The 72,089-nt window shown below is 42.8% G+C and overlaps 1 pseudogene; it reads left to right on the forward strand.

The window, feature by feature from the left end:
• Window positions 1–33,887: 33,887 nt before the first annotated feature.
• Window positions 33,888–34,005, forward strand: LOC148507756 (5S ribosomal RNA; annotated as a pseudogene).
• The last annotated feature ends 38,084 nt before the right edge of the window (window positions 34,006–72,089 follow it).

Consider the following 72,089-nt stretch of genomic DNA (forward strand, 5'->3'; position numbering starts at 1 on the left):
TCTCGCTCTGTACTGTGGCAGTCCATGTCTCATGACGTTCATGAATTTGTTGCTGCTTGTGATGTCTGCTGTAGAAACAAGATGCTCCGTACCACTCCTTCTGGTCTGTTGTGTCCATTACCCACTCCCCTCAGACTCTGGACACATATCGCGATGGATTTTGTGGTAGACCTGCCACCATTTTCGTGCTGTGCGGTCATCTGGACCATTGTGGACGTTTCTCCAAGATGGTACATTTTGTTCCGCTCGGCAAGTTGCCTTCAGCCAAAGAACTGGCAGTTCTTTTTGTCCAACATGTGTTTAGACCTCATGGACTTCCTGTAGACATTGTCTCTGATTGTCTCTGACCGTGGTGCCCAATCCTGGAAATGCTTTTGTGCGGATCTGGGCATTAATGTCAGCCTGTCATCGGGGTATCATCCTCAGTCCAATGGACAGACCAATCAATCTCTGGAGCAGTACCTCCATTGCTTTATTTCCAAGTGTCAAAACAACTGGGTATCTCTGTTGCTGTTTGCTGATTATGTCTACAACAACTCCTGCCATTCCACCTCCTCAGTGTCTCCGTTCTTTTGCAACCTTGGAATTCATCCAAGGAGTAATTTATTTTTGAGACTTTGGTTTCCTCCACTCTTTCTCCTTCATCTGTCTCCAGGTTATGCTTAGTCTGGAAGAAAGTGCTTCAGTCCCTTCTGCAAGCATCTGGTCATTCCAAGATCTGGGCATACAGACATCGTAGGTCCTATGGTCTTAAAGTGGGGGAGTTAGTCTGGCTGTCTGCCAAAAATATTAACCTACATCAGAGGTCACAAAAGTTGGGACCCAAGTTTATCGGTCCATTCAGGATTATTTCTCAAATGAATCCTGTCGCTTTCCGTTTGAAGCTACCCCGGACTCTCAAAATCAATAATACTTTTCATTGTTCTCTTCTAAAACTGGTTTTCCTCTCCACCAGGTTTTCTTCTAAGCATTCAGTTAGACCTCCACCAGTGCTTGTCCAGGGGCACCAGGAATTTGTCCTTGAAAAGATCTTGGACTCCTGAATGTCTAGAGGTGGTCTTCAGTTTCTTGTACATTGGAAGAGGTATGGACCAGAGGAGCATTCCTGGATTCCTGAAAGATCATTACATGCTCCTACCCTGAAGAGAAAATTCTTTGAAGACTTTCCTGACAAGCCAGGGTTCAGGGATTCCTTAACCCCTCGCCAAGGGGGGGGGGGGTTCTGTCACAAGCCGCCTCACTGCTAATATTGTGCAAAGCGAACACTGGACCAGTGTTCCTTGATACTCCACCTACCTCCTGTTCATCATTCTGGGACTGATCCGGATTGGCTCCTGCGTCCATATCCTGCTGCTGTGAATGCTGTTCCGATGCTGGTGATAGTATTTTCATGTGTTTCCGGTTGTGGCCAGTCTCCTGTTTGTTCAGTCGAGTTTCAGATTCCAGTTTGCCTTACCTATTCTCTGCTGTTTGTTCCATCCAGGTGGCATGGTCCACATAATACCTGCTGTTTGCCGCTTGAGTCATCTAGGTGGCATGGTATGCATCTCTGCTCTCTGCCGCTTGTGTCATCATGGCGGCACACAGTGCACTCACATCCTAAGTGCACAATCCAGCGTACAGCGGCCTATGTACATAATCCAGAATACCAACACCAGTGTCATCCCGGCGACATTGGCCACACCTCAACATCCAAAGTGCACAACCCAGCATACCAATGCCAGCGTCATCCTGGTGACATTGGCTGCATGTCAGCGTCCAAAGTGTGCAACCCAGCATACCAATGCCAGCATCATCCTGGTGACATTGGCTGCACGTCAGCGTCCAAAGTGCACAGCCCAGCATATGAACGAGAGTGTCAATCCAGCAACATTGGTTGCATCTCAGCATCATAAGTGCGCACTCCGGCGCATCATCATCAGAGACTTTACAGTCCAAAGGCTGCATCTTGTCCTCAGCCCACAGGCTGCAACAAGCCAAGACATACCAGCCCTCAAGGCTGCCACACAGCCCAAAGGCTGCATCTTGCCCTTGGCCTACAGGCCACAACAAGCCAAGATATATGTATCTTATTATGGCCACCAGCCTCTACTTGCCAAGAGTTCGACCCTCAAGGTTGCTACATGGCTCAAAAGCTGCGCCGTGCTTAGACCTTTTCGGCAGTGTCTGCCAAGAGCATCGCCTCTTAAGACTGTGTTCAGCATAAATCTGATGACTAACCCTCTCTTCCTAACAGGTACCCCCTTCCTCTCATATCTGAGCTCTTTCACAAAGTACGTGGTGCCACCATCTCCATGAAGCTAGACCTCTGTGGGGCTTACAATCTGATCCAGATAAAGGAGGTCAATGAATGGAAAACTGCGCTCAATACTCATGACAGCCACTATGAGTATTTAGTGATGCAGGTTATGTGAATGAGATCTTCTGAGATATTCTTTTCTGTTTTGTTGTGGTCTGCTTGGGTGATATACTGATTTTTTCCAAAGTTTTTGAGTCCCAAAGGCTTCATGTTAAGGAGGTGCTATTTCATCTTTGAACTCATCACTTATATGGAAAAATTTTTAAGTGTATTTTCAAAAAAACCTCTGTGCCTTTTCTATGTCATATTATTTCTGGAGGATCTTTGCAAATGACCCGGAGTGCTATTAAAAATTTGCTACAACCAACTTCTTTGATTCTCAGTTTTGCTAATTACTACCAGAGATTTATTTACAATTTTTCTACTATTGTAGCTTCCATTACTGCTCTCATGAAGAAAGTAGCTAATCCCTCTCATTGGTCATCCTCAGCTGTAAACACCTTCCAGATTCTCAAGCAAACTTTTTTCTATGCCCCTATCCTATATCAACCATATTTGGACAAACCTTTCACTGTTGAAGTGGACACCTCCTCAGTGGGTGTAGGGGTGGTATTGTCTCAAGTGGCAGAGGATGGTCAGAATCATCTTTATGGATATTTTTCCTGTAAGGTCTGTCCCTGCAGAGTGGAACTATACCATTGGTGATCAGGAATTATTGGCTATGAAGCTTGCACTCGAGGAGTTGAGAGATCTATTGAAAGGGGCCAAGTTTCCAGTTACCATTATCACTGACCACAAAAATTTACTGTACTTGAAGATGGCACCACGGCTCAACCCCAGACAGGCCCTCTGGGCTCCTTTCTTTTCCAGATTTAATTTTAAAGTCCAATTCCATCCTGGTATACATAACCAGAAGATCATTCCTACCTCAGGATGAGGATGAAATAAAGTAACATCCTATACTTGACCCTCTGGTGTTTGCTCATACTCAAGTTAATTCTGATCCTCCTCCAGGCAAAATTTTCGTTGCTTCTCACCTTTATGAAAAATAGGATGTCAGTTCTTTCATTGTCTCCTGTTCCAAGTGCGTTCAGCACTAGTCCTCTCGGCAAAAGACTCTAGGTCCTCTGCAACCCTTACCTGTTCTAATGAGTCCATGGACTCACATTTCAATTGACTTCATTTTTGAAACACAGCACTATTTGGGTAGTGGTGGACCGATTCTCTAAAATGGCCCATTTCATACCCCATGTTGGTCTATCGTTGGTTCCACAATTATCAAAACTGTTTATTCATGAAATTTTCTGTTTACATGGCCTGCCTAAGGAAATTGTGTCTGTTCGAGGTGTACAGTTTGAGGCAAGATTCTGGCAAGCCCTGCACTTTTCTTGTGAAATCAAGTTGAAGTTTTCATCTGCCTACCATCCCCAGACAAATGGGCAAACAGAAAGAATCAATCAAGAACTAGAAACTTTTAATCAGAAAGTTTGTATCATCTTCTCAAGATGACTGGATCGACCTACTTCAATGGGCAGAGTTTGCACATAATTGTCTCAAACACACCTCCATGGATACTACTCCATTTTTTGCTTTTCAGGCTTTACCACCAATGGAAGTACCTGCTGTCTCTAATATCTTTGAGTCTTATGCTGACATCTGGAAGAAAATACATGTCTCATTACAAAAGGCTTCTAGCAATTACAAGAAGTTTGCTGATCGCAAACGCTAAGCTATTCCTCTCATCAGACCAGGAGATCTGGTCTGGCTCTCCACTTTGATTTTGAGACTTAAGGTCACTAGTATGAAATTTGCTTCACATTCTATTGGTCCTTATCGTATTCTGAAGGTGTTGAATACAGTGGTGTACAAGTTGGAACTTCCTCCTCAACTGAGAATTCGCTATGTTTCATGTGTCCTTACACCAACCTCTAGTTCTCAATAGATTTCACCACTCTCCACCTAAGATTCCACAGGTTCATATTCAACGTGAAGTTGAGTTTGAGGTGGAATTAATTCTCAATTTCAGGCTTCGTATTGGACATCTTCAGTATCTAATTGACTGGAAAGGCTATGGTACAGAAGAACATGCTTGGATAAAAGCTTCTGATGTTCATGCTCCTCAAATTATTCATGCCTTTCACAAAGTTTCCTGCCAAACCTTCAAGGTGTTCAGAGTCCACCCTGAAATGGTGGGGTACTGTCAGAATCCGGCCGGGTTGCAGCCGCGACTTACCACGGCGTTGACTTCCTCTGGTCACTTGCGCTGTCAGATGTCAGCGGTGATGAGTGGCTCTGGTGTCTGTTCTCCCTGGGGACTGATGTTCTTCTGACATTCTCCACTTGTTCGTCTCCCGAGCCTGCTGCCTGGGCACTACCATCTTTTTTTCTGTCAGCTGACTGGGCCTTCCACCAACAGGATCCCTGGTGTTAGTCAGCTGACCTGTCTGACAAATTGTTGCTTTCCTGAGGGTATAAAGCAGAACTCTGGGTGATACTCTCTCTGTGATATTCCTTAGAGATATTCTCCAGTGAAACTTCTTCAGTGATATTCTTCAGTGATATTCTCCAGTGACAATATTACCAACATTGGTTCTCGCTGATATTCTCCAGGACATTCAACATCAATTTTCACTGATATTCTCCAGGACATTCAACATCGATTCTCACCAACATTCTCCAGGACATTCAACATCGGTTCTCACCGATATTCTCCAGGACATCCAACATTGGTTCTCAGTGATATTCAACATCGGATCTCACGATAATCTCCAGGACATTCAACATCGGTTCTCACCGGTATTCCGTAGAACATTCTACATCAGTTCTCACCGATACTCGCCACAGATAATCAGTGTCAGTTCCTATTTCCACATTCTCCAGCGATATTCTATTTTTCTATCTACTAGGTACCTAACCAGGGGGCCATGACCTGCTCGTCGGGTGCAGCGAAGACCAAATCCTCTTGCGAGGGGCACTGGTGAAGATCCCCGGTGGGTTAGACCCTGCGCCTCTGGTTAGGTCTAGCCAACACTCTGGTTAGGTCTAGCCAACACTGTACTAGCTCTAGTTCCCATTAATGAGTAAATCCTATATCTGTCCTCCTAGGCTGCTGCTGTTTTCTCCCCCAGAGAGCCCTACACCCAGTCCACCGACTGAGGTACACAAGGGCCCGGTCGTGACAACTGCTCAATACAGGAATTGGGAGCTGTTATAATATTGACAAATCTTTCTTGAAGGGCACTAGTAAAGTGTGTCCTGCCAAGTCATGCCCCTGGATTAAGTGGTTTTTTTTTTGGTTTATGATTTATTCTCTTTCATAAATGGTTCTACTGTTATATATTTTATGCTACTGAATTGTGTAATTTTATATTTCTTTTTTTAGTTTATATCAAGTGGGAACGATCATTACATCCATAACCTGAAGTACACTTTGCAGTTGAAATCATTCTGTAAATTTGATTGGTTGGAGATTGTTATTCCCTTCCCACTTGAAATGTAGGGGTACATTTAATAGCCAAGTGTTGAAGATTGATATCTAAAAGGCAATCTGGAGGTGGTCAATTGCATTTTGAAGTATTTTTCCAGAAATAAAAAAAAAAATAGCAAACCATTTTGTTTTTAAATCTGGTTTCTTCACCACAAAACACTGAAGTTCACAGCAATTCAAAATGTATTTAGCTCTTTCATCCTTGTTATGTATCCAGATCCAGGTGCTCTAAGATACTATTTAGATTCCTGGCTACATTCATAATAATTGTTCAATATATTTGATGGTAAATTTTCATAAAATAAATTTATTGCAGTTTGGTTGCACTTTTATTTTTTTATACAACAATTTTATTATTATTATTATTATCATCCTTTATTTATATGGCGTCACAAGTGTTCCGCAGCGCCTTACAAAGTACATAAACAAATAATTTGACAACTGACTTACAGTAAAAAATAGGACAAGGACCTGGATTATATACATTGATACATAAGTGACCATAACACCTAGATATGCAACAGCACGTAAGCAACCAAGTGTTAGGTGCCCTGGTGGGGGGTAAGAAGTAGGTGAAAGTAAAGTAAGGAGAAGCACAAGAGGGTAGAGGCCCCGCTCTTAAGAGCTTACATTCTAAAGGGGAGGGGCTGACAAACAGGTGTGACACAGATGGGGTAAACGGAGGAGGGAGCATGTTGCAGCAAGTTAGGATGGGAGCTGGAAGGCTTTGATGAAGTAGTGGGTCTTGAGAGCCCGTTTGAAGGATTTATCATATAATATGTTTCCATTATGTCTGCTATATGATTCAGGACAGTGTTACTCATCTTGTTTAGCTCTTATTGAAAAGCAGAAGTGGTCCTGCTGTTTGGGTGCCTTGTGAAAGTTTTTTTTTCTGTTGCATTTGCATTTGTACAATTCCCTGGGCTTTCACTGCATTACTTATACATAACAATGACCTCAATGAAAGTCTTATGCAGCTGGTATTCATTAGGCTGTTGAGAACAATAACAAAGAAATATGCATTCTAATGCAAAAATTACAGAGCAATAGTTTTAATTTAAAAAGCTGCTGATCCTATAAATATTATAACATATAGAGTTCACAATGCAGCACAACAGTAAAAAAAAAATAAAAAAAATCAATGAGATTTTTTTTGCTATCTATAGCTACAGTAATTTTATTGAACAATGTAAAATAAATGTATTTGCCATAGTTTCTGCTACACTAATTATCCTTACTTTGAAACCAAATTTCACTATTAGTACTAGGTTATACAATTCTGTATGGGATCGAATTCCCTTCTCTTAGGGTATAGTTGTTATTCCTCCTATTGGGTCTACTATGAGACCTTTTCAACCTGAGGCCCTGATTCAGAGCCGGACGCTCTGACAGAGCGCTCGCTCTGAATCAGGACCATCCCTCTTACTGTTTGGAGTGGCCAAAATGATGGTCGCGATGGTCAAGACCATCGCGACCATCGGGTTTGGGACGAGACCCTTGCAGTAGGGTATTGCTGCCGCAAGCCCTGGAGTGCTTTTCGCTTTATCAGAGCAAAAGCACTCCCACTGACATCACTAGTGATGTCAGTGGGGCGGCCCCAGACGGTAGGCGTTCCCATGGGAACACCTCCATCTGGGCAGCCACGCCCCCGGCACGCCCACCAAAGGGGGCATGCTGTGAATCACCATCGACAGCACGCCCCTCTGGTGCGAGACCCATAATGACAGCTAGGCCATCGTTATTCAGGTCTAGCACATGCGCACGGAGGAGCTGCATCTGTTGTGCACATGCGCACTTGGGCAACATCGACCCGCTTGCGAGCGGGTCTGAATTAGGCCCTGAGTTCACCCAAATACTGTACAACTAATAACCTTTTTTCCTTTTAGTACATAGTTTTATTTTTTTTTTCAGCATCAAAACATAAATAACTAGTACAAATGTAATACATTCATGATCATAAATTAAAAGTCCAATTGGGATTTGACTAATATATATATATATATATATATATATATATATATATATACATACACACACACACACACGGATACAAAAACTTCACATCAAAATATTCATTATCTAGGCTCTTAGCTGTGAAGTATGCTGATGTACGCAAATACAACTAGCACATCTAACATGTGAATAAGCATTCATAATGATAGTCAACTGTAGAACTCCTACCACATTCAGATGCTGGTATAATATAGTTTCAGAACTTACTGCAACGGTGTATGCGTTAAACCAAGTTTGGCTATATATGGGGCTGGGTACAGGATGCCAGCGTTCGCTCTCCTAGTGGTCAGAATCCCAACTCTGGCATCCCGACAGGCTTAGGATACCAATTCCTGTTGGTAGGTATCTTAACCCTACCCCTGTCCCTAACCCTCCTTCCATGCACCCTAAACCTAACCCTCCTCCTCAGTGCCTAAACCTAAACTCCCCCCCTCACAGCCAGCGGAGGTGGGGACATCAGTGGCGGCACTCGACAGCTGCGGGACCCGGCGGTGGTGCGGGTGTTGGTGGTGGGCCTGGATCAGAGAGGATCCAGTCCCTGCCAACCATTCTGCCAAGTACATTATCAATCTCAAGTTCGGCAGTGGCGCCCATTTCAAAAATGGGGCCCAGCGCCATTTTTGAAATTCAAAGATGGCTGCCGCGAGCTGATCACAGCTCCCTACATCATTGGAGGTGGCAGCTGAGGGACCCAGCACTTCTGAAGAGGACACCAGAAGCCCTGGGGAGGTGGCAGCCACCTCCCAGGTAAGTATGCCAGAAGCCCTGGCAGTTTGGCGCCAACCAGGCAAAGACACCAAAGCTGACACAGTCTGCTGCCAACTAGGCGAAGATGCCGAAGACCTTGCAGGTTGGTGCCCGCCAGGCGAAAACACAGAAGCCCCGGCGGATTGTCATCCACCAGGTGAAGACGCCGGAAGTCCTAGTGGGCAGCAGCCATGAAAAAGAGCTGACACAGGCTGCTGCCCACTAGGTGAAGATGCCGATGCCCTGGCAGGTTGGTGCCCGCCAGGTGAAAATGACAAAGCCCTGGTGGATTGGCACCTGCCAGGTGAAGATGCTGGAAGTTCTTGTGGGCAGCAGCCACAAAAAAGAGCTGACACAGGCTGCCGCCCACTAGGTGAAGATGCCAAAGGCCTGGCAGGTTGACACCCACCAGGTGAATATACTGAAGCCCTCGCAGGTTGGCGCCCATCAGGTGAGGACACCGGAAGTTCTAGTGGGTGGCTGCCATGCAAAAAGAGCTGACACTGGCTGCTGCCCACTAGGTGAGGATGACAACAGAAGCCCTGGGGAGGTCACAGCCATGCAAAAGAGATAATTGGCTGCTACCCCTCAGGCAAAGATGCCAGAAGCCCTGGCGAGTTGGCGCCTGCCAGGCAAAGACGCCAAAGCCCTGGTGGGTTGGCATCCACCAGGCAAAGATGCCAAAGTCCTGGCGGGTTGGCATCCACCAGGCAAAGACACCGGAAGTCCTAGTGGGCAGCGGCCACAAAAAAGCTGACACAGGCTGCCACCCATTAGGTGAAGAAGGTGAAGCCTCGGTGAGTTGGCCCCCGCCAGGCGAAAACGCTGAAGCCCTGGTGGGTTGGCGTCCACCAGGAAAATACACCAGAAGTCCTAGTGGGTGGTGGCCATGAAAAAGCTGACTCAGGCTGCCGCCCACTAAGTGAAGGTGCCGAAGCCCTGGCGGGTTGGTACCTGCCAGACGAAAATGCCAAAACCCTGGTGGGTTGGCACCCGCCAGGTGAAGACACCGGAAGTCCTAGTGGGTGGCAGCCATGAAAAATAGCTGACACAGGCTGCCGCCCACTAGGTGCAGATGCCAAAGCCCTGGCGGGATGGCACCCGCCAGGCGAAGAAGCTGAAGCCCTGGGGTGGTGGTGGCCATGAAAAAGAGCTTAATGGCCGCCACACCCCAGGTGAAGTTGCAGATAAAATACATTTTATTTATAAAAAATGGTGTCTGTTCATTTTAATATTTATTTTACAGGTGTACTACAGGTACCAATGGGCCCAAAATTCCCCGCTTGCTGGTACTTGTGGTTTTCCAAGTACCAGCATGCAGAGAGGTGTGCTGGGACCTATAGTTCACCTGCAAAAGAAAATATTCTTTAAAAAGGACCACATCACACAATCAACCTGGCATCCACCTGCAAGGGGTGCTGGTGATAGCCCCGGACTGCTTGACAAGTGAATCAGCTTAAACATTGTGGTACTACGGATGCAAAACCTCCGTTCTTTATGCAAGAGTCGTGACTTCTTCTCATATCTGGGCATAGATGTGTTGCTCCCACTGCTGCTGACATCATCACATTAGCAAGTGGCAATTCTGATTATCAGACGGGGACCGTAATTCACAGAAGTTTGCCCTACCACCTGTACTATCTGGGGACTTTGCCTTTGCTCAGGATTTCCCTAAGAGTGGTGAGACTATATGTATGCAAATCATACTAACACACTGGCTCTGCTAATTAAGTTTCTATACCACTAGTGTATTTCCACAGGATCCTTTGAATGACATTTTTCAAGCGACTAATATTTGCCAGTCATCAGTGATTATACTGTATCTTTTAACTTAATTTTATTGACATATTTACATGTAATGTTATATATTGTAACACAACTGGATTAGGGATCCCTCTCCTGGGGTAGATGGACTCCCTCTTCACACACACAGCAACCGAGAAAATAGTACACCAGTCTGGGGTTTCGTACTAGCTGGTCGGTACCAGTCTTTATTGTGCAACAAAAAAGGAAAACAAAACATAAAAGTAAATCCTAGCCCTGTCTGGCCGCTAACTAGACAAGAGGTTCCCTCTCTAAAGAAATAGTGGTGCCTACTGCCTCCACCATCAACACAAGTGTATGCACAAGGCTTACATGTAGTTTTCAGCAAGTGTCTCTGAGCCAGCCAGTCTGCTTGCTCTCCCATGTATGAGACACTAGCTTACAATCAAACACAGCCTATATCAGCCAGTTCCAGGTGCAGACCCTAATGAGCCTGCTGACAGGCCAAAAAGGCCAAAACCCGAAGTGGCCTGTGGTTGGAGTCCTCCCTCTCCTCACATCCACACCCCCAGGTCCCAAACCAGCTTTTCAAAAAGCCGACACTCAAATCTGCTTCACTGCAGACTTTTTCCTGGAGGTTTTAGAACACATAGGTCAAAACCTAGGACAAATGTACCTACCACTGACCACTTTACCAGTGTCCCTATCACAATATGCATTAACTTTATTATCAATTAATCCAGCGCTCCCTTGGGTGTATATATATATATATATATATATATATATATACTCATTTGATTTATTTTAAGCCTGGGGTGCCCTGGAGATGGGGACCCCTTTATTGGGGGGTCCCCAGCTCCCCAAGGATCTTCAGCATGGACTGACTAGCGGTCAGGGTTGATGCTTCGGCTGGGGGGCCCAGTGAAAGGGCTTCCCTGGCTGTGGTATCAGCCTCCCATTAGAAATAGTGTGGTGCTGGTTCTGGAAAATACAGGGGAACCATACTTATTTTTTTCCCATTTATTTCCAGAGCCTGGACCGGATCAGAGCCCAGTGCTGGTGTGCGCAACTTACGGGGGACCCTTACATCATTTGTCCCCTGTATTTTGACAACCAGGGCTGGTTCTAACTAGCCCTGTGCTGGTTGTGCTTAAATATGGGGGACCCTTATGTCATTTTTCCCCTGTACAACCAGGACTTGGCCACATATGTTTAAAAAAAAAACTTGTGTAAAAAAAATGGCATGGCCCCACCCCCCAAAAAAAACCCACACAGGGCTTTGGAAATCCAGTACTGGTTGTGCTAAATACAGGGGACAAACAATGCAAGGGTCCCCCGTATGAAGCACAACCAGCACTAGGCTTTTCAGAATCAATCCTTGTTGCCAGAATACGGGGGACAAATGACGTAGGGGTCCCCCGTATTCAGCGCAACCAGCACTGGGCTCTGAGCTGGTCCTGGTTCTGGAAACACAGGGGGAAAATGAGTAGGGTCCCCATGTATTTACAACCAGCACTGGACCCTTTCTAGTGGGGGGGGTGATGCAACAGCCACCGGGTCCACCAGCCAAAACATCACCCCTGACCACTAGATGTGGTCAGCCCAGGTCAGGGATCCCTGGTGAGCTTGTGACCCCCCAATAAAGAGGCCTACCTCTCCAGGGCACCCCTGGCCCAGGCTGATAGCCCGAGGCTATCCCCGGCACCCCTGGGTGGTGGGTACCGGGTTGATTATGTATAGTGTGGTGCATATGAAAGTGTTCAAATATTGTCTTTTGCTGTGGAACTACAGTTCCCAGCAAGCCTCCCCTGCAAGCTGGTACTTGAAGAACCACAAGTACCAGCATGTGGGTCATTACAGGCCTGCTGGTACCTGTACTTCCACAACAAAAGCAATATTAAAAAAACACACAACACACACACACCGTAGAAAAGTAAAATTTTCTTTGAACATACATGCACACACATGTACTCAAACATGGACACACTATCTCACATACTCACCTATGTATCCCTGAAGCCAGTCTGTCCTCTTCTCTATTAGACAATCCAAATGGAGTACCTGTATTAAAAATTCCATGCTCACTTCCTCCTATGTGGGGATCTGTCCTCTTCAAAGCAATCCAGTGTCTTGGCAAAAAAAAATGCAAAATACCCGGATTCACGGACATTAGTAGTATAATTAGAGAACACAACTACCCGAATGACAGCTCTGCCCGGCATTTCAGTTCAGAAATCCTGGTGCAGAGTGCTCATTGGCTGAGAAAGGCAAGCCTTCTGCCTCTCAGCCAATGAGCTGTTCTCACCATTGATTTCAATGGTGAGAACCGAGCTTGCCCTTTTCAAAAATGGCATCTCAGCACCATTTTTGAAATTCAATGATGGCCACCACGAGCCAATCACGGCTTCCGGCATCATCACCCCGCCTAACTCGGCATGGCTTAAATACAGCCAATGTGAGGCGCCATGCCCTCACAGTCCATCAGCCGGGAGGCAGCAGAGAAGAGCTGCTGAAGACAGAACACGCCGCGTAAGCCCTGGATGGGCAGCAGCCGTGCAAAAGAGCTTAATCGTCACTGCCCTCCAGGTGAAGACACCATAGAAGTCCTGGGGGAAGCAGCAGCCATGAAAAAGAGCTAAAGGCTACTGCTTCCCCAGTTGAAGGTGCAGCTAAATAAAATAATTAAAAAACTGTGTTTTATTTTAATATTTATTTTGCAGGGGTACTATAGATACCAGCAGGCCCTTAATGCCTTCTTGGTGCACCCAAGTGAAGCACCAGTGAGTACACCTGATGGAAGCTCCTACTGAGGCTGTGTATAAAGTTGAAACTTCCTATCTCTATAATGGTGGATTTGTGAGGTAATAGTTCAAAAACTATAACTTTCTCAATTACCTAAACCCCAAAAGCACCTACCCTGGAACAATAGCTACCTAATAAAACAAAACCCAAAGTATAAATATGACCCTTACCCTGAGTTATGCCTTCCCAAAAATCGCTTTTAGAGAACAGCAGAAATGTGGTCCTAATTGAGTCTAAGAAAATACTGACAGTTGGAAAATTAAATTACTCCCAAGTCCTCATTTTTTATGTTTTTGCCCTGAAATTTGGCATGCAGCACCGAGTGACAGTTCTACCAGCCTATTTCAAATTTCAGCACCATATCTCCAATAGCTTTTGAGGTGTAGCCCCTTAAACACCATGTCCCCTTAGGATTTCTCTATGGGAAAATTAAGTTTTTTTTTTAGAGGATCCCTACGTCACTCGACCCCTTTTTTTTAGCAACCAAGACTGGCTCTTAGCCTGGTGCTGGTTGTGCTTAATACAGGGAACCAATACGTAGTTTGTCCCCTGTGTTTAGCACAACCAGCACTGGGGCTCCATTCCATTAATTTTTTAAAACATAATGGCATACCATATCTGTATTATGCAAGGAACACGTCCATTCAGACATCAGCCTAAATGATCGTAATTTGAGTGGCAGAAATTCCATAGGTTTTGTGAAATTTAAGATCATGTCTAAGCAACCTTAATGGGACATGTGAAACCGTAAGGTTTTTTTTGTCTATGGTATATTATTTATATATATATATCTATATATATAGTAGAGACAAAGCAGCGGCACTCAGCGGGATTTATAAATGAACACTTCAAAGATAATCCAATAGCATGATCAACGTGTTGAGTTTATTGCAACCCATCTTCAGGATACACAAACAGTGAACATATACATTTCCATACCTTAAATATGACCTAGACGGACCTCCGGATCACCACGGGCTCCAGCAGCATCACTTTCCACACCTCAGGACACTTCCGGCAGCAGTGTGTGTTAAGCTCCGCCCCCATTACCAGGGCAACTCGGGGCGTATTTAAGGTATGTAAATGTATATGTTCACTGTTGGTGTATCCTGAAGATGGGTTGCAATAAACCCGAAACGTTGATCATGCTATAGGATTATCTTTGAAGTGTCCATTTATTTTCAGTGATCCCGCTGAGTGCCACTGCCTTGTCTCTACTGTTTTACTTTTTGACTGGCACCGCGGTTTATAATTGTGGTTGAATGGGAGTGCCGATGCCAGGAGTATATATATATATATATATATATATACACTGCTCAAAAAAATACAGGGAACACTTAAACAACACAATGTAACTCCAAGTCATTCACACTTCTGTGAAATCAAACTGTCCACTTAGGAAGCAACATTGATTGACAATCAATTTCACATGCTGTTGTGCAAATGGAATAGACAACAGGTGGAAATTATAGGCAACTAGCAAGGAGTGATTCTGCAGGTTGTGACCACAGACCACTTCTCACTTCCTATGCTTTTTGGCTGATGTTTTGGTCACTTTTGAATGCTGGTGGTGCTTTCATTCTAGTGGTAGCATGAGACGGAGTCTACAACTCACCCAAGGGGCTCAGGTAGTGCAACTCATCCAGGATGGCACATCAATGGGAGCTGTGGCAAGAAGGTTTGCTGTGTTTGTCAGCGTAGTGTCCAGAGCATGGAGGTGCTACCAAGAGACAGGCCAGTACATCAGGAGACATGGAGGAGGCCGTAGGAGGGCAGCAACCCAGCAGCAGGACCGCTACCTCCGCCTTTGTGCAAGGAGGAACAGGAGGAGCACTGCCAGAGCCCTGCAAAATGACCTCCAGCAGGCCACAAATGCGCATGTGTCTGCTCAAACTGTCAGAAACAGACTCCATGAGGGTGGTATGAGGGCCCGACGTCCACAGGTGGGTGTTGTGCTTACAGCCCAACACCATGCAGAATGTTTGGCATTTGCCAGAGAACACCAAGATTGGCAAATTCACCACTGGCGCCCTGTGCTCTTCACAGATGAAAGCAGGTTCACACTGAGCATATGGGACAGACGAGTCTGGAGACGTCAAGGAGAACGTTCTGCTGCCTGCAACATCCTCCAGCATGACCGGTTTGGCAGTGGGTCAGTAATGGTGTGGGGTGGCATTTCTTTGGGGGGCCGCACAGCCCTCCATGTGCTCGCTAGAGGTAGCCTGACTGCCATTAGGTACCAAGATGAGATCCTCAGACCCCTTGTGAGACCATATGCTGGTGCGGTTGGCCCTAGGTTCCTCCTAATGCAAGACAATGCTAGACTTCATGTGGCTCGAGTGTGTGAGCAGTTCCTGCAAGATGAAGGCATTGATGCTATGGACTGGCCCGCCCGTTCCCCAGACCTGAATCCAATTGAGCACATCTAGGACATCATGTCTCGCTCCATCCACCAATGCCACGTTGCACCACAGACTCTCCAGGAGTTGGCAGATGCTTTAGTCCAGGTCTGGGAGGAGATCCCTCAGGAGTCCATCTGCCACCTCATCAGGAGCATGCCCAGGCATTGTAGGGAGGTAATACAGGCACGTGGAGGCCACACACAGTACTGAGCCTCAGTTTGACTTGTTTTAAGGACATTACATCAAAGTTGGAGCAGCCTGTAGTGTGTTTTTCCACTTTAATTTTAAGTGTAGCTCCAAAACCAGACCTCCATGGGTTAATTAATTACATTTCCAATCATAATTTTTGTGTGATTTTGGTGTCAGCACATTCAACTATGTAAAGAACAAAGTATTTAATAAGAATATTTCATTCATTCAGATTTAGGATGTGTTATTTTAATCTTCCCTTTATTTTTTTGAGCAGTGTATATATATATATATATATATATATATATATATATATATAAAAATAAGGGGCACTCACCAGATTTTCAGCACATAAGAAATATCAAATTTTAATTCTCGCATTTTCTATGAAAACAGGTAAAATCAGTCTTGACGTTTCGGTCTTATCCGGACCATCCTCAGGAGATACAGCAATACACCATGTACAACAATGATCTACCAATCCTTAGGGATCCTAAGCTGAACTAAGCGTCACACACTAGTTCACTAAATACCCCTGATACTTAGTCCAATGGTGCCAAAACAAAGCATTGACAGCCTCCACTAATCACTTAATTAAGCAAGCATGACTTACCACATTGTTGTCCTCACACAACAAACCACCACTTCCGGAGGTCAAGCTGCCCATAGGCATCAGCGGGGATACTGTGACGGTGCTTCCACCAAGTGGAACGTACATGTCACTTCCCCTTCCACAAGATGGGAAGGTGCTCCGACACATGGAAAGCACATGTCACTTCATCCAACCACACACTATGATGGGAGTAAACACACTGCCAAGAGCGCGTCAGTGCCGTTACCTGGCCACCCAGCCACTGTAGCCATGGCAATCTCATATAAACAGGCTGCCTGTCATCACTATAGCAGCCTGATAACCTGCAATAATTGATAGTTATATACAGCATCCGATAACTAAATTGTGCTCTATTTGCCATGGCACCTAGCAGTATTGTAAGGGAGGACTGCTATATCCAAATAGAACAAATATATAAACAACTAAACAAGGTGCCACTGAACTAATCACCCAGGGTCATCAGGGACCCAGATCGTGGGGACACATAATTATCCATAATATAAATTTCTATACAAAAAAGAGCATGAAAGCCACCATCTTCATGCATGCATATGAGACAAAGCACATTCTACCTAAGTTTGGTGATAGGATTGTTTACTTTAATAGATTTATTGATGATATTTTTGGGATTTGGATGGGCACTAAGGATGGGTTTAATTTTATGTTGAATGAGTTAAACCACCTTGATAGTATGGTACATTTGACTGGCCAGTGCAGTTGTGACACTGGCAACTTTTTGGATGTCACCATTTACCATTTAGGTGACAGATTGAGTACTACACTCTACAGGAAGGATACTGATCGGAACACCATTCTACAGGCAACAATTAACCATCCACCGACTCTGAAGAATAGCCTCTGCATTTCTCAATTTATGAGAGTTATAAGAAATAATACAGATCCAGAGGTGGCGGAGGTTCAGCTGGGTGAGATGTTTAATCGCTTTCTTGAGAGAGGTTACAAGCAAAAAACAATTGAGGGATGTCTCACCAGAGCACATAAGAAAGTGGCCATCAAAACTAATAAGGCAAGGAGCATATGAATTTTGTTACCCAGTACGATGAAGTGTCTTCACAGGTGGCTCATTCAATTAAGAAACACTGGCCGATTATAGCCACTGATCAGAGTCTGGGCTTGTCATGTAGGGATCCCCCGATGATGGCCTACAGATGGGGCAAAAACCTGAAACAATTACTAATGCATCCGAATAGAGCTTTGGCTCCAGGTGATCACACCTGGCTCATGACACAGAAGCCGGGGTGCAATAAATGTGCGGGATGCACCACTTGTCACTCAATGATTCCAGGTTGTAGCTTTCCACATCCACAAAGTGGAAGTCCAATTCAGATACACTATAAGCTACACTGCCAGTTAGATCATGTGGTGTATTTACTTACATGCCCCTGTGGACTGTCGTATGTGGGGATGACAACTTGAAAGTTTCGTAAAAGGATGCTGAACCATCGAACATCTATAAGACAGGCTCTATCAAGTGGGATGATGGATAAGCCAGTGGCTCACCACCTTTTACTTCTGGGTCATCAGCTCACGTCTCTAAGATTCCGTATTATTGATTGGGTACCACCCTTAAAACGTGGTGGTGATCTTGCCCTTGTGTTGAAAAAGCTTGAAGCCAGATGGAATTTCCGCCTCGGTACTGTATCGCCTAATGGCCTCAATGAGGGCAATCCGCTTAATACTTTTTTGCGATAGAATTGCCCTACTGGTGGTAATACTAATATAATTTTTTTCTCTAGTTTTTCATTTATTATTTTCTATAGTTTGTTATTTTGATCAATACGCTCTCATATAAATATTTTTTGGTTTTTATTATTATTTATTTTATAGTTAGTGTTATATGGTGAATATATGCTTTAGAATATGTATGTTATTATTGTAATTTTTCTCATGCTCTTTTTTGTATAGAAATGTATACTATGGATAATGATGTGTCCCCGCAATCTGGGTCCCTGATGACCCCGGTTGATTAGTTCAGTGGCACCTTCTTTATTTGTTTATATGTTTATATATTTATTCTATTTGGATATACCAGTCCTCCCTTACAATACTGCTAGGTGCCGTGGCAAATAGAGCACAATTTAGTTATCAGAGGATGTATATAACTATTGATTATTGCAGGTTATCAGGCTGCTATAGTGATGACAGGCACCCTGTTTATATGAGATTGCCATGGCTACGGCAGCTGGGCGGCCAGGTAATGGCACTGACTCGCTATTGGCAGTGTGTTTACTACCATCATAGTGTGTGGTTGGCTGAAGTGACGATTGCGTTCCACGTGTCAGAGCACCGTCCCATCCAGCGGAAGGGGAAGTGACATGTACGTTCCACTTGGTGGAAGCACCGTCACAGTATCCCAGGGCACTGACGCGCCTATGCATACGCAGTTATGTTGCTGGATGGATTTGGCCTGTTAGAGCTGCGGTGAGTCCTAGTGCCCGTCGGCTTATTCTAATCTACCGGAAACAGCAGCAGTGCTGCTTCCCTCTGTAAAAAATATCAGAAACTACATGAGTAGGAGCGGCCTGTAGGTAGGAGCGAGCCCCCACCTTTCTGCCAAGTGCCCAGACCCGTGACTCCAGACCCACAACTCCCCCTTTGATGGTGGCTCTGGTCATACATGCTGGCGTTCGCCCCAGGGTTTTCACACACATAAATCACCCACACACTCTGCAGACATTGAAGGAAAAACTTCAGAATGCCAGGGAAGCGGAGGAGGAGGACAACGCTGTCTGTAGGTGAGTAAATATTGGACTTATCAAGCTAATTGGAAACTTTTTAATTGGGGGAAGGGGGGGAGGGGTGATGCAGGGGCCCACAAGAAAGTTCTGACATTTTTTCCTTAAAATAAGGATCTATGGAAAATTTAGACCTGCTCTGGAGCTGCTCAAATTATAAAAATAAAAACTCTGTACCCAACTGAATACCAAAAATCTCATACCTATGGGGAAAACCCTGCTGGTGTGCACCTATTTGAATATGCCCAATAGCATTCACACTAGAGTTTTTTGGGCAGGTGCTGACCACTGAGGAGTACTGTACACATGGGATTTTTTTTATTTACAGTTACATATACATCAGTAATATAACATTAAAATACTGTAATAAAACATTAATTTACTGTAACATTAAATTTACTGTAATATAATGCCTGTTACAGACCCCTGGGTCCACTCCTGCAGATATTAAGATGGTATGATTCCCAGGAGGCCAGGAGTTTATACCACAGTGGAATAACCAATACTGGTTGAGGTGTGGCATTATGGTTAAGTTGCAGCCTTGAGGGCTGATGTGTATTTGGCTAGTGGTAGCCTGATGGCCGAGTTTCAGCTTTGAGAGCTGATTGATACTTGACAAGATGTAGCCTGATGGCTAAGTTGCAGCTCTGAGAGCTGATGTGTACTTGGCAAGTTGTAGTCTGATGGCTAAGTTGCAGCTTTGAGAGCTGATGTGTACTTAGGCTTGGTTGTGGCTGTGATACAGCTTTGAGAGCTGATGAGTACTTAGATTTGGTTGCAGCTGTGATACAGCTTTGAGAGCTGATGTGTACTTAGGCTTGGTTGTGGATGAGATACAGCTTTGAGAGGTGATGTGTACTTGGCCAGGTGCAGCCTGGTGGCTGGGATGCAACCGAGATGGTTGAGAAGGTGTTTTGCTGAGATGCGACCAAAAGGTTGAAATGCAACTGAGACAGCTGAGAAAGTCTTAAAAGAGGTGCTGCCTAGTGGCCATGATGCAACTGGGACAATCGAGATGATGTTTTGCAGAGATGCAACTAAGAGGCCGAGGTGCGACTGAGACAGCCAAGAAAGTCTTAACAGAGAAGTATCCTAGCAGCCGTGATGCAACTGGGAGAGTTGAGATGGTGTTTTGCTGAGATGCAGCCAAGAGGCCAGGGTGTGACTGCCACACAGTCACAGTAGTGCCTTTTATTCACATTTGTCATGCTGGGAGGCGGGTCTTTGAAGGCCGAGGCTGCGGGAAGAAACAAAGGCGAGGGGCCTGGATGTATGATCTCCGCATCCATGGGTCTTGGTCGTTGGTGAGACCTAGTCAAAGGTGCAGAATCTAACCCACGGGGTGGTGTTCACCAGTGACCCCCCCAAGTGGGATATGGGCTTGAGCTGCACCCCGTAAGCAGGTTGTGGTCCTTTGACTAGGTGACCAAGCCCCGCGGGAAAAGGAGAAACAAACACCTGTGGCTCAAGGGCAAGGTGCCAGTAGGAGGCACGTAGGAACTGAGGTGGAACCCCTGGTTCGGGATATTGTACTTGAGGTACAAGGGAGTGTGCACTGCGGAGTGTGTCTGCGCACACACCCTACCGGGTTGCAGGTTGGAAGGAATGCACCACGGTGCAATACCATGCGAAACACGTAGCGACCATGGAGTCCAGTAATGAGCTGGGTAGCGGTATTGGACCCGGACTGTGGTGGTAAGTACTGGAGAGGTGGATATGTACAACTGCACTCTGGCTGTGATGGTAAGCACTGGAGAGGTGGATACCTATAGCTGCACTCAGGCTGCGGTGGTAAAGCACTGGTGAGATGGATGGTATAATGCACACAGGCTGCGGTGGTAAAGCGCTGGTGCGATGGATGGTATAATGCACACAGGCTGCAGTGGTAAAGCACTGGTGAGATGGATGGTATAATGCACACAGGCTGCGCTGGTAAAGTACTGGTGAGATGGATGGTATAACGCACACAGGCTGCAATGGTAAAGCACTGTTGCTTGTGGAATACTGACACGCTGGGATTACCTCACTGGAAGCAAGGGAACCTGGAACAAGAGACCATTAGTAACACTAGCAGCGACAATGGTTGTTCAGGCAATTACCTGATACACAGGATCTGGATGTATACCCCTGGAAGCCCGCTGATTGGTCCACAGCATCAGCTGACCGGCCAGACTGTCAGGGAAGGAAGGCAAGTCACAAGGGGAAGTGTCATGGCGGCGCCCATGTTGGAGATTCTGATCCCCGTGCACCAGGCCGCCCGACACCAGCATCAGGGAGAATGCTCAGCACCTCCCATGTCACCACACCAGCCACCCGACTGCCCAGGAAGTCAGAGGAAGCTGGCGGGATGGTATGGGATGGCCGATCCCCAGCTGAACTCTGACAGTACCCCCCCTTTCAGGGTGGACACCGGACACCCACCAGGCTTACCAGAAAATTTAATATGGAAGGCTCGAACCATTTGAGGCACGTGAACGTCTGTGGCTCTGATACATGCCCTATCCTCAGGGCCATACCCCTTCCAATCAATGAGATACTGGAGGTTGTTAGACCTAAACTGAGAGTCTAGAATCTTCCCCACCTCAAACTCTGTACCTTGTGAGGTTTGCACTTGAAGTACCTTGGGAGCAGAAGTCTGAAACTGATTCAACACTAGAGGACGTAGCCAAGAAATATGAAAGGTATTGGATATTCTTAGTTGAGGAGGATGTTCCAATTTTTACACAACTGGGTTGATGACTTTGTGAACACGGTAGGGACCAATGAAGCATGGGGCTAGCTTCATACTGGGTACTTTGAATCTAATATTCCTGGCGGACACCCAGACTTTATGTCCAACTCTCAGCAGTGGAACAGCGACACATCGTCTATCTGCAAATTTTTTATAATTCTTAGACAATTGCTTCAAAGAAGAATGAACCCTCCTCCAAATGGTTGCAAAAGATTCTACAAAGTTAGAAACTGCAGGAACCTCTACTGCGGGTACATTTTGAAAATCTGGGACTCGAGGATGTCTCCCGAACACGGTGAAAAAAGGAGTGGCTATGGAGGAAGTGTGGTATTTGAAGATGTGAGAAAATTTGGCCCAAGGTAGTAGATCCACCCAGTTGTCCTGTGAGGAAGAAACAAAGAGTCTTATAAAAGGTCTCCAGCTCTTGGTTAACTCTTTTTCGGTTTCCCCATTAGTTTGTGGATGATAGGCAGATGAAAATTTTAACTTAGTTCCGCAAGTACTACACAAGGCCCTCCAGAATTTAGCTACAAATTGGACTCCGCGGTCAGAAATCATCTCTTTTGGAAGCCCATGTAACCTGAAAATCTCTTTAACAAAATTTTTTGCCAAAGGCGGAGCAGAAGGGAGACCTGTCAATGTAATAAAGTGTGCCATTTTTGAAAAACGATCTACCACTACCCATATGGTATTGTATTCTTTGGAGCATGGGAGTTTGGAGAAGAAATCCATGGATATATGGGTCCAAGGAGCATCCAGAATGGATAGGGGTCGTAGGAGACATGCTGCCTTCTTACAGGGAACCTTATGCTGAGAGCATTTCACACAAGATAGTATGAATTCTTGAATGTCCCCTTTCATTGTGGGCCACCAATAAGAACGCTGAAGGAATTTGTAAGTCTTGAGGATACCTGAATGACCGGCGAACAGAGAGCTATGAGCCCAGGTTAACAATTTCTTCCATAATTCATGGGTCACAAAAATTTTCCCAGGAGGGGGAGTCAGCTTTGAGTGGAGGCGAAGACCATAGGATCTACAATTGGTCGGGAACGTTGATGATCCTCTTCTTGAGTGTCAAATAAAAAGGACCATGAGAGGGCATCAGCCTTCTTGTTTAGACTGCCTGGACGAAATTGAAGTTTCAAATTGAACCTTGAAAAGAGCAAGGACCAGCAGGCCTGTCTAGTGTCTAAACAGTGAGCCACTTGGAGATAGATTATGATCCGTAACAATGGTAACTGGAAAGTTGTCTCCTTCCATCAAATGCCGCCATTCCATTAAGGCCAACTGCATTGCCAGTAACTCTTGATCGCCAATTGCATAGTTTTTTTCGGCAGAGGAAAATTTACAAGAAAAATATGCACAGGGATGGTTCTTTCCGTCACTTGAGACTTGAGACAGAACAGCCCCTCCCCCTACCGAAGAGGCGTCCACCTCAACTGTAACTGGCTTGTCCAATTGAGATTGGCACAGAATAGGTGCAGTGGAGAAGGCTTTTTTTAATTTTTGAAAAGCTTGTATGGCAGTATACGGCCAAAGAGCAGGGTTGGCACCCATTTTTGTGAGACTAGTAATAGGTGACACCAGCATGGATAAATTCGGTATAAACCATCTGTAATAGTTTGAAAATCCTAAAAAAGCGTTGAGTAGCTTTCAAGGATTTGGGTAGCGGCCAATCTGAAATGGCTTTTAACTTCTTCGGATCCGAGGTTTGCTCAAAGAGGCACTTGGATATTTTTCCATGGAGATGGTGTTTCCGGAGATGGAACAAGACTTCACAAACATGCTGGCGGTGGACTTGAAGATTCTTAGAGAAAATTAAGATGTCATCCAAGTAGACAATGACAAAACTGTAGAGAATGTCCCAAAAGATTTCGTTCATATAACCTTGGAATATTGCTGGGGCGTTGCAGAGTCCGAAGGGCATTACAAGATATTCGAAGTGGCCGTACATGGTATTAAAAGCGGTCTTCCACTCATCTCCAGTTTTAATACGTATTAGGTTATATGCCCCCCATAGATCTAGTTTGGTGAAAAAATGTGCCCCGCGAACCTTGTCAAAAAGCTCCAGAATTAAAGGCAGTGGGTATCAATTCTTTACTGTAATCTGGTTGAGACCACGGTAGTCAATACAGGGCCGGACCCACCATCGTTCTTGCTTACAAAGAAAAAACCCGCCCCTGCTTGGGAGGTAGAGGGCCGGATAAATCCCTTAGCTATATTTTCTTTTATGTATGCTGCCATAGCAGCTGTTTCAGGAACTAACAAGGGATAGGTCCGACCCTGAGGAGGGTTCTTCCCTGGCAGAAGTTCAATACCACAGTCCCTGGCACGATGAGGTGGGAGTTTGTCCGCAGCCTGCTCGCAGAATACGTCGGCAAAGTCTTGATAAGCTGCCGGTAGACTGGACATAGAGGAGTTTTTTGGTATGTCAGACGAGGAGGAACTTCCACTTCCACTGGGGAGAACAGCGTGGGTGTGGACAGGGAGTACTTGGGTGAGACATCCGTGGAAACAACTTGGAGCCCATGTTAAAATTTGCATACTGGACAACTCAAAAGTAGGATTGTACTTTCTTAGCCAGGGAAGGCCTAGAACTAGCTCATAAGCTGAGTTAGGGCGTACAAAAAATTAAATTGTTTCTCGGTGCAGACATCCAACCTGAGGGACACAGACAGGGATTTCGAGGAAATAGATTCCCCTAGCACAGTTTTGCCATCCACACCAGAGAGCAGTAGTTTGTTTGGCAACGGAACCACCGGAATGCCTAGAGTCTGAACCAGTGGTTTAGAAATAAAATTGCTGGCAGCCCCGGAATCTACAAGGGCTTTAATTGTCCTTGTCCTGGACTGGTAGGAGAGTGACACGAGCAATAAACTGTCAGTTAACTGGGAGGATTCTGAAATAACCCCTAATTGAATCCTCCCAACATCAACTAGGGTTTCGCGTTTCCCGCCAGTAAAGGACAATTACTTAATATGTGCTCCGAAGCAGCACAATACAAGCACAGCTTATTTTGAAAACACCGATAACATTCGGCTGTAGTTAATCTGGATCTGTTTAGCTGCATCGGCTCCTCGCTGCTAGAGGGAGAAGGAAAGGAGTGACTTCCCAAGGATGGGCAGTCCCGAGAACGATCTCCACGCCCCCTATTTCACCACTGCTCTCTGTGGTGAAGATCGATCTTTATGCAGAGATATAATATCTGAAAAGGAGGTAGGTAAGTACCTTGATGCCAATTCCTCTTTCATCCTCTCAGATAAGCCATGTAGGAAGGCTGCCTTAAGCATTTCCTCATTCCACTTCAGTTCGGATGCAAGGGTTTGAAATTGTGCTACATATTGCCCAACGGACTGGGTACCGTGGTGGACATAAAGCAAATCTAAAGAAGCAGAGACAGATCTTCCGGGTTCATCGAAAATCCTTTTGAAGGCTGCTACGAAGTCTTCATATCTAGATACCACCAGATCCGCTCGTTCCCACAATGGGGAGACCCAGTCCAGCGCTGCCCCAGTTATTAGTGAGATTATGTAAGCCACTTTTGACCAGGAAGTAGGAAAGTTCTGGGGGAGGCATTCAAACTGGATCTTACACTGGTTTATGAAACCACGACACCGCTGAGGACTACCATCAAACCTTTCAGGAGTAGCCAGGTGCAAAAGAGACTTTTGCGGGAGCGACAGAAGGTGGAGCGGGAGACATAGATGCCAGGGTATTCTGGATGGCCATGAGCTGACCAGATAGCTCTTGTAGGTACTGGGCCACGTGTTGCTGTGCCGCCTCTTGGTTATCCATGCGAGTCGTTAACTCCTGGAGAGTCCCAGTACCTGGGGAGCCTGCGGCTTCCATTGGGCCTAAACAAACTGTCACGCTGGGAGGCGGGTCTTTGAAAGCCGAGGCCTAAGGCTGCAGGAAGAAACGAAGGCGAGGGGCCTGGATGTATGATCTCCACATCCACGGGTCTTGGTCATTGGCGAGACCTAGTCAAAGGTGCGGAATCTAACCCATGGGGTGGTGTTCACCAGTGACCCCCCCAAGCGGGATATGGGCTTGAGCTGCACCCCGTAAGCAGAAACAAACACCTGTGGCCCAAGGGCAAGGTGCCAGTAGGAGGCACGTAGGAACTGGGGTGGAGCCCCCGGTTCGGGATATTGTACTTGAAGTACAAGGGAGTGTGCACAGCGGAGTGTGACTGCGCACACACCCTACCGGGTTGCCGGTTGGAAGGGATGCACTGCGGTGCAATACCATGTGAAACAGGTAGTGACCACGGAGTCCAGTAACGAGATGGGTAGCGGTATTGGACCCGGACTGTGGTGGTAAGCACTGGAGAGGTGTATACGTACAACTGCACTCAGGCTGTAATGGCAAGCACTGGAGAGGTGAATACATATGTTTGCACTCAGGCTGTGATGGTAAATCACTGGTGAGATGGATGGTATAACGCACACAGGCTGCGGTGGTAAAGCACTGGTGAGATGGATGGTATAATGCACACAGGCTGCAGTGGTAAAGCACTGGTGAGATGGATGGTATAACACACACAGGCTGCGGTTGTAAAGCACTGGTGAGATGGATGGTATAATGCACACAGGCTGCGGTGGTAAAGCACTGGTGAGATGGATGGTATAACGCACACAGGCTGCGATGGTAAAGCACTGTTGCTTGTGGAATACTGACATGCTGGGATTAGCTGGGAAGCAAGGGAACCTGAAACGAGAGACCACTAGTAACACTAGCATCGACAATGGTTGTTCAGGCAATTACCTGATACACAGGAGCTGGATGTATACCTCTGGAAGCCTGCTGATTGGTCCACAGCGTCAGCTGACCAGCCAGACTGTCAGGGAGGAAGGCAAGTCACAAGGGGAAGTGTCATGGTGGTGCCCATGATGGAGACTCTGATCCCCGCACACCAGGCCGCTCGACATACCAGCATCAGGGAGAATGCTCAGCACCTCCCATGTCACCAGGCCAGCTGCCCGACTGCCCGGGAAGTCAGAGGAAGCCGGCGGGATGGTGAGGGATGGCCGATCCCCAGCTGAACTCTGACAACATTATGCCACACAGTAGTGCCCCTTATTCACATTATGCCACACAGTAGTGTCCCTTATTACATTATGTCATAGTAGTGCCCTTTATTCACACTATGTCACATAGTAAAGCCCCTTATTCACATTATGCCACAAAGTAGTGCCCCTTTTTCAAAGTAGTGCTCCTTATTCTCATTATGTCACAGTAGTGCCCCTTATTTTATTTATCTTCTTTACAACAACCAGTCTGACTACCTAGATGATGACCCAGCACACAAACAGTTTAATCTAACCAGCAGCTGTGATGTCAGTAGGGGCCACCCACAAACGGCATGCGTTCCTTCAGAAACGCCTCCTTTGTCCAGCCACCCCCCCACCCCACCTACAAAATGGGATGAGCTGTCAATCAACATCGACAGCCGCCCGTTTGTAGCAAGCCCCGGAGCGAGTGAATTTCTCACTCGCTACGGGGCTTGCGCACCCACATTGTGCATGCCGCGCATGCACAGTGCACAACCACCGACCCACTTGCGAGCGTATAGTGCTTGCGAGTGGGTCTGAATGAGGCCCTATGTACAGTGCTGTGGAGTCTTTGTGGTGCCATAAAAATAAAACAATAACCGTACTAACAATAAAGTTGTTACAGTATTAATCAGTGTTTATAATGTTACCAGATGGTTATAATGATAATCCAGAGAGAAGTTATCAGAGAAAGTTTTCTCTATTTAATTTCTTATGTTGGTAGTGAAGTAAATGATATACAAAACAAGGGGGGGAGATTTACTAACAATCATGTTGGGCTGCGATCCTTTTTCACACCTTATCACCGGAACATTTTGCGTGGCATATCGAACATTTACAAAGAATCGTGCTTGCTTGCATTTTGTCATTCGATGGTGAACTAGTTGTGTTATAGAGTGTGCAAGATCTGTTGTATCAGTTTTTTTTCACAACTGAAATCGCAAATACGGGATACTATAGAACTCCTTCCTCTCTTTCCTTTATTATTGACATACTACGGAACTTGGTGACAAATTTTGCAAGGAAAATGGCATAAATCTGTGAAAATCGCAAACATATTTTCCGATAGGTCAGAATTCACACATGCTACAGTGGTGTCACCATGTTGTTATAGAAGATGCCCTCAAACCATCGATAACACTGCATTGGTGGCATTTGTGTTTATTATAATGTGCATAGTGGTTAGAGAGGAGAGTTCTGCATAGATATTCTAATCAATTTTTGCTTGGTTGGTTGTGTAAGTTGTCTTGTCTTTTTCTATAGTCTTGTTAGGTTTTAAAGTCTCTTTTTTTGTCCTGTGTCAGTTTATTTTTGTCTTGTAATTATTTGTGTCTGTGATGTGTATATGTTTGTGTGACACGTGTGTATGAGGTGGGGGTGGAGGGTTTTGTTTTTTCATTTATATATAAGTGTTCAGTGTTTTGTGTTGTGATGAAAGAAGAGAGTGGTAGCAGGAAGGGGATGTGGAGTCTGACGTGGAGGCAATTTCAGTGCAAAAGCCTTTGGTGGAGTCAGAGTTGGAGGATGATGATGATGGCTCTGTGGTCAGGGGCAAGACCAAGAGTGGCTGCAATGTGCGGTTAGCCTTTGAGGAAAAAGTGGCCCTTGTGAGTGATGAGGCACTATGACCACTTGTTTGGCCACTGTGCCTCAAGGGCAAGTGGTCGCAAGAAATCCCTCACGTGCCAGAAGATTTTGGTGGAGGTCAACTGCTTAGGGACTCTGAAGTGCCCTGTGGATGTCTGCAAGAAGTGCTTCAGCAAAATAAAGCAGTGGGTCAACCACAGAATGGCCACAGAGGCATAATGTCAAAAGCAGGCTGGTGCTGGCTCCCTGTTCCAGCAGGAGTGGTTGAAATATGAGCAGCCATTGCGCTTCATCATCCCTCCAGAGGTGGTTCAGGCTCTGCATGTCCATGACACAGATGTGCCCAAACAGAGTGAGTAATATCCTAATGATGACCTTGATCATGTTTGTTTATGTGATGAGTGTGAGTAATATCCTACTTATGACCTTTGTCATGTTAGTTTATGTGATCAGTGTGAGTAATATCCTACTTATGACCTTTGTCATGTTAGTTTATGTGATCAGTGTGAGTAATATCCTAATGATAACCTTTGTCATGTTAGTTTTTGTGATCAGTGTGAGTAATATCCTAATTATGACCTTGATCATGTTAGTTTATGTGATCAGTGTGAGTAATATCCTAATGATAACCTTTGTCATGTTAGTTTATGTGATCAGTGTGAGTAATATCCTAATGATAACCTTTGTCATGTTAGTTTATGTGATCAGTGTGAGTAATATCCTAATGATAACCTTTGTCATGTTAGTTTATGTGATCAGTGTGAGTAATATCCTAATGATAACCTTTGTCATGTTAGTTTATGTGATCAGTGTGAGTAATATCCTAATGATAACCTTTGTCATGTTAGTTTATGTGATCAGTGTGAGTAATATCCTAATGATAACCTTTGTCATGTTAGTTTATGTGATCAGTGTGAGTAATATCCTAATGATAACCTTTGTCATGTTAGTTTATGTGATCAGTGTGAGTAATATCCTAATGATAACCTTTGTCATGTTAGTTTATGTGATCAGTGTGAGTAATATCCTAATGATAACCTTTGTCATGTTACTTTATGTGATCAGTGTGAGTAATATCCTAATGATAACCTTTGTCATGTTAGTTTATGTGATCAGTGTGAGTAATATCCTAATGATAACCTTTGTCATGTTAGTTTATGTGATCAGTGTGAGTAATATCCTAATGATAACCTTTGTCATGTTAGTTTATGTGATCAGTGTGAGTAATATCCTAATGATAACCTTTGTCATGTTAGTTTATGTGATCAGTGTGAGTAATATCCTAATGATAACCTTTGTCATGTTAGTTTATGTGATCAGTATGAGTAATATCCTAATGATAACCTTTGTCATGTTAGTTTATGTGATCAGTATGAGTAATATCCTAATGATGACCTTTGTCATGTTAGTTTATGTGATCAGTATGAGTAATATCCTAATGATAACCTTTGTCATGTTAGTTTATGTGATCAGTATGAGTAATATCCTAATGATAACATTTGTCATGTTAGTTTATGTGATCAGTGTGACATAAAATAGATTTTTTTGTTAAACTGTACTTTTATCCAAATCTGTATAGTACTTTACAAAATCTTGTGTTTTGTTCAGACCTGGAAATGCAAATTATGTGTCCACACAACCATTATCTTTTTGTTGCCTGTGTTGTATCTGGTCTTTTAAAATCACAAAACATGAACTTTATTAGTGGCAAAGAAAAAGGCAGGTTTATTTGTTTGTGCCATTTCTAAATGCATTACAACTGTGTTTTCATGTTCAAAAGGCTAAACATTAGTCCTATACTAAGTACTGTTGCTTGTCTGCTCTGTTAATAGTTAGGGCAGTGTACTTTGGATTCCTTTCGTTGGTTTGTACAAATGTCCTTGCATGTGTTGGCAGCCTTTTATTTTGGTAGTAATAAATAAATTTTTTGCTTAATTCAATTTTTTTATATCCCATTATGACATTACAGGCAAAAATGTTAATTGGAAGAAAAAAGCATCTCGCCCACCCTTAAGACAGGATGAGGAGCAGTCAGGTAAATACATTTTCAGGATTATGCTTTGGTAACTGACCAAACTCATTGTTGGCTTGCAATTTACACATGCTTGATTTCTTTAAGGGCCGTCTCCAGCATGCCAATCTGACAGACAGCCACCACCGACACCCTCTATCGGGGGAATTGACAAACATCAATCCCAAATTCTGCAGACACAACAGATAGCTCCATATGGGCAGTCATTTGGTGAGTATCTGCAAAGAAGCATTTATTCTTTCAGGCAAATGTCTTCTTAAGTACTTTGGAAATGTCTAACTTAGGGTTTCATGTCTGAAATGAATTAAAAAGTGGTGAAGTAGCACAGTGGGGAAGTTTAGCATAGACAAGAATCTGCATCTAAAGAACATTTTTTAACTACTCAATGAGTGAATTAGGTGAATAAAATCTATTTCAACTTATCCAAAATGATCTCATAAAAAAAAGGATTTTTTTTTTTTAATACTTGTAAAAAATAATGATCGGTTTTTGAACCATCAGAACATGGGAACACTGCCATCGGAAATATCACAAACATCGGGACCATCACAACTTTCCTTTTCACAGTGGCTTCAGGCACCAGGCACACTTGGGGGTGAGAGGGGAGGGTTAATTTACCTTTTCCTAGTGGCTGCTAATCTCTGCAGCCGCTGGGTGGGGGATCATATTGTGCTGACCAATCAGCAGTGATCGGCAGCACAGCAGACACTGGGGGAGAGTACAGGGAAGCAGAGGGAAGATTCTCTTCCTGCATCCTCCCACACTGTGTTTCTGACTGGTCGAAATATTGTGACCAGATCAGATAAAGCACTGGCTGCTGTGGTTGGAAAAATCTGACCATGCCAGCAAGTGGTTAAAATCTCCTTGAGAAATGCTTCTGCTAAGCTCATACTTGCCAACTCTCCCTCATCATCAGGGAGACTCCCTGAAATAGTAGCAATCTCCCTGAAGAGTCTAGCAATCTCCCTCATTTCATCCTTACCCCCATTATGAAGCTGTTATATTAAAAAACAGAGATAAATACATTCAAATGGGATCATTAGTGTCATTTCCTTGCATTGGTTATTATAAGGCACAATGATCCCTATTAATTTCTGAAAAGTATTAGGGTGTTTTCATCAACAAACAATTCTTACTAACTGTTTTGGGCTGGTTTACATTTGGATGTAAGTCAGGTTTAGGACATGCCTCTCAGATGTAGCAGTACACGCCCACTGTAACACACACTCATAGGTGCTGCTTTCACAATCTCCCTGAAATGCTTTTTCAAAAGTAGGCAAGTATGGCTAAGCTACAGTACATGTTTGCTATGCTCAACTCCACAAATGACCACCTTTTTGACTTTTTAAAAAGCATCATACAGCACCCTGTTTAAATTTGCACTAAACCAAACATCTGCATATTGTGCTGGCAAACTGATTTGTTTTTTTGGGGGGGCTGCCTGATTTCTCAAATTAGTTTTTTTGGTCCACAGGGCCTGATTTAGACCTACTCGCTAAGCTGCGATCGCTCGCTTCCAAAAGGTGCTGGGTATGCAAATTCCGCGATTGTACAGTGTAGCGTAAGGACGCCCTCTATGTCTTAGAGAGCGACGGCAGTGAGCGCACGCTAGTGTATAAAGCCACCCACCTTTCTCTCTTAGCACACGTCATCTCCAGGAAGTGTGTGATTAATCGGGAACATTGAGACCTATCGGAGCTGCACGCAGCGCTTAATGTAGCCCCTACCCAACTGCAAGCACTGCGATCAGTACAGGCTAAAATACAACCAAGTGACAAGTTCAATGACTCTACTATGCTAATTATGCACATCCATTAAACTCTGTTTTGATGATTAGACATGCCTGCATTCGCACATCCATTCCTCCGTTCGCAAGCACCTTCCCCTGTCACCAGCCACAATCTGTCACTCAATGTAGCATAAAGTCTGTGTACTATGAGCGCACGATTCCTGGGCGCAGTGACTGGTTTGCGCATGTGTACTTTGACGCATACGCATGCACAGATGTGCGATAATCGCCCCCAGCGAGCGAGCACAGCTTAGCGACCGGGTCTGAATCAGGCCCACAGTCCACAATTGGTTATTCTGCTGTGTGTACCCTTGTATTTCATCAATTCACTCATACTGACCTACAGTAATATTTTTCTTTAGATCCACACAGCCAAGATCCATGGTCCCCAACATTACAGCCACTTGGTGATGCCGCAAACACCAAGCCCATAAAGCCTAGACTTACACAAGCCATCAACAAATATGTATGCAGATGCTGCCTCTGCTTTCGTCTCATCCATGGCAGCATTTCATGACCATCATGTGGCACTAAAGGACACACAAATGAGACAGTTGTCACAAATTACTAGACATACTGTGTGTATAAGCATGACAGCAGGCTTTCCACCATTCAAGTTTTTTGCTCTTTAATGACAATGTAAGTAAGCTTAAGGCCAATTTAACTGGTAATTTTGAAATTATGACAATAATACTAGAGGCACAAACAAATGCAAGCATTAGTTTTATTACTCCTCTCCCCTGTGGCTCACCAGCCCATGGTCCTGCAGCAGCAGTTACTCACTCACACAGCACAACAGTGTTTTCTGTGACTCAGGGCTTGATTCACTACTGCACGCAACTGCGAATATGGATGCAATCTGCGTACACATTGCAGTGTGCATGCGCAAAATAGCCACTGCGATGGGGACTGCGATCGCAGTGACTATGCAGACCCATCGCAGAGTGATTGACAGGAAGTGGCATTTGTGGATGGTGATGGGGGGGTCAGCCAAACGCAGGTGTGCCAGTGCATTCGCACGCCATCGCAGGGGTGTGCATAAATTATCCACTGCGATGCCATATGCAGTCTGAGGTCTCATAGCATGCGTGGATGTTAGCAATTTCTGAGAAAGATTTTAAAACACAGAATTGATAAGTCCCTTAGAGCACCAGCCTTATAAACAGCTAATAATCACTAAATAGGGTATCCCTTTACCCCAACATCAATTATGTAAATAGAGATTATATAGTGATCACAGCGCTGATGGTTTGGTTAAAAAATGGTAATCAACAGTAGTAAAATGGTAAAAAAACAGGTTTAGTAATACCATCTAAAATTTACATAAAACATAAAAAGTGCAAAATGACATAAAATTACTTACAACAAGATAAGCTAAGACAAATCCAAACATAACAATTAGCTCCAATAGGCGCAATGTACAGAAGTCAGAAGCAATAGATAGTTCCTACCATATGGTAGCTGTGAGTGTCATTATCATCTATTATGATACATGGAACAATAAAGTCTGCTTGTGCATTCTTTTTTTGGAAATTGCCACTCATCAACAAATGGACTACAGATCCTACTAGTCCAAAATATATATTGTTTTGACCTATGAACTGTGCAATTTTCCCTACTAGACCTACAGCCATACATTACTTGATTGCCCAATCTCATCTGATCTTGGAAGCTAAACTGTAATTGGCCTGGTTAGTACCTGGAAGGGTGACCTCCAGGGAATACCAGGTGCTGTAGTGTAAAATATACCATTGGGAGTTTTTTTGCACATGGCCAAACAATATAGACATATGAGAGTTTTTTCTGTATATATTATCAATCAAATATATCAGTTTCTGATTGTGTAATATTTTTAAAATAACTCGCCTTTAGATTTCATGATGTTTTATGAAATCTGTTCTTTATGATGGATGTATACCATCTGAATTTTTGATTAAACTACATGGTACCTTACTATTATATTGCTATTAATAAAAGTTATGTTTTAATTAACAATAATTTATTTTAGAGTGCCCCAGATAATAGCCCTACTTTCCTCTCTTTTGTTGCTTAACATATACATTGGGCTGTGGGAGCATCACCGACAATCATTTATGATAGTTAATATTCTGTGATTTTTTGAATGGTTGGTTGATAATTTATTCTCAGTTCTGTGCATAATTGCTTCTTTCCACAAATGTTTGTTAGTAAATCTCCCCCCAGCAATGTAATGTATACAAATATGTATAACATGGCCTCTCTGAGCTCTATGATAGTGATGTGTTGTTGCCCAAAGAAGCCAATCAATTATCAGTTTTTATTAGTCTGAATTCAGTGGATTACTTTAAAAAAAATGGAACCTTTATGATTGTTGGTTGTCACAAATGTTGAACCATATTATTAATAGCGGTGTGCACCGGCCACTTTTCGTGTTTTGTGTTTTGGTTTTGGATCTGGATCTTTCTTCGTGTTTTGGATCTGTATTGGTTTTGCCAAAACCACCCTTCCGTGTTTTGGGTTCTGGGTTTTGTGTTTTGGATCTGTATTTTTTTTTAAAAAAGCATAAAAACAGCTAAAATCACAGAAATTGTGTTTTCTTCTGCTCCTATGCTATAATTAACCTCAATAACCTTAATTTCCACGAATTTCCAGTCTATTTTGAACACCTCACACCTCACAATAGTGTTTTTATGTCCAAAAGGTTGCACCGAGGTAGCTGGATGACTATGCTAAGCGACACGAGTGGGCGGCACAAACACGTGGTCCATCTAGGAGTGACACTGCAGTGGCAGACAGGATGGCAGTTTGAAAAACTAGGCCCCAAACAGTACATAATGCAAAGAAAAAAAAGAGGTGCAAGATGGAATTGTCCTTGGGCCCTCCCACCCACCCTTATGTTGTATAAACAGGACATGCACACTTCAGCGCCAGGGTCTGCCACACGACTGTGTCTGAAATGATTGGTTCATTTGGGCCCCCACAAAACAAGCAATTAATCTGTCCCTGCACAAACTGGCTCTACGGAGGCAAGATGTTGTCCTCATCCTCCTCATCCACCGACTCCTCACCCTCTTCAGTGTTGTGTACATCCTCATCTTCAGAGAGTATTAATTCGTCCCCACTGGAATCCACAACCACAGGTCCCTCTGTACGTTCTGGAGGCTGGTCTCCCTGGAAGAGTTGATAATTCATTTTTATGACCATCATTTTCTCCACATTTTGTGGAAGCAACCTCCTACGCCTTTCGCTGACAAGGTTCCCGGCTGCACTAAACACTCTTTCAGAGTACACACTGGAGAGGGGGCAACTCAGGTAAAATAGAGCCAGTTTGTACAGTGGCCTCCAAATTGCCTCTTTTTCCTGCTAGTACAGGTACGGACTGTCTGACATGCCTACTTGGATGCTGTCACCGATGTAATCCTTTAACAGACAGATGCATGGTTGTCACTGCTGCTTTGAGGATGCAGGTGCGGCTACAGCCCACACAATTCACAAAGACAGAAAAAAAAGATTTTTTTATTTTTTGTGGAGCGCACTTTGAGGGTTACATCACCCTTTAACAGACAGACGCATGCTTGTCGCTGCTGCTTTGAGGATGCAGGTGCGGCTACTGTGCATACATTTCACACACAAAGACAGAAAAAAAGAAGATTATTTTATTTTGGTTGGAGCGCACTTTGGGGGTTACACCACCCTTTAACAGACAGACGCACGCTTGTCGCTGCTGCTTTGAGGATGCAGGTGTGGCTACTGCGCATACATTTCACACACAACCACAGAAAAAAAGAAGATTATTTTATTTTGGTTGGAGCGCACTTTGGGGGTTACACCACCCTTTAACAGACAGATGCACGCTTGTCGCTGCTGCTTTGAGGACAGTATCATATGCAGTGACAGTAGACTAGTCAGAAATTGTTGGCACGTCCTTCAGTCCGGACCAGATGTCCAAACCGGCCCTTGACTTATGACACAGGCACACACTTGGCACTGCTACTATGTTGATGCACGTGTGGCTACATCGCACACAAGTCACAAACACAGAAAAAAAATTGTTGTTTTTTTTTTGAGCACTTTGGAGGTTACAACACCCTTTAACAGACTTATGGGACACAGGTGCACGCTTGGCGCTGCTCCTTTGTTGATGCACGTGCAGCTACAGTGCACACAATTCACAAAGACAGAAAAAAAAGAATTTTTAATTTTTTGTGGAGCGCACTATGAGGGTTACACCACCCTTTAACAGACAGACGCACGCTTGTCGCTGCTGCTTTAAGGATGCAGGTTCCACTACAGCCCACACAATTCACAAAGACAGAAGAATTTTTTTATTGTTTGTGGAGCGCACTTTGAGGGTTACACTTTGTTGATACACATGTGGCTACTGCGCACACACTATTCACAAGCACAAAAATATATATTTTTTTATTTTTTTTGGAGTGCAATTTGGGGGTTACAGTACCCTTTAATGGACAAGCCATCCGGCCCTTTACTTATGGGACACAGGAGCACGCTTGGCGCTGCTCCATTGTTGATGCACGTGCAGCCACAGTGCACACAATTCACAAACACAGAAAATATTTTTTTATTTGCTTTGGAGTGCACTTTGGGGGTTACAGCACCCTTTAATGGTCAAGCCAGCCGGCCCATTACTTATGACACAGGCAAACGCTTGGCGCTACTTTGTTGATGCACGTGCGGCTACTGCGCACACAATTCACAAACACAGAAAAAATATTTATTTTTTTTGCACTTGGGGGAGCACCCCTGATGGACAGAGCACCCCCTGGACAACACTACAGCACCCCTTTAGGACTGGGACACTGCACAGGACTTTGGAGTGGACATAGCCCCTATGGACAACTGACTGCACAGCACAGTCCAGCCAGCCCCTATGGACTTTGGAGGAGTGGACACAGCCCCTATGGACTACAGCAGCACAGCACAACACAGCCAGCCCCTATGGACTTTGGAGGAGTGGACAAAGCCCCTATGGACAACAGCAGCACAGCGCAGCACAGCACAGCACAACACTACACTGCACTACACTACACAGCCCAGCCAGCCCCCACTTCCCTGTCCACAGCCGAGTGAAATGAAAATGAAAATGGCGCCGATGCAGGTACCTTATATAGAATCCAAAACCCGCGAGACCCGGAATGCGGGATGATGACGTTTTGCCTCGATTTCAGATCCGAGTCAGGCGGGAAAAGTCAAGCCTGACTCGGATCGGCCTCGGATCGGGGGGCTCGGGGGGGTTCGGATTTCAGAAATCTGAACCTGCTCACCCCTAATTATTAATAATGTTAAAATCAGAATTTGTTAGAAAAAATACCATGTGCATAGTTGCACTGATCAGTAAATTCTCATTGCAGCCCTTTGCTGGATTCCTCTTTAAATCAAACTTAATTATTTTATTTCTACACGGCATACAGTAAATACTGTAACATGAAACATTAACTGGTTAGGATAATTGAAATGGAATCTATAATGTATGTTTTTCTTAGAGATTCCTATATTTGAGATAATATTAAACTTCAAGATGTATGGACTTGTTTTTCATTATAATTCACAGCCAAAGAGAAGGTCTTTACTCTCTGTGATGTTATTGCATTAGATATGCCTAACATTTGTAGACACTCCCTAACTTGTATGTGAAAGCCTGAATCAGTGATGGTCCCTAGGACCATGGGGAATGCTGGGAAGTGGGTGTAGTCTGGTGTACAGTATGTCTATAGTTTGCAAATGGCTGAATAAAGAAGCATAGCAGTTGTAACCCATGCTAGTGCTTAGAGTGTGAGATGATCCTGCAAAAGTCTGCAAAGCTGTGATACTCAGTGTGTGAAAACTCTGCCTTGTGCTCTTGTCACATCAAACTGTGAGTAGCAATGGATAAGCTGTCTCCTCCAACAGGCATGCAAATGTCTGGTAACTTGTCTGAAAACTAGGGATATGCGCTGGACCATTTTTGCTGGATTTGGATTTAGTTGTAATTTGTTATCCGGCTTTGGATTTGGATTTGCCAAACCGCGGTGACTGGCTTTGGATTTGTATTTTTTATAAAAATTGACAAAAAAAAGCTAAAAATCACATAAATTGTTTTTTTTTCTTCCTAGAGTATTATTAACCTCAATAACATTAATTTCCAGTCAATTTAGACCATATAGTATTTATTTCACCATTATTGGCCAAAGGTTGAAGTGAGCTGACTGGTTACTAAGCAACAAAGCAGCGGCACACCGGTGCAGCGACACAGGCACCACAGTTTAATGCACATCTATGAAACATTGCCACACAGCAGTGGCAGAAATGAAAAGTAGTGCACCCACCCAGTGGGGTACGGCCAGCAGAATCACAGTAATTGTTTACAATGAGGGCTACGGCCCTAGGAGTCACAGTGCACAATCTTATTCACATTACACTGCACATAGTGTCCCCGATTCACATTACACCATAAAGTAATGACTCTTATTTATGTTATGACACACAGTAGTGCCCCTTTTACACAATGCCCACAGTAGTGACCCTTATACACAATGCCCACAGTAGTGACCCTTTTACACAAAGCCCACAGTAGTAATGCCCCTTATACAATGCCCACAGTAGTAGTGCCACTTATACAATGCCCACTGCAATAGTGTCCCTTACACAATGCCCCCAGTAGTGATGTCCCCTATGCAGTCCCCTTAGTAGAAGCCCCCCCTATGCAGTGCCCCCAGTTGTATGCCATCCAGTAGCAGTGCCCCCATTAGTAGTATGCCCCCCATTAGTAGTGCCCCTAGTATGCACCCATTAGCAGTGCCCCAGTTGTATGCCCCCTTTAGCAGTGCCTCAGTAGTATTCCCCCATTAGAAGTATGCCCCCCAGTAGCAGTGCCCCCATTATTAGTGCCAACAGTAGTATGGTCCCATTAGCAGTGCCCCCAGTAGTATGCCCCCATTAGAAGTATGCCCCCAGTTGTATACCCCCATTAGCAGTGCCCCCAGTAGTATGCCCCATTAGAAGTATGCCCCCAGTAGTATGTCCCCCAGTAGCAGTACCCCCATTAGTAGTGCCAACAGTAGTATGCCCCCATTAGCATGCCCCCTGTAGTAGTTTCACCATTAGTAGTGCCCCCAGTAGTGTGCCCCCATTAGCATGCCCCCATTAGTGGTGGTTCCCCCAGTAGCACCCCCTTACACACACACACACACACACAAAAAAAAACTTACCTAAATCTCCGCTCCTGCCGCCGTCCGCTCTGCTCTGAAACCTGCCTAGGAGGGAGCCAGAAGATGGAGCTCATGAGTGAGCTACACCCGGCTCCCTCTGTGCAGCAGCCAATGAGAGTCTGTGTGTTTGTTTCTGTGTAGGGCAGACTGCTATCACTGCAGTCTGCCCTACAATAGTGGGGCCCTGACATGAGATTCTCTCATGAGAATCCGACATCAGGAGGCCACCGTTCAGCCCTAAACGGGGATCAGAGTCAGGCGGGGAACCCCCGAACAAGGTTCGGGTGGACTCGGATCCCCAATGTTCGGAGCGGGTCGGATTCCACAGAATCCAAACCACTCATCTCTATTGAAAACTGGAAAAGATTTAAACAAAGGTTTAATATTTACCTTACTGCACCTGGAGCAGATAATGGGGAAGAACCAAGGCATCCATTTCCTCCATGTGATAGGAGAGGATGTGCTGGACATGTATAATAGTTTTCAGTTTGCTGAAGGGCAGAATATGGTTTTAAACTCTATAATGCAAAAGTTTGAAGACTACTTTGTACCAAGGAAAAATGTGACATATGAAAGGTATAAGTTTTTCACTTGTGATCAGAAGAATGGAGATTGGTGTGATCTGTATGTTACAGAACAGCAATCACTCAGCAAAACCTGTGAGTTTGGTGATTTAAAGGATTCACTGATTAGAGATTGTATTGTATGTGAAATACCTGATAATGGACTCAGAGAGAGATTGCTGAGAGAGCAAAATTTAACACTAGATAAGGCAGTGAATATGTGTAGATCTGCAGAAATTACAAAGTTTCAAGCTAAAACCCTACACAAGGTAACTGATGGTGCTGTATATGTTGTGAAGAAAACAGCCAAACAGAACACCATTCTCTAAAATGAAGCAGTATAAGTCACAGACTAACAGAGAAATGTGTAATAGATGTGGAAATAATCACAATCCTAAAATGTGCACAGCTTATGGTAAAACCTGCATGAAATGTGGTAGAAGGAATCACTTTGCTAAATGCTGTAAAACCAAAAGTGAAGCAAACACAGTGCACACTGTTACACAAGCTGAGACTGAAGAGTTTTTTGTGGATTCCATTGAACTTTGCAGTGCAGATAAGAAGGAATGGATTGTTCCTTTAACAGTGAACAAGATTGCCATTCCCTTTAAGCTTGATACAGGCTCACAGGTTAATCTAATATCTTTTCAAAACTATAAGACTTTTAGAGTAAAACCTAAAATTCATCCAGCCAATGTGAAAGTTGCAGGCTATGCCGGTGAGAAAATTCCTGTAAAAGGTACATGCCTAGTGACACTGAAATACAGAGGACAAAAGTTTAAAACCTCTCTACTGATTGTGGATAGAGATGTGCAACCAATCTTAGGACTAAGTTCCTGTGAGAAACTTAACTTGACAAAGAAAGTTTTTATGGTGACATCACAAGTAGAAGAAATGCAAATCAGTGTTTACAGAATACAGTGATGTATTTGAAGGCTTAGGTTGTTTGCCTGGTGAACATAAGATAAATATAAATACGCAAGTTCCTCCAGTGATACACCCCCGTAGAAAAGTGCCATTTGCACTGAGAGAAAAACTACAAAAAGAGTTAAACCGCATGGAAGCTTTGGGTGTGATAGAAAAAGTTGATGAGCCTACTAAATGGGTGAGCTCCTTAGTAATTGTGGAAAAGAAAAATGGACAACTCAGAATATGTCTAAATCGAAGAGATTTAAACAAAGCTATTAAAAGAGAACATTTCAAATTACCAACCAGAGATGAAACCATGTCGCAATTTGCGGGAGCAAAATGGTTCAGTAAATTGGAAGCATCTTCAGGATTCTGGCAATTGAAGCTAGATGAAACCAGCTCAAAGTTGTGTACATTTAGTACACCAGTAGGTCGATACAGATTTCTTCGACTACCATATGGGATACTGTCCGCTCCAGAAGTATACCACAAAAGAATACACATGATTTTTTAACATATTCCAGGTGTTGAAACAATGATGGATGATATTATCTGGGGTTCTACAAAGGAAGAACATGATTTTAGATTGAGACAAGTGATGGAACTTACCAGAAAAGTGAATCGAAAGCTAAACAAGGACAAATGTGAATTTGACATGAAAACACTTACCTTTATGGGTGATGTGGTCTCAGATCAAAGTGTGAGGCCTGACCCAAGATAAATATCAGCCATAGTGAATATGGAACGTCCTAACAACAAATTTATTTCTCAACTTTCAGAACAATCAGCTCCTCTTAGATGGTTATTGGACAAAGATAATAAGTGGATGTGGTCACATGAACAAGAAGATAGTTGGCAAAAACTGAAACAGACCATTACAGAGCAACCAGTACTAAGATTCTTTGATCCTGCAAAAAGAGTAAGAATTTCAGCAGATGCTTCTCAATTGGTCCTAGGATCTGTATTGTTGCAAGAACATGAAGATACATGGCAACCTGTAATCTATGCATCTAGAGTGTTGACGAGTGCTGATACAAGGTGTGCTCAGATAGAAAAAGAACTTCTAGCAATCACTTATGCATGTGAGAGATTTCATCAATTTGTGTATGGTCAAGCACTTACAGTAGAAACTGACCACAAGCCATTGGTAGCTATCATGACTAAATTGTTGCATGACTGTCCCATGAGAATTCAACGAATGCTTATAAGACTACAGAAATATGATGTACAATTGCTGTACTGTCCTGGAAAATACATGTACATTGCTGACACACTTTCTCGTGCTGTGGACAAAAGTAAAGGTTCCGGAAGTCTGATGGACAAAGAAATAGAAGCATATGTGGATTTGATTGTAGCTTCTCTCCCAGTGTCTCTTGCAAGACAAGAACAGATTAGAAAAGAAACAGAAACAGATGACACAATGAAAGTGTTAAAAGACATCATGTTGAAAGGATGGCCAGCAGAAAAAAAATGCTTGTCCTCTGTCAATTCATGATTTTTGGATGTACCGCAGGGACCTCACTGTTGTCAATGACATCATTTACAAAGGCAATAGCTTTGTCATACCTGCACAACTAAGAAAACCTATGCTGTACAAGATACATGAAGGCCACTTAGGAGAAGAAAAATTTAAGCGGAGGGCACGTGAAGTGATGTATTGGCCAAGAATGAACCAAGACATAGCACAGACAACCACTATATGTCAGTTATGTCTTATGTATAGACCAAAGCAACAAGTCGAGCTGCTGAGTCCTCATGCAGTGCCAGAGAGACCATACCAGAAGGTAGGCGCAGATTTGTTTGATTGTAATGGGAAGATGTACATTGTTCTGACTGACTATCATTCTAATTATCCTGAGGTGAAGACACTACATACTACTATTAGTAAAGCTGTAATGAATTGCATGAAGTCAATCTTTGCAGGGTATGGTGTACCTATGGAGGTGTTCACTGACAATGGTCCACAGTTTTCCTGTGCTGAATTTAAGCAATTTACTGATGATTGGGAATTTGTCCATACTACGTCAAGTCCCCACTATCCACGGTCGAATGGATTGATGGAAAGTTCAGTAAAAACTGTGAAGAGTCTCATGAAAAAAGTGCAGGAAGGTAAAGAAGATTTCTACAAAAGTCTCTTAATCTACCGCAGTACACCTCTGCAGAATGGATTCTCTCCAGCACAAATGTTGATGGGAAGGAGAATTAGAGAAAATCTTCCAAAACATGATAAACTGCTTAAAATGCATAGTTCAATATTAGTCAGACTGAGTAAGGAATGATAACAGGTGAAACAAAAACTGTTCCATGATAGACAAGCAAAAAGCCTGTCTGATCTTAGGTCGGATGACCAAGTCCAATTATGAAAAGAGAAACCACGCTAATATACAAAAAATGGGGATATTTAATGATCAAATCATATATGAAAAATTAGAGACATAAAAAGCAATAGGCTCATAAACACAAAAATATAATCAGACAATTGAAAATTACTAAATAATAAAATGATCAATGGTTGATAAGTTGAAAAAAAAGAGATTTTGGTTTAGAATAGTGTCAAAAACTTTTTCTGACACTCAATGATAAATGAATCACAATTGAATGATGTTCACTGTTAGTAAATATATCAGACTGAATGTCCCGAATGGATACTCTGTAGTTTGTAGCAATCAAAACTAAAGTAGCAGCAAAAAGTTAAAATCTGTCATCTGTGATTTGTATATAGTTGAATTCAACAGTTGCAAAGGTTATTCTCATCAGGTTTGGTAAATAGTACTATCCGTGTCAAATCCAGAAAATGGGTAATACAAGGCTAGGTTAATTGGTAAAGCCAAAGTATAGGTATCTGACCACAGAGCACCCTGTCAGCCGCCTAAATCCCCAGCTAGCAAATAGCAAGTGGTTAATGTAAACCAGCGTGTGGATCCTAAGCTGGTATGTTCTCTGATACTCACATGTGTGTGTGAGAAGGAGCCATCCGTAGATGCTGGAGATAAATTCAGAGGTGTGGGAAGGTGCGGCCGCGGTTTGTAGAAGTGTCCACCACACACACGGAGGTGGGTGGCGGGTGCACAGGTGGACGGTAGTGGCCGATAGCAACACGGAGGTAGGCGGAAGGTGCATAGGTGTATCGGTGGTAACCAATGGCAACAGGAGCAATAGTGGGAGAACAGGGCAGCAGGAACAGTGATGCATTTCGTCCCGGTCTTGGGACTTTTTTCAAGGAGAATTAGAGCAAATCTTCCAATGCATGATGAACTGCTTAAAACGTATAGTTCAACATTAGTCAGACTGAGCAAGGAACGACAACAGATGAAACAAAAACTGTTCCATGATAGACGAGCAAAAAGCCTGTCTGATCTTAGGTTCTGTGACCAAGTCCGTCTCAGAGACTATGAGAAAGGCATTTGGAAACAGAAAGATACTGTGCAAGCACAAGTAGCACCAAGATCTTATACTATACGCACAGAGCAAGGAACAGAAGTAAGAAGAAATTTGGTGGATTTAAGATCTCAAGCTAACCAACATGAAGACAACATGACTGAAGAATATCCTTCATCTGACATGTATGATAATCTGGATAACGGTGAACAAACTATGATTCAAGAAAGGTCCAACATGGTTGATGAAACACAGACTGTGTATGAAAGATCCAAAAGAGAAATTTGCAGACCTGAGAGACTTATTGAAACATGTTAGATGATATTCTTAACATATTACATTGTTGAATTGTTGCTGAAGGATACAGGGCTTATCTTTAAAGAAAAGATTATGTGATCCTATATTTGAGATAGAATTAAACTTCAAGATGTATGGATTTGTTTTTCATTATAATTCACAGCCAAAGAGAAGGTCATTACTCTCTGTGATGTTATTGCATTAGATATGCCTAATGTTTGTAGACACTCCCTAACTTGTATGTGAAAGCCTGAATGCTGGGAAGTGGGTATAGTCTGGTGTACAGTATGTCTATAGTTTGTAAATGGCTGAATAAGGAAGCATAGCAGTTGTAATCCATGCATCAGTGTTCATATGAATGCATATACAAGCATGCAAACAAAACACTCTCCTCATTGCAGTAATATTAAAAAGCAATCTACTACAATGTTTTTTCTGTGGTGATTTAAAATAAACTAAACCCCAAAATGTAAATGTTCACATATGTAGAAGGCAAAATGGTCAAATCTAAAATCTTTACAAAAGATCTCAAGGATCCTTTGGATTGATGTTTACTTACATCCAGGGCCACAATGTGCTCAGCCAGCACTGCACCTCAATTAGGCACCAGGCTGGAAAGACGCCGCTACTGCCTACTCCATTTGCCTGGTGCCCACTGACATTTTGTTAATAGCAGGCACCCACCCACAGTGGGTGAAGGGAGAGACTTCATAATGTCTCCCCCATAGTGCTGAACACAAGGAGCAGTCGAATGGTGGCGGGTGCAGGAGCAGGGCTTCAGGAAGTTATTGTATTTGTGTGTGTCTGTAAGTCTTTATGTGTAAGGGACACTAATACTGGGGGCACTGCATAAGGGGCATTACCACTGGGGGCACTGCATGAGGCTCTACTACTGGGGGCACTTCATAAGGGGCACTACTACTGTGGGCACTACTACCGGGGGCACTGCATAATGGGCACTATTACTGGGGGGCACTACTCCTAAGGGCACTGCATATTGGGCACTACTACTGAGGGCACTACTACTGGGTATACTGCATAAGTGGCACTACTACTAGGGGCACTGCATAAGGCTCACTACTACTGCAGGTATTGCATAGGCACTACTACTGGAGGCATTGCATATGGGGCACTACTACAGTGGGCACTGCAATAGGGGCACTACTACAGTGGGCACTGCATTAGGGGCACTACTACAGTGGGCACTACATAGGGTGCACTGCATAAAAGGCACTACTACTGGGGGTATTGCATAAGGGGCACTACTACTGGGGACATTGCATAAGGGGCACTACTACAGGGGGCACTGCATAAGGGGCACTACTACACTATGCATTGTATAAGGGGAACTACTATTGTGGTCATTATGTGCATAAGGGGCACTACTACTTTGGGCATTGTGTATAAGGGGGCACTACTGTGGGTATTGTGTATAAGAGGCACTACTGTGTGTTGTAACGTGAATAAGGGACACTACTATGTGGTGGAATGTGAATCAGGGGCACTATGTGCAGCGTAATGTGAATAAGATTGTGTGGCATTATTTAAATTGGGGATACTATTGCGTAACCATGCCCCTCTCTTGTGAGACCACACCCTTTTTGCGGTGCGCACTGTCCCTTTATAGAAAAATGGAAGGGAGCAGATTTATAGTTTGCAAGAGGGCGCCAAACAAACATTATGGCCCAAATGAAGGAGAATACAGATCACAAAAAAATGTTGTCTTTACTTCCTTCTTATTCTTCCTTAATCAAAGCCATATAAGCCCATATTCCCCAGCCCTTGGATATTGCTTAAAGTGCAGCAATATGGGACAAAAACTAATAAAACAAAACATGCAGTAACATCAATGGCCATGACTTTGTCTGGGAATCCAGAAATCTCTGCAGAGCATTTCTGTTAGTTAAACAAGGGGATTGTCACCTCATGGTAACTTTCAGTAGACACTTCAGAGTGTCCAGTTTAGCTCAACAGAGCATTTGACTGTACTAGTGGTTCAGTCCACAGAATTTAATACAATGGGCCTGATTCAGAGTTGCACACAATGCCGATATTTAGGCAGTTGAGCAATTATTGTAACCTATGTATGCATCTAAGTCACACTGTGCATACATGAAGGTACATTAGCATCATCACTGGCAGCAACTTTTTACTCGCAGTGTGATTGTCCGTCAGGAAATGTTTGGGGGGCAACGGTGAGTGGCTGAAAAAAATGCAGGAATGTTGTGACCATTTTTGGGGCTTGTCACAGCCTGCGTCTGCTATTCCATATGCTATAAAATGGCTCCAGTGTCTTAGTATACACGGCCATTCTGCATAACCAGAGGGTTATTTAGAAAGTTGATTATTGAAGGCTATGCGACCATTGCTGCATCTTTGTACACAGCAGATTGGATTTGAGATGCCACCTTTAGGCATCTCAATACAGATCCAGGCGTCTGTGATATTTGCATATTTTGGAACAGCAGCTGCTTATGCATTAGACTTCATCTCTAAATCAGACCCAATATTCATATCCTCAAAATGAAAAATTCTTGATTTGCAGTGTGTCATTTATTTTGCTTCATTCAGATGAAAAACAAGATCATAACCCATGAAGCCAACGTGTCTGCCTATAAGCTGGGGATTTCAGTAAATTTCAGTTTGAATTGTACTAGCTTGTAGGTTAGATCTTCTAAATTTACAATAGGCTAAAAGTTTGTTTTCATTATGTTTATTTTATTATTTTGTCTGAAGTTTGACCACTGTGGAGTTTTTGACAGTAAATTTCTGAGTTGGACACATCCAGAGCCGGATTTAGACCTCATGGGGCCCTAGGCAAGATACCAGTTTGGGGCCCCCTTGCCTCAAAAGTATGCAGTCAGGAAGCCTGTGGTCGAAATGCTGACCGCTGGCTTCCCAACTGTGAAATCCCGGCATGCGACTAATGACAGGCGTGAAAATCCTGAACCCTATCATTATCTCCACGCCGAAATTCCAATGCCTGGCATACCGAATGAAGGTAGGCAGGGCGTCAGGAGCAAATAGCCGTGAGGGGGAGAGTTAGGTTTAGGGGCTCCAGGGGGGACTTAGGGTTAGGCACCCCCCTGGGAGGATTAGGCTAGGGGAAGGGGGGTTAAGGTTAGGCACACCCCTGGGAGGGTTAGGTTTAGGGTGCAGGGATGTTAGGGCTAGGCACACCTGGAAGAAGGTTAGGGCTAGGCACTAGGGGGGGTGGTTAGGGTTAGGCACCCCTAAGGGAGGGTTAGGTGTTAGGAATAGCTTAAATACTTACCCTGTCAGGATCTCCATTCTTCTGCCTTCCGGCGTCAGTATTACATCCATCGGGCTTTAGTACGGCAGTATGGCATACCGATTCCCCCTCAAACAATCCATCATACTATATTTTCATTCCTGGATCATGCCCCTTACAATATTACATTATAGATATTACATTATTTGTTATTTTTCCTCCTTATATTCAATGCTTTAAACATTACAAACATGGCGTAATGGTTAGCATTACTGTCTCAGAGAACTGAGGTCATGGATTTCATTTCCACCACAGTACTGTGTGGAGTTTGTATATTCTCCCCGTTTTTGCATAGCTTCCCTCCCACACTCAAAAAATATACTGGTAGGTTAAGTGGAGGCAAGTGCTTCTCAGTGAGAACTACCAAAGATGCCGATGAAGACTTCATTACTCTACATCCGGACCTAGCTGTTGCGATTGACTGAGACTAATCCCCAGGGCGGGATTTCGGGGGCCCGGTTATGGGCCCCATGGGATCCACCGGGCCCTAGGCGGGCGCCTTGGTTGCCTGGTGGTAAATCCAATCCTGGACACATCAGCCTACTTACTAAGTTATGCTTTATGCTTATGCAAGCATCTAGTCATATATGGCAATTTTCTGTGCATCTGCAAGAGAAAGGCCATCCTGCATGCTGTTTTTATGACATCAGTTGTAATTATTAGTATCTGGACTTGCACTCACCCCATGCTGGATACAAAAGATCTGAAACAAGCATCACATCTCTGGGCCTGATTCAGCAAGGAACGCAAAGGAGAGAATGCACACACTTGGCCGACGTTTTTGCTCTGTGCATGCATATGCATTACTCTGCACATGCGCAAACTAGCCAGTGCTGGGCGTCTACTGGGTCTCCGTGTATATGCATTGATTAGTATATTTTCACAGCGGATAGGTGCGTGCATTTGCTAGCGTGCATTCCTTGCTGAATCAGGCCCTTTGTCCGCATGCTGCAAACAAGCATGGAAGTTGACTTACATGAGTGTCACACTCACTTGGAGTCACTGTGACACACATCAGAGTTCCAGACCTGTCAATGCTGCTTCATGTCCATTGGTGCTCCTGCTGGCTGCCGGAGACATCCCTGAGTTCCATGCATGCCAACCAGCAGGATGGCTGGCGTCTTTCCAAAGTCATTTCCTGTGCTGATGGATAATGAACCCCACAAGTTTGTCCACTATCACCTGACTGTCTGTCAGCCAGTTTCCATAATCCGCTCACCTGGTTGGCTCAGCAAATCATGGACAAGGGCACCCTATTTAAACCAGCTGTGGTAGTGAAACCAGTGCCAGAACAACTTCTCTGAGACCTGCTTTCTGGTTCTTGGCTCAGTGTGCCTGCATCAGTTCCAGTCTGTTTCTGGTCAGGCTCTATCTCGCACTGACTTTGTCATGGTTCCAGGTTTAGCGCTATTCACAGCAAGTTCTAGCATCCATTCCAGGCAGTGCTCTTCACAGCAAGCTCCAACATCCATTCTAGACTGAGTGCTATACACAGCAAGTTCAAGCATCTATTCCAAGCTGTGCACTATATACAGCAAGTTCCAGTATCCATCTCAGACTGTACATTGTAAACAGCAAGTTCCAACAGCCATTCAAGGCTGTGCGCTACATACAGCAAGTTTCAACCTCAATTGTATATAGTGCGCTATATACAGCTTACATCAATATCAATTCCAGACTGTACTCTATATACGGTTCACTCCAATATCTATTCCTGGCTGTGTGGCATATACTGTTGTGTACTGCTCCCATGCTCCCAGGAAGACTCCATCACCAGTACCAGACATTGCGCCATATTCTGCTAAATCCTCAGTCAGATTGTACCAACTATTCTAGGCTGTGCGCAAGATCCAACTATATCTCCCACCACCTTTAGCTGCATATTACAATTGCTAAGACTGACTAACCTGCCTTCTCTTGTTCCTGTGCCTTCTGCATTTATCAGATTGATCCAGTCTATACTATCTGCTTCATATTTCTATCGGTTCTCCACTAGTATACTGTTCCAGTTGTATCAGTATTCCAGGCCGCAAGGCGGCTCACCAGCCTACTCTGCATTCTGCCTCTCATCCACACTGCTATCAACTTGCATAAGGAGGAGCTTCATCAAGCTGCCTAGCCTAGATATATGTTGATTTTTCAAAGCATGAAGATTTAGCAAAGAATAAAGGAAATTTTAATATTTGGGTGTGTAATTATCCTTTCAACTCTGTGCATCTATGTCTACACCAGCACATAAACTCTGAGAATCTCCAATATAATAGCCTATTTTGTCTCTACATTTAATATGCCAACCGGGTTGGTTTTGTATTTTTAAAAATTTCTGTAATAAGAGCTTCATGTTGCCATTGCATACACATCATCAGCAGTCACAAAGTAATAGATTTGGAATGAAATCACTCCAGTATATGCTAAAGACAAGGTATTCTCTATCAAGGAAAATATTCATCCATCCAGGTATAACATGCCTCGTTATTGTATTTATTCCCAGAGCAAATCTAACACATTTACCAATTTATAAACACTATATGCATGCATCTGTTTGTCCATGGAAAAGTGTAACTTTCAAGTACTCCTGTGTGACACCACTGCTCATATGTACAGAGGGATGTAAAAGCATGAAAAATAAACTGGCCAAAATTTTGAATGCAATGTTTAAAATCAATGTGTAATATATAGATTCAGTTCAGAACAGACTAGATCAAAACTAAGGAAGAATACATGAAAAAGTGTCAACTTTAACAATGCAAAAATAAGTAAAATAATATTCTCAATGAACACAAATATCCACACATATGTTTACTGTACAATGATGATTAATTAGTCGTAATAACAAAATATAAAAGTTTGTAATGTAACTTTTTTGCTGTCATGGAGTATAAAGAAAATAGTATAGACCACACAAAAAGCTAACTATATTGATTTGCAAAGTGCCTTAAAATTTATTCTGTTTATTGTAATAAGTTAAGTTTATGGCTGATCAATTCATTATGTTACAAAATTGGCACAATTATTTATTTATTTTTAGTTATTACCAGTTATTTATATAGCGAACACATATTCCGCAGCACTTTACAGAGAATATTTGTCCATTCACACCACTCACTGCCCCAGTGGAGCTTACAATCTATATTCCCTACCACAATTATGTAAATACATCATGCATTTAGCACAAAACAGAGACTACTAATTGTTTTACAATGCAGGAGATGGAAAGCTATAAATTATTATTATTTTTATTATTTATTATTATATAAACTTGAGGTCCATATGAATATATATATTTATATATATATATATATATATGTGCCTCCCCAGGTACAGCCTTCTCTGCCCCTGTGCCCCCCCTTTAAGGACCAGCTCCCCTGCCCTGTGCTAACCCCCCCACCATGTCTAGTCATACCTGTACCCCTAATAAGTCCAGCCCTCCCTTTCCTGCACTTCCCCTTAGTGTAGCTCTCCCTGCCCTATGCCCCCCCAGGTCTAGCCCTCCCTACCCCATGGCACCATTAAGCTCAGCCTTCCCAACCCTGTGCCCCCCATGTCCTGCCTCCCCTACCCTGTGCCGCTTATTAAGGTCCAGCCTTCCTGGTTTAAGCACCAATTGATGCCCCCCCCATTGTAACTCCACCGACATTATCCACAGCTCTGCTCACCTCTGCCAAGGCCTATCCCCCCAGGGGGACCCTGCCTATTTTGTCAGTACTTCGCCCCACAATTTCTGATGGCAGCCCTGGTGGTAAGTACCATCTAGGAATTAGGTAAAATGTGCAGTCCCAATGCATTTTGTCCAGTGTTAGGACTTCATCAGGGACTTCATACTTCACCTGGTGAATTTGCTAGATGGTACTTATTTACAACATACCTTTTTTATACTTTTCATTTCTTTAATCTTGACCAAAGATAAGCTTTTCAGTTTTTTTTCTTCTGGTATGCAGAACTTATTACTGAGCACAGAGCACCCTACATTGCCTAATTCACTACCCCTACCCCATTCCCTATATCCCATTAGTATTACAATACTGTGTACCCTTTTTTAATTTATATATTTATCACTATACAGTACATTCATTGGAATTTAATACGAATTTAGAAGCAGATGATTATATAATGCTTTTATAGACCTTGCCTGGCACCATCAGCAAATGGAGATAGAACGTAATCACAAACTAACATCAGCACAAATAAATATTTTAAACAAAGGACTGAAATTTGCCCCTACAAACAAGATAAATAATTTTGAAACACATGTAGACCTACACAAATATATTAGAAAAACAAGTAAGAAGTATTTTTCAAGACAGAAGAAGAAGGAAACAGAAGAAAATTCTGAACATCGGAATAATAATAACATTAGGTTCAAACATACAAAACTACAAGAAAGGTCAACATTTTATCCCCAACATCTTAAAGGTAACATGTTTAACACCTTTCAAAGGTTAGTAAAAAAAGATATTAGCAAAATAATTAATCATATAAAAAACATAAGGTTAACATAAGTAATAATGATAAAAACACACATTTGGAACTCAGAAAGAACAAAAAGATAAAGGCAGGAGTATTGTAATAATGGCTCGGGAGAACTATGAAAAAAGGACTTATAAACTACTAACTGAAAAAGAAACATAGCAAAAACTTAAAAGAGATCCGACAGATGAATATCAGAAAGAACTGTATGAACTACTAAAAAGTGGCTAGGAAAATGGAATACTTTTGGAGAAAGAATATGAGTTTCTGAACCCAAAACACCCCAAAACACCGATGTTCTATCACCTACCCGAGGTGAATAAAATAATTAACAATCCATCTTGTGGTAGGCATTGATTCTCTCACTTCCAATCTATATATAAAATATATATGTATGTACTTATTTGTACAACCACTATGGAAATATTTTATTCCCCTCTACCCCTTCCATAGGTCTTGGTACATCACTATTAGGTAGTTTTGTTTTATGTATTTTTTACTTTTGTATAAATATACATATATATATATATATATATATATATAAATAATGTGTGTGTGAGTGTGTCACACTCTCTGTCTCTATACAAAGATGGGCAAAACGTGTGTCACTATCATACAATCAGTGAGTGGGGAAGTACAACAGTCAAGTGCCTGCTGGGAACGATGAGCCATTGAATGAAGTGCCCTTCCATTGAATAACAGGACGGAAGTGAAGGAGTGAGGACGGAAATGACGCACACCCACAGGAAAAAGGGGCGGAAGTGCCAGCCAACAGACTCCACCAGAAGGAAACACAACAGGACCTGATTTAAGGAAGAGGAGTGCATCTTTGCATCTCTGATGAAGCTTATACAGGAGAAAGGCACACTAGAGGAAGGAGCACTGTGGGTTACACATTTGCCCGCCTGCTACTCTGTATACACACTGTTTTATTTGCTGGCAAAAAAAACCCTACCTACTGTGTGCAATCGGGTCCTACTAAAGATCACTTTTGAAACGTACATCAAGGGTAAGTGGATAATACAGCCACAGTATTGATGGTAGTAACAAAGACAATTAAGCAATTGAATATTGGAATATACATGGGACTAAATGGACACTGGTAATCTGGACACTGGCCTTATGGATACTAGTCATCCAGAAAAATAGACTGAGAAACAGTCATATTTAGCAGGAAAAATAATCCTGTGTTTTAAGGTCTATGAACATATTTTTATATTTCTAAAAAATATATTTGTAATTTTTTATTAATAATTTTTTTTTACTGTACAGTATGTCTGTTTTGTGATTGTCTTCTGTTGTATACCGGTATTAGGTTGCAGTAACACAATATTCCTGTTCACATCAGAATATTTAATACATGTAATCATATATACATTAAAAATTCCTAATTATTTTTACCTATAGTGTCTGCATTTGCATTGTTTTATTGCGATATAACTCTAAAACCCTATGATAGGTTCTGTTCTGGGAATTTTATTGCATGAAGTTTGGTGTAAACAATGCAATGTGTAGTGAATAATGAAATAACACAGCAGTTGGTGATTGAGGTCCCCACAAGAGAGCTGATATATATGACTGCAAATAACTGTTAGTTTCCATACCACCTAGCAGAACACATGTTCCAGGTCACCCAGCAGGTGCACAGGGAGAGTTCAGTAACTGACACAGTTTCCAAACCACCCAGCAAGTCACATGTTACAGGTCACCCAGCATAGCAGAGATAATTCACCAACTGTCACATTTTATAGAGCACAATGGTGATGCATTGTAAATGGCAGGCAGACCTTTTGCCACATAACTCTGAAACAAAGTAACCAATTACAACACCAATATTTTTCTTCAAATCTATAGACCAAGACCTTTAATTTGGTATATGATGTGCCCTACTCAGACAATGGCATTATATATGTCACAGAAGCCATCCTTCTGCTATTAATGTATAGATAGGAGGTGCACGTCTATTCTGCACTATCTCCATATATGTATATTATAAGGGCACAGTAGTGCCCTTATATTAAGGCTGAATCTAAAAAAACAGAAATCTCCATAAAGAATTCTGGAGGGGGGCATGGTGTTTAAGGGGCTACACCTCAAAAGCTATAGGATGTACCGAGCTGAAATTTGTCAGGAACAAGTAGAACTGTCACTCTGTACTGCATGATAAATTTCAGGGCACGGGTGTCAGCGGGACCCAGCAGTGGCGGAGGAACCGGTGCCATTTTGTAGAGTTTAGCAGTAGAGCCCATTTAAAAAAAAATAATTTTGAAATTCAAAGATGGCCGCCATGAGACAATCACGACAAGGCGAAGATGCCGAAGCCCAACTAGGCAAAGATGGCAAAGCCCTAGCGGGTTGGAACCTGCCAGGCAAAGATGCTGGAAGTCATAATGGGTGGCGGCCATGAAAAAGAGCTGACACAGGTTGCCGCCCACTAGGCAAAGATGCAGAAGCCCTGGCGGGTTGGTGCCCATCAGGCGAAGACGACCAAGCCCTGGCAGGTTGGCACCCATCAGGCGAAGATGCCGGAAATCCTAGTGGAAAGTGTACATGAAAAAGAGCTGACACAGGCTGCCGCCAACTGGGCGAGGACACCGAAGCCCTGGCGGGCACCATGACAAAGCCCTGGCAGGCACCATGACGAAGCTCTGGCTGGTTGGCACCACTAGGCAAAGATGCCGAAGCCCTGGTGGGTTGGCACCTGCCAGGTAAAGACGCCAATGCCCTGGGGTGGTGGTGGCCACGCAAAAGAGCTTAAAGGCCACCGTACCCCAGGTGAAGACGCAGTCAAATAAAATATTACAATATTAAAGTGTATTGTGTTTATTCTAATATTTTTTTTTACAGGTGGACTACAGGTGCCAGTTGGCCCTTATGCCATGCATGCTGGTACTTTTGGTTCCTCAAGTACCAGCATGTAGGGGAGGCTTACTGGGACCTGTGGAAGCACTCTGTGGTGGATGAATTACTGATATTGAGTATCAGAGTACAGAGGACCCTGGAATTCTGCCTGGTGGACTGGGATATCTGGAGCCCATGGGTCCATTTAACATCTTCAGACAATTGGGTTACTGTGCGCCATCGAGATTTGCTACATGTCTTTTTTAATTTTATTCTTGTAAATGCAATATACATGTTTAAAACTTGGTTTTAACAGGATAATCTGCACTATTTTTCCTGCCTCTTTATATTTTCCATCTATGGTACGAGAGCAAGGGGATGCAAGTGTTTTAGAGATCCCCATGGATTGAACCATATGGTTGCTGCCTGCCATTGATGAGATGTACTAGATGCCTTTAATTCATCTTGGTTTGTAAGTGCAATATATTCTAGCACCAACTGTTTTATTAAGGGTTAATTGCACTATGTGCTTTTTGCTATGTTCTTGTACCCTATATTAGATACCCATTGGTATATGAGTTAGAGGAAAATACATTTCTGAAAATACATTCACCTGGACCAAACAATTAAGGGTGATTATTATATATATCTTGTTGTGTGCCCACACCGGATGTTGCTTGTTTATGTAAATGTGTGCATTGAGAAGTGCTTTTTCTTGGGTTTATTTCTTTTTTCTTCTGCCAACATACATGCATAGATGGATCTCACTGATACGTCCATGCATCTGTGACTTATTGATTTTATTTTCTCAGGTGCATACCCAGTACGGTGAGCCCTCTGCTGTGCACTGCTCCACACCCAGCTGCTGCTGCTATCCAACATGTCTACAGCTTGCCCCTAAAACTGTCTTTCACTCTGCACCTCCCAAACTACCTCATGTGTGCTGACCCCTCTTCCACCTGCGCTATGGTAAAATTTGGTTACCCTTCTTCCCTGCAGGTGGTACAGTTTGCTCCTCCAAACCCTGAAAGTTAATAAATTTATAAAAAGCAATGAAATTCCATAGACAAAAAACTTTACGCTAGACATGATCTGAATTTTCTCAAAACCTACTGAATTTCTGCCACTCAAACTTAAAAAAGCAATGAAATTATGATCATTAAGGCTGAAGCCTTAATTAACGTGTTCCTTGCACAAAACAGATATGGTATGCTATCACACCCTGTGGTTAACTACAGATTCAGCACTCTCACAGAGTGAGATTGCTGTCACTCACGAATTGTGGCAGCAGTTGCGAGACCCCACAGCAGTAGGTGTTGGGGAAGATAGAGCAGCATGGAGGCGTATAGGGGAAGTAAGTTTATGTATGGACAGAGTATAATAGTTTTAGCAATTAGGGAGCTGAATGTGTATTCTAAATGAGATAGATGTATGGAGTGAGAAGGATGTTGCAACCCAGTGGGATTGTTGTGGTGACCGAATGGGAAGATTGTGGGCACTCAGTGGGATGTGGGTGCCGCATAACTGCTAAGACCTCAGTTGCACAGGCTGCATGTGTGTATTCCAATGAGCACACAATTGTGTGAATTAGCAGCTCAACCATTTTGACTGCATGTGTGTATTCCAATGAGCACACAATTGTGTGAATTAGCAGCTCCACCATTTTGTGAGTGACAGCAATCTCACTCTGTGAGAGTGCTGAATTCAGTAGTTAACTACAGGGTGTGATGGCATACCATATCAGCCTTAATGATTGGAATATCATTGCTTTTGTAAGTATGAGTGGCAGAAATTCCGTAAGTTTTGAGAAAATTCACATCATGTCTAAGGAGCCTTAATGGGACATGTGAAACCGTAAGGTTTTTTGTCTATGGAATATATATATATATATATATATATACAACATGTAGAGGGACACTCTCAGTTCTAAACATAAAGTGCCGGGGTTCCTTCCTTAGAATAATGCAGCAATCCAATGTCCATAAGCAAATGAAACAGGCGGAACTCCACGGGCTCCATAAACAAGAAAAGTACTTTATTACCAACATTTCAAGGCCATTGAGGACTTGTCATCAGGGTGACCCTGATGACAAGTCCTCAATGGTCTTGAAACAGTGGTAATAAAGCACTTTTCTTGTATATGACACCCGTGGAGTGCCGCCTGTTCCGTTTGCATATGGACATTGGATTGCTATGTGTATACATATATATATATATATATATATATATATATATATATACACTACCGTTCAAAAGTTTGGGGTCACCCAGACAATTTTGTGTTTTACATGAAAACTGACTTTTACTTATCAAATGAGTTGCAAAATGAATAGAACATATAGTCAAGACATTGGAAAGGTTAGAAATAATGATTTTTATTTGAAATAATAATTTTGTCCGTCACACTTTGCTTTTGTCAAAGAATGCTCCTTTTGCAGCAATTACAGCTTTGCAGACCTTTGGCATTCTAGCTGTTAACTTGTTGAGGTAATCTGAAGAAATTTCACCCCACACTTCCTGAAGCACCTCCCACAAGTTGGATTGGCTTGATGGGCACTTCATGCGCACAATACGGTCAAGCTGCTCCCACAACAGCTTAATGGGGTTGAGATCTGGTGACTGTGCTGGCCACTTCATTACAGACAGAATACCAGCTGCCTGCTTCTTCACTAAATAGTTCTTGCATAATTTGTAGGTGTGCTGTGGGTCACACAATATTGCTCATTGGAGACCATGAAGTCACACCTTTTGAGAAAGTCACATGGGCATGACGAAGAACTCACCTTATTGTAATTTATAGTGCTACCTGTGTCCTACACTCCACACTTCACCGGCCGGGATTATACAGCCGCATAAGGAGGACCGCTCCCTGTTTATTCCGAGGATGCTCGGATGGAGGGTCCGAGTACTGATGGCTACAAACCATCTTCCACAAGCGTGAGTAAGCACATGGCTCATGTCGACTTAACTGGGCAGCCTGCTTTTTAATATCTATGGTCGCTCAATTTGGAAGCGGGAGTATGCATTGGGCTTAGACCATGGACATTATGTATGCGTGAGTTTATAAACCTGATTACTAGATATACTTCGTATCTACAGTATAAATACTTTCCTTACCTTATTGGAATATAAGATCTCAGGATTTCATTATACACTTCTCCTGTGTGCATCTGCATTTCTTCAAGATTACCTTAGCCACCCTCTTTGCTTTATCAATCATTCATACTGAGGTTGTATGTTGTCCTAGTGAAATTATTATCTGCATATAAGGAAGGATCTTCAGTTCGGAACCCTGATGCTTCTTATTTTAACATTGTTTTTATTTTCATTTATTTTTTATGTTTTATAAATTGTCATTTTTAATGTGTTTTTTTCTTTGAATTTTCAACACCGGTGTATCGATTTATACTATTAATATATTTGATTAAATAACTATTGCGATATTAGTATTGTATTTGCGTATGCAATTTATTGCTGTTATAGTCTGTTAATTTTCCTGCCATTCTTAGGTCTTTTAGCGCAGCTCATATAGAGTTAATCTAATATGTTGAAAGTGTTTTTCAACTATGAAATAATATGTAGATATCTAAAAACTTGTTTCAATGTCAGCGTTTATGAAGCTAAGATGTCATCTAAGTCAGAATTCCACTGAGAGTGCATAGGTTTACATATTGCATTGACATTGCAATGTAATATACATAATAGGAATATTCAGTATAGTTCAACAATTTGACTTTTTTAAACAAGGCTCCCAGGATAAGCAACAAACATAGGGGTATATCTATAATGGGAGCAATGTGTGCGGTGCACACAGGCCCCTGGGTCCAGGGGGTCCCACACACCACACACCGTGCACCCTTATGGATCAAACCACAGCTTATAAATATACCTACCTCTCCATTAGCCCAGCACTGGCTGCAGAAATTACAGCCATATGGAGTAGAGCTGTCCAGGGAACGCGGAGCAAGAGCCATGTGCAGCAGACTCTGGCACATTGCCAGAGACTACTGCACTGCCGGAGAGGAGGGGGCCGATCAGAACCTGCACACGGGCCCCCTCCTCTCCTAAACCTCCTCTGAACAGACATATTCTAGGCCAAAATATGACTTGCATAGAATCCAAGAAATAAACCCTATAATTCCATTCAACTGTTTTCGTAGACATACATTATATTCTGGCACACCATCTGCTCAGTATCATTATATATTTATTGTAAAGCGCTAACAAATTACTCAGCACTACATTGAGAGGACATGATATAAAAAAATAACCTATTTTGATTTGATAAATAGTGTTAACATGGTCCAGCTCAAATTAACATAGTAGTTTAATAGGGATATGGAACAATAAACCACTTAACTGGTTAACATTTTTTTTAAAAATGTCCCCAAAATTGTTGATATCTTAAATGATAAAATTATGTAAATAATAGCAACTTAAAACCAATTCAGAATAATTTTATTATAAAATATGCAGATTTGTTAATAAAATGATACATAATAAGGATTATTAACTTAATTTTACAATTTAAAACTTACAATTTGGGGGACATTTTTAGAAAATTTAGTTTTATACAGTTAAAAACCCCTTTACAGTGATAGACTGTATATCCTGCATGAAAATAAGCCAGCAGCAGGAAGCAATCCTAAGGATTGCCCATGACTCACTGCTGGCTGGGAGGGGTAGAGAGCAGGGGGAGGTGGGCTGCTGGGCGATCCAATTAGGGTCGCCTCTTGTGGCCTCCTCTGCCCCCAGCAGAACCTGTAGCTGGAGAAAAGAAGGGAAGCTGCAGCTTCTCTGATCCCCCAGAGCCTGGGCTGCAGGAAGACTGTCTTTCTGCAGCTACTGGTGGGTTATCCTTTTACGAGCGCCCTTCTGTACCCCAAGTTGAGCCCGGCAGCTGCTGGAAAATCAGCTTCCAGCAGTTGCCGCAGGTGTCTCTGACACAGTTGCATCAGATGTGACCATGTCAGGGAAAGCCCAGCCAGATAAGTGGTTAAGTAGTGGAATAACAATTGCAGCTGTTGGAGCAGAAAGTGTTATCAGCAATGAATTTTAAAGCAAGAATTGGTGACTGGCATTTCTGTGCAGCTACTGGTGGTGTAGAACATTTAAAATGATGAGAGTCAGTGGAAACTAACAATATTGTATGAATCTTAAGGCAGTTGGCAACCATAACTATACTTCTCCATTTGTATTAACTGAACCTCCTTCCACTTCGGCTTCTGATTAAACGTTTTGCTTTTGTGCTACATTTACACCTTTTTGGCTATCATAATATCTGTGTATCCAGGGTTTTTCTTTGGCATTGTGCATGCTGATGAACACAGGGTTCACTTTTACTAGGGGCAAGATTAACCTCTTAACTGGCAAATATTTAAAAAAAAAAGCCCACAAAATTGTAGATTTTTTTTATGATCAAATAATTTAAATAATGCCTATTTAAACCGAATTTAGTATTATTTTATTAATACATATGCAGATTTGTTAAGAAAATGATATTGAATTTTAAATTCACAATTTTTGGGACATTTTTGGAAAAAAAATAGTTTTTAACAGTTAAAAAATAGTTCAGTGTTAAATACTATGTATATTTATTGCCCATGAATTTCTGCTGGCCAGGAGGGGGAGAGAGTAAGGCAGTCAGTACAGACTGGTGAGCAATGGTATTTGGACCACCAATCACTGCTGCCCCCGGCAGGGAAGAGAAGAGAAGCTGCAGCTTTTTTGATCCCCCTGAGCTCAGGCTGCAGGAAGACTATCTTCATGCTTTGGCAGGTGGGCAATTATTTTAGGATCACCTTTCTTTATCCAAGCTGGCAGTAGGAGGCAGGGGCGAGGTTTCTGCAGCAACTGAGGGGTTGGTCGGGTGGGCTAAAACTGGTGGCTGCCAGAAGATTACTGACATGACTGGTGGTTGCCGCTGATGTCAATGACATGATCGCATCAGATGCGAACATGTCCGGGAAAGACCAGCTTGGCATGGTCACATCAGCCATGCAACTGGTTAAAGAAAAGAAATGGGCATAATGCCATGTATAGCAAAAATTGGGCACTTAGGTAGTTTTCATTGTTGGCCTTAATGGGTTTGCTTTAATGACATGCCTGAGCAGCAAAAGATAAAGTTGGAATTATTTGTTGTAAATTAAAAAGACAAAATCTTATGCACTTAGAGTGTCTACAGAAAAGACAAACATTAGGACCTAGCCTAGCTTTATACTGTGCAGAAGTTAAGTAACCTGGATTCCACAGGCATCCTGCAATGCATTTGGAAGTCAAACTGCTTCCTCAAGCATTGAGTGCAATGAAACAGTATCCATGCTGCACGATTTATATATAAATCAGGTTACCTGCCTTTTACACGGATAAATCCTAACTTGTGTCATAAAGTGCAGAAATTCTAAGTACATTAAATTTGTAATTTCAATTTACAATAAATCATTCCACTTGGTCTATTGCTGGCCTGATGTTTGTTTCCAGACACTCAATATACAGGTTAAATAGCAGTATTGTAAGTGCATACATTTTTATTTTATATATTTACTATGTGCCATGCATTTGATCTCTTGTGAGATTTCCAATACAGTATGTTCTCCTAGCACCCTTATCTTCTAATTTATTTAGCATGATACCAAATTGTATGGCATTGGCATAGGCTCTATGCAGCTAGAATCATGGTGCTGCCATTGAACAAGTAAATCTATTTTGTGGACTAATATTTCGACAGCATGGATGGTGTAATGTTTAGCATTACAGCCTCACAACACTGAGGTCATGGGTTCAATTCCCACTACGGCCCTAACTGTGTGGAGTTTGTATAGTCTCCCTGTGCTTGTGTGAGTTTCCTCTGGGTACTCCGGTTTCCTCCCACAAATATACTAGTAGGTTAATTGGCTCCCAACAAAAATTAACCTTAGTGTGTAAGTTTGTACATGTGGTAGGGAATATAGATAGTAAGCTGGGCCAAATATTATCTGTAAAGCATGGGGAATATGTCTGCGCTATATAAATAACTGGTAATATATAAATAACTTGTAATAATTTGGAGTATATATTGAGTCTCAATCTTGTTTGTTGTTTTGGGTTGTGCTGATTTTATAACACTATTAAATATATTTGCATAAGCAAATCAACCAGTAGGCAGTCAGATTACCACAAAAAAGCACATACTATTTTAGGAGATGAGTGCGGTTCTATTACGGGAAGAAGGTACCTGTGTAAGTGAATATAGGCTTTATATTCTCTAATCCTGAAGAGTTTACTATATACATTCAACATGTACAGTATATAGAAAATATTTTTCTGTTCTATGAACTAAGATGGATTTTGTTCAAGTGCACCCTCCTGCAAAATTATTTTACAGAGGTTAAGCTGGGCATGCTTAAGAAGAGCCAGAACTACTATTCATACCATCCAACAAAATGCAAATGCAGCTGGAGGTGTCTATAGGAATACTGTACCTCCTGCATTGCATTTGCGTCCTTTGGCCACGCTGCATAAGCTGAAGCTTACCTTAGCCTGGCCAGTGCCTGGTCACTTGCAAGGCCAGTAAATCTGCATCCCCCAATGTAGACCCTGGCTTCGTCCTTCCCAGAAAATGGGGATAACACGCTCCCTGTTTCCGGGATCGGTGGCTAGCCATGCCTCTGCTCCACTCCCCAAATGCTGCAGCATGTCAATCATTCTACAGCTAGGGGGAACTGTGAGCAAGATCACAGGATACGTTCTGCACATGTGCAGAAGGGTTCCTGCTGTACCACTAAACATCGGCTATGTACACTAACCATTGGGTTAGCTGAATCAGGCCCATAGTTCCATAATCCTGGCAGACGCTGTGGTAGCACTGATGAAAACAGCAACTTCAGTAAAGTTTGGGCCTGTGTTCAAACATCTGAAAGACACCCGTTTGAGGTAATCTTTAAAGTTTGCACAGTATTACTATTATTGTTTATTTATTTCCTGGACAGTTACAGCAGATAATATTAGGAAATGTTTCTCAATACTGTTGTAGGACCTTTGGGAAAGAAGATAAGTTTTAATAAAATGGACCTGATTCTGAGTCAGACACAGCGAGTTGTACAGTCACTAATAGTGAGTTTTAGCAAGCTGGGTAAATGTATGCATTTTTGGGTAGCTCAGGGAGATTCTGATAAAGACGAATCTAGCTGTATCTCTCTTTGTGTGAAATTAGTGTTTTTAGGTGGCAACAGTGAGGGCACACGTAAGAAACCTGTCATATTGTAGTGTCGTGGGAGTGTAGGTGTATGTGCATGCTATTCTGAGTCTTACATACGGCAAAGTGAAACCTGTTTCTGACCAATAATGGGGCAGGTTCAAGTGCTGAACCAAATAATGACGATTGCGGCTGTGAATGGAAAAACAGTTGGCAGAGTGGCTTCCCAGCTGAAGCCCTATGGATCCTTGTATTAGCCTACAGTTACTCACATTACCGTATTGTTGTAAATCTGGCTTCCCGCACAGTCACTCTGTGTCTGGCTCAGAATCAGGCCCTATGTGTACCTCATGTGCTGAAATATTCTTGGCAGAAAAATGTAAACATTTGTTCAATATGTAATTCCCAGCTTCAGCCACCTGGGCAGTGTAATGGGGAGATGTATCAAACCTTGGAGAGAGATAAAGTGAAGTTGGCCATAGCAACTAATCAGCTTCGGTCATTTTATAGACTGTGCTAGATTACTAAAAAGTAAAAGCTGATTGCTTGCTGTGAGCAACTACTGGATTTGTTCAATTTTCCACTCTTTGAAGGTTTGATACATTTCCTCCAAAAAATTGAAGTAGAAAATACAGCTGAATAATTGTTAGTTTAAGGCTAGAAGACTGGAACATATGTACCATTTCATGATGTAGATATGGAGAATGGTCTTTACAGCAGATACATTTTTTTCAATAATTCAGGAACTCCATTTAAAGTCCAGTCAATGCATACTGAAAAGCATAGGCATTACTCAGAGGAATTTAATTATCTGCATATTGAAGAAGCTTCTCTTGACACAATTGCTTCCTTCTAACCTCACAATGACATAGACATGAGCACTTATCTCTTAAACCAGTAGGAGACATAATTTCACAATAATCTTACACATATGAAATCATTATATCAAGAATAAGGGCCTCTAAAGATTAATAAAAAGTGGGTACAGGATAACTTGTTACCAGTATCCAAGAGGAAATGTATTTATACTGGTCAGAACACCAACAGACTCAGCAGAACTAAAAGCTCTGCAAGACAGTTTTACAAATGTACTTTAATTAGAGTCAATGCCATTGCCTCAGTTCCATTACATCAGGGCAAAGTTTTTTATTCCAAACTATTCCTTGTCAAGAAACCCTCAGGGTTTTTTTGCATTATTGTGGATTTGAGGAGACTGAACAAGTTTAGCATGAAATCAGTGAACGATACCCTTACATCCATCAGTAAAGGAGAATCCTCACAATCATAGTTTGTCAGGATGCTTACTTCCATATTCCTGTGGCTGTTGAACACTGAAGATTTCTGAGATTCTGTATCCTGGGAGAACCCTTGCAGCTCGCTTGTCTGCCCTTCCCTGGCAACTGCTTTAAGAACTTTCACAAAGGTAGTAGATATAGAAATACACATACAGACAATATTTTGGTGCTGGAAAAGTCAGAACATGCAACTGTATCCAAAACTCCAAAAGTGATAACCTTTCTACAGAAACATGGCTGGATTGTGAATCAATCAATAAATAAACTAGTTCTTTCACAATAGAGAGATTTAGGAGTTATAATACATACCACACAGAACAAGGTAAACGTGTCAATTTAAAGATGTCTCAATATGCAATGCTTTACAGAATCATCAATATGTAATAAGGAAAGGCCTCAAATTGTTGGAAATATTCTCTTCCACCAGAGGAGTAGGTCATTGGGAAAGATGGCACATGCACAATCTTCAGCTAGAACTCCTAATGCTGTGGGATCACAGGCAGACTTCTCTGGGTCAACATCAGATTATTGAAAACATCAAGAGCTCTTGGATCTGTTGGCAAGTACCTACACTACAAATACAAGCAATATCTTTATTCAACCTTGAATGTTTAATACTAACAGCTGACCCGAGTACTACATAGTGGGCAGTCCATCTACTGTCAAACATAGCACAGGGCACATTATCAAAGAGAGAAAAGAAAGAAAGGAATATGACACTCAGTAATTATACTTACATGCTATAGAAAGAATCTCCATAAGGTTGTTTATGGCTCTGTTGGACCTCTACTTAGTGCTAAATGCTTTTATGGCTTAAGCCAATTTCCTCTGGGCCAGTTGGCATTGGAAAAAGTTTTCTCTGCCAAATGTTGCAGAATACAGGCACTACGGTGCAAAGATCCAGTTTTGAATACCTCTCCAGCCATTTCATATAATGTGCATGCATTGTGTACTTCAATTGCCAGCATCTTAATGACTCACAGTAAAGACACTCCTCCTGTTATTTTCATCTGCTCCTGTTATGTGCACGGACAGGGAGTCACATGTGCTACCTGTGGAGAGATGGTCACATTTTGATCCTACTGCCAACTCAGAATAGGTAGCAAAGTGCAACTTTTTTTCCAGACGCAATTTGCAATTTTGTTTTCGGACAAATCTAAATAAGGCCCTATAAAAGCAATCACTATATTTTTACTGAGAATTTTAGGATACAGAACAATTGTTTGTGTTTCCAAACACACTATTTCCAAATGGATAAGAGAAATAGTAACATAGCTTACAAGAAAAACAGACATTCTGTAGGTATACAGTAATAGAGATAAGAACACTGTACTCAAGTGGTAATAACCTCTAATGGGAACAATGATCAGGCCTGTAGGACAAAGCTTTACTTACAAAAAAAAATCATATTAGTCCTGATTTTGAGTCTCATGCAAAGTTGCTGTAGTTGTGAACAGCAGCGGAAGCCAGATTTACTACTGTATGCTAATGCAGGTATCCGTTCAACTAATGCTGGGGTTCATGCGTGTGCATGCGGAAACCAGTGCTGCTCATTGATTTTACACTGGCCATCCTAATTGTCATAATTTGTAACTGCACCTGCACCAGCCCCATGCCAATGTCAGACATAGACTTCCCTGTCCCGTATATTCATGACTCGCACAGAGCTTTTGTAAACTCCCATGACACTCCCACAAGTCAGGGTGGTTTCATGGAAACACTAATCTGGCTCAGAATAGGACGGTCATATACAAAAGTGCGTAACTATGCCTCTGCGCTGTATGCAAATACTCACCATTTGCATCAGTGCTAATAGATCCATTGGATTCAGGGTCAGGCCCAGTTTAGTGCATTTAGAGCTCAAATAATAATGTTAAAAAATCTTAAATTATTACATTAAAAAATATTTTATTACAGGACCCTTAATTTAAAGTGAAATAGAAATGTGTTAAAGAATAGAAAAGTGATCAAAATGTGTCTGCTGTTTTTGTCAAAATTAATCTATTATTATTATCTGTAATAAATATATCCAACACACTGTAACAGGGATAATGATCTATACTTTGAGATATTATACCCACTGTGGTTTCTATATTTAATATGAGGTTATCAGAGTTATTTCTCATACATGACAGCTGGACGTAATTGGTAATATTATGTTACTAATATCTATGATGTTGTGAGGAAAAGTATCCCTTTCCTCAGATAATGACTTTGCTTCAAAAGTAGTTATCTATTGCAATTATGATTCCAAACACAATGATTTCAATTGTCATTCAATCCCTTGTTTTTTTGTTCTTATATCTGTATTTTAACCTAAAATATAAATTGTAGAGACAGAATATATTTAGTATGAGAATGCTAATCTTATTGGTAATATATACTATATACCTTTCCACCACTGACCACTAAAATTAGTTAATGGTATTATCTCACTGTTTGATATTGTCACCAAGCACTCCAAAAAGAAATAATATAACTGTACTCCTTACTAGACATTTGTACTCTTAGTAAATAAGCCACTTAGAAATAAAGAATAGTGCTACTATCTCTCTCTCTCTCTCTTCCTTCCTGTCCCTTTATGTCTTTTTTTATATTTTTTAATACCCCAAAACACACACACACACACAAACACACACACGCACACTTTTACTGATATCTGTAACTGGCCAATGTCATGACTTATATTTTTTATAAATTCTTTATTTTCAGAAAATGTTTAAAACAATTGTCTGTATCACAGAAACTAATAGAAAAATACATATAATGCATACACAAAAATGCATACATCATCAGCTGTTTAACATCAAAACAGGAATGAAATTAACACAGTTGAGTACTAGCATAAAATAACTGTGTACATAATTGCAACAAAATCTGAAAAAAAAAGAAGTGGGAGGGAAAGGAAGGGGAGAGGGAATATGCAGATACCAAGTCAACCAGAGGTGGACATTGCTTGAGAGGAAATGGAGAAGCGGTAGGGAAAAGGAAGTCCCTGAATGGGTTCAGGCCTGTAGCACAAGAGCTGCATAGGACGCTGAGGATTTGAAATCAATCCAGCTAAACCATAGTGCCACAAATTCTGAATGTTTTTCAGGGGCTGAGAAGAAGATGTCATCCATAGCCATATAAAAATCAAGGCGTTGTCACCATTCCCACACTGTAGGAGAAGTCTGCAAATGCCAATGGACTGGCAGTACAGCCCTGGCAGCAATGTGCTTAAGAAGCGACTTTTTATAATGGAAACAGGAATGGTCGAATGAGAGAGAAGCCAGAAATCAGGGCAAGAGGGAACTGAATGACCTAAAATCTCTTAAGCCAAGGTCATTATTTTCTGCCAGAATGGACTAATAAGAAAGCAGTCCCACCAGATATGTATCTTTGTACCCGTTTCCTTGCAGCACCTGCAGCAGAGAGGGGATACCATTGGGAAGTACTTGTGAATAACTACTGGGCAACAGTACCATCTGGTAAAAACTTTGGGCCTGATTCAGACCCACTCGCGAGCGGCTGTTCGCTCGCAAGTGGGTCGATGTTATGCACTGAGCATGCGCACGACGGAGGGAGCTCCGTCGTGCGCATGCGCCAGACACGACGAGCGAAGGAAAGTCCTTCGCTCGTTGTGTCTGATCAAAGGGGGCGTGCTGTCGATGTTGATTGACAGCACGCCCCCTTTGGTGGGCGTGCCGGGGGCGTGCCTCCCTGATGGGGGCGTTCCCACGGGAACGCCTCCCGTCAGAAGCCGGCCCACTGACATCACTAGTGATGTCAGTGGGAGTGATTTTGGCTCTGATAGAGCCAAAATCACTCCGGAGTTTGCGGTTGAAAACCTCAACCGCAGGCTCCGGCTCGCAGTTTCGATGGTCGCGATGGTCACGACCATCGCGGCCATCAAAATGCACGCTCGTATAGGCTGTGGGTGGTGACCCACAGCTATACGAGCGTCCAGGAGGACGCTCCATTTTCATGGAGGGCGGCCCTCATTCAGAGCGTGCGCTCTGCTCAGAGCGTACGGCTCTGAATGAGGGCCTTTGTTTCAAGGATTTCTAAACTAGGGGAGCAAGCATCGGTAACTTGGAAAACTTTTTCCCATTTAACTTGTATTCCCCTATCTGCTAGGTCCCTGTCCCAGGCCTTGACAAAGTGAGGGGCTGAGGTAAACAAACCATGCAGCAGGATTTTATAAATTCCCGATGTAACGTGTAAGGGAGGAGTATGGTGGGAACACATAGACTCAAAGGGCATCATATCCCTACGAAACAAGGAAGATCCCCCAATGGAGGAAACAAAATGCCGAATTTGCAGGTAAGCCCACGAGTCTCGTTCTGTGAGTGAAGTGTTAGTACATAACTCCGGAAAAGTCAGGAAACTACCCTCAGACACTAAATGTCCCACCCTAGTGATTCCAGCTGCCGACCAAGTGGAGATAAACCGTCCTGATGTACCTGGAGGGAAGAGGGGTTTGTGTAAAATGGGAGTAAGAGGGGATGTCACTGAAGATACTCTGCTTCTGGTACGGAGCCGCCTCCATGCCTCCAGTGTAGGGCCAACTGTGGGATGGAGTGAATGGGATATTTTAGAACACCATGGGAGAGTGTTCAAGGTAAGATTAGGGGACATGGCTTCCAATTCCACCCACTGCTTACCCACAGTCTCCCGAATCCAATCCAAAACCCTACTTAGCACAATGGACTGATAATACGTTGAAATCATAGGCAGTTGCTTGCCTACTCTACATTTCTGTCTATAAAGTACCTCATGTTTAAATCTGGGTTTCCTTCCTCCCCAAACAAAGTTACGGATAAGGGCATGAACATCAGATAGAAAGCATGGGGGTAGTCCTATGGGGGTTGTCTGCAGTAAGTACAAGATTTGGGGAAGAACATTAATTTTAATAATATTTAAGCAACCCAACCAAGAAAACCACTGTAGGAGCCATTGATCTAATTCCTTGCACAGGGAGCGCAGAAATAGTGTGTGATTAAGAGCAAACAGATCAGTGAGGCATCTAGGAATAAGAACACCCAGATATTTAAGGTGAGAAGGATGCCATGAGAATGATGCACTTAGTGCAGAAACAGTCTCTTCTGAGGTGGTGACATTAAGGGCAATGAATTTGTTGTAGTTAATTTTAAAATTAGAAAGATTACTAAACCGCTGAAATTCTTTCATAAGGTTGGGTAGAAATGTGACAGGATTTGTTATCACTGCCCGGAAGTCATCTGCAAAGAGGGCAAGATGAAAGTCCCATGAGCCCACCCACAAACCGTTGATATAGGGATTAGCTCGTATCGCTCTTGCCAGGGCCTCTCTACAAAGAACAAAGACCAATGGAGAGAGAGGGCAGCCCTGATGGGTACCATTCGTAATCTGAACTGGATCCGATAGAGTCTCATTCACCCGTCTCTGTGCAAAGGGGGCCATGTACAAAGCCATGATCTTTGAAAGGAATGTGTCTCCCAGACCCAAACATCTCAACACCTGTCATATAACTCCAATACACCCAATCAAAAGCTTTCTCAGTGTCAGAGGAAAGGAGTATCATGGGGGTATCAGTAGAAACTGCATGGTATATCAAATCCAGTACCTTAGTGGTATTATCCTTTGCTTCCCTACCCTGCACAAACCCCACCTGATCAGAACGAACAACAGACGGCAGTAGAGGCTTGAGACGGTTGGCTTTGAGTTTTGCATACAGCTTAAAATCCACATTCAATAGAGATATAGGACGATAACTCACAGGGAGCGTCGGGTCCTTGTCCTCTTTGGGTATTACTGTAATATGGGTCCCAAGTGACTGGTCAGAGAAAGGTGTTTGCACTGACACAGCATTACAAGCCTGAAGGAGCAGCGGTAATAGCTTATCTTGGCAAGCCTTATAATAAGACACAGTAAAACCATTAGGGCTGGGGCTTTTGCCCGAGGGCAGTAGATAATTCTACCTCTGTAAACGGAGAATCCAGAGCTCATGTCAGCTCCTCAGAGAGAGTGGGGAAAGCTATATCTTCTAAATAGGTCCAGATCTCCAACTCTCGGCCCATCAAATCTGAACCTGAGGGGGTCGGGGTAAGATTGTATAGCCCAGAGTAGAAGAACTGAAAGACTGTAGCAATGTCCCTGTCAGTGTAGCAGATATTACCTGTGGGGTCTTTAATACTTTGGAGATAGGTCAAAGACCTTTGAGCCCTAAGTGCTCTTGCTAGCATTTTACCTAACTTATTACCCCAGCGATAATGTTTATGTCTACACCACCTGAACGCCCTTCGAACCCCATCATTTAAAAGGTTGTTTAGATCAGTTCTAGCTTTTTGAAGGTCCAATAGTGTGTCAGAGGATAAAGTACGTTTATGTGTAATTTCCAACATACGATTTTTAGACAACAGAGCGTCCCTACATTCAGTCTTTTGTTTCTTGAGGAAGGACCCTAATTGAATGCACTTACCACGAATGACACACTTGTGTGCCTCCCAAACTGAGACTGGGGAGACATCCCCAGTGGCATTGTGGGATATATTATCTCCTAGAGCCTCCTCAATCTGAGCCCTACAGTAGGATTCCCGAAGGAACTACTCATTAAATTTCCAATGCCAGTGGCGTAGAGGAGGATTGTGGAGGCGTAAAGTCAGAGAAATGGGGGCATGGTCTGATCTGGTAATCTGCCCTATAGTAGCATCTACCAAATGGTCTAAATGAGAATGGCCCAAACAAAAATAATCAATGCATGAGTAGGAGTCATGCGGGGGAGAGTAAAAGGTGTAGTCCCTCTCTGCTGGATGTAAAAGTCTCCAAGAGTCTACTAGTTGAAAATCGTGTAAGATCAATCTAAACTTTCTGTCTTCTTTGAGGGATGTTCGAGGGGCACCAGAGGAAGTGTCAAGAGAAGGTTCCAATGCACAATTGAAATCCCCTCCCACTACTAAAATGCCTTCGAGCTGATCTTCTATGGATTCTAGTGATTTGCGCAAAAAGTTAGATTGGCCCTGATTAGACATATACAAATTTACCAACGAGAACTTTTGGTTAGCAATGGTAACTTTAACCAATAAACCCCTCCCGTCTCCGATGGGTTCCTAAGAGATATCAGATAACCATTGGTGCTTAGCAAAGAGGATGGCTACCCCTTTGACCTTGGCTTCAGAAAAACTATTAAAATACCCCACTGGAGGTTTGGGGCAACACCTTTTTTAAAATGAGTTTCCTGCAGAAATGCAATATCAACCCTGTCTACATGGAGCATATGTACGAGACAAGATCTTTTCTCGAGCATATAAAGACCCTTTACATTATTAGAAAAAATTGATGTTAGATATAGTCAGCATTTAGAAAAAATTGAAAGTACCTGGAAACCAAGAGAAATATACCAACCCCTGCAAGACTGGCAGCCACTGCATGAGAGGAGTGTTGAAGCTGGATAATTGGCTG

Source organism: Taudactylus pleione, unplaced genomic scaffold (assembly GCF_031769625.1).
Source record: "Taudactylus pleione unplaced genomic scaffold, aTauple2 ptg000386l, whole genome shotgun sequence".
Lineage (NCBI taxonomy): Eukaryota > Metazoa > Chordata > Amphibia > Anura > Myobatrachidae > Taudactylus > Taudactylus pleione.